Source organism: Cajanus cajan, chromosome 3, assembly GCF_000230855.2.
Source record: "Cajanus cajan strain Asha chromosome 3, NIPB_CcT2T_4, whole genome shotgun sequence".
Lineage (NCBI taxonomy): Eukaryota > Viridiplantae > Streptophyta > Magnoliopsida > Fabales > Fabaceae > Cajanus > Cajanus cajan.
This window is the reverse complement of record NC_138519.1, coordinates 14422789-14485647: the sequence shown is the minus strand read 5'-3', so window position 1 is coordinate 14485647 and position 62859 is coordinate 14422789. Positions and strand designations below refer to the sequence as shown.

Sequence of the window (62859 nt, the reverse complement as noted above, 5' to 3'; positions counted from 1 at the left end):
ACAAATATAAATTGTGATGGCATGCTTCGCCATCCAGCTGATTCCCCACAATGGAAAAAAATTGATGGTTTGTTTCCACATTTTGGTAGTGAGGCAAGAAACCTTAGGCTCTGGCTTGCTTCAGATGGAATGAATCCTTTTGGAAACTTAAGCACCAACCATAGTTCATGGCCTGTTCTCCTTTCAATTTACAATTTGCCTCCTTGGTTGTGCATGAAGAGAAAATATGTAATATTGTGTATGATGATTGTAGGCCCAAAATAATCAGGAAATGACATAGATGTTTACCTAAGTCCTTTGATCGAGGACTTGAGAATTTTGTAAGAAGAAGGGGTTGATGTGTTTGATGGGTATCGTCAACAGAGTTTCAAGCTACATGCAATGATATTTTGTACTATTAATGATTTTCCAGCATATGGGACCTTGAGTGGATATAGTGTTAAAGGACATCACGCATGCCCTATCTGTGAAAAACAAACAAGCTACTTACAATTGAAGCATGGAAAGAAAACTGTCTACATTAGGCATCGAAAATTTCTCAAACCTAATCACCCATATTGAAGATTGAAAAAAGTTTTTAATCACTAGTACAAAAGAGGTGTACTACGTCGGATATTTTGAGCTTTTTACGTCAGAAAACATACTGACATAGAAGCGGGAGACGTAAATTTTAAGTCAGATCTGCAAAACTGCATAAATTTACGTTGGACATTACGACATCCGACGTAAAAAAGTAGCAAAAAAAATAAAAATAAAAAAAACAAAAATGCAAGCAGAACGGCTCGTTCTGCTTGCAGAACAGGCCGTTCTGCTTGCAGAACAAGCCATTCAACTTCGTATAACAACCCAAAAGAAAACGGCCACTACCTATACAAATAGAACAACCAAAAAATCCAATAAAACAGATAGCCAGAGTAGCAATGCGAAGTAGAAAAGTACTAACGAAACCTTGATTCATACCTGAGGAGCAGCAACAATGTGCAAATGAGTAACAAAGAGTTCATCCCTCTGCAAAAGACAAAAAAAGATTCAATAACAAAGGAGAGGGAGAGGGTTTAGAGAGAAAAAAATGAAAAGTGATGAAGAGTGAATGCGCGTGGTGTGCCTCGCGCTCTCTTATTCAAATTTGCGTCCTTTTTTACGTCGGACCTGGTAGGGTCCGACGTAAAAAGTCCAATCTACGTCAGACACAACATACCTCCAACGTAGATTGGACTTTTTACGTCAGACCCTACCAGGTCCGACGTAAAAAAGTTTGCAAAAATTACAAAAATGCCACCGCATTTTTTTTACGTTGGATTTTCGTATTTCTGACGTAAAAGGGGTGACGTAATATGTTGATTTTCTACTAGTGAATGGATGTCAAGAACATGAAATTGCACCCACAACCTTAACTGGTGAGAAAGTTTATGATCAGGTGAAGGACATCAATATTATCTTTGGAAAGACCTAAAAGAAGTCAATTGAGAAGAAGTTGTGGAAGAAGAGGTCCATATTTTTTATCTTCCATATTGGCGCCATTTAGATGTTAGACACTGCATAGATGTTATGCATGTGGAGAAAAATGTATGTGATAGTGTAATAGGCACACTTTTAAACATTAAAGGCAAGACAAAGGATGGACTCAATGCTCGTCAAGATTTGTTAGAGATAGGTATACGTGAACAGTTACATCCAAGGTTAGAAGGTAAGCGTACATATTTGCCTCCAGCATGTCATACTTTGTCAAGAAAAGAGAAAATAAGTTTTTGTCAATGCCTACGAGGTGTGAAAGTTCCACAGGGATACTCTTCAAATGTTAAGAGCCTTGTATCATGGAATGATCTTAAACTGGTTGGCTTAAAATCTCACAATTGTCACATTTTGATGCAACAACTTTTACCTGTGGCTATACGTGGCATTTTTCCTAATAATGTTAGAAGTGTGTTAACTCGTTTATGCTTCTTTTTAAATGCTATATGTGCTAAAGTCATTGACCCTAACAAGTTGGATGAGTTGGAAAATGAGTCTATTATTATCCTATGTCAATTGGAGATGTATTTTCCTCCGAGTTTTTTTGACATCATAATTCACTTGATTGTTCATCTAGTTAGGGAGATCAAATTGTGTGGCCCCCCCACCTTTTTAAGGTCTACCATTGTAAATCGCATATCATCAGTTCGCACACCAATGTTAATATCAACCCACTTGCACTTAAAAACAAGAACTTTAAATGTACCATAACTGATCTCCCAAACGTCTTCAATGACTCCATAGTAACTTGTGGATGCCACAACAGGATTTTTATCATTTCTACTAGAAAAATGCATAGATTGAGCTTGAAGAGTAACCCCACTGTTCTGCATGGTACTGTTATCATCTTGTGACTTTGTGTAAAATGAAAAATTATTGATATCATATCCAATATAAGTAAAGAAATTATATTTAGGCTCATTTGCAAGACATTTTAATGTGTTAGAAGCACTATCATCACTAAAGACTTTTTATTTAAACCATTTTAAGAATGTCTTGTTATGCTCATTGACCAATGATTTTTCATTCATTCTAGGGTTATTTTTCTTCAAAAAGGCTTGGTGCTCAGATATGTAAGGGAGAACCTCCTCAGTGTTGTTCAATATATACAAATGTACTTGAAGTAATTCCTTTCGAAGAACAAATTTAACTTTTTGGCCTTTTGTACCCTTGCCTTCAATTCTATCCTCATAATGAGACTTAGGAATCCTTACTGGTTTTGCTTTAAACATGTAATCTAAACAAAATTCAATAGCTTCTTCTGTAATGTACCTTTCAACAATAAATGCTTCTGGACGGTATGAATTCTTGCTATACCCTTTTAAAATCTTCATGTAACGCTCAACTGGGTACATCCATCGTAAATAAATCATAAGGATGAACCTTTCATCATGGCAAACCAAGCAACACAAGTATTTTATGTCAAAGATCCTATTGATGAAAGGTGGTCTATGGTTCTACAAGGTAAAAGTTTACACAATGTTGACAATTCAACAGTTGAGTTTGGGGAGAGTTTTTCTTTCTCAACACGTATGCCTACTAACAACGAATAACATTGAACAAGATGACGTTCATGCCACTCATAATGACCATGATGAAGGCATATGGGAAAACATTATTATCTAATTACCACATTAAGTTATGTTTATCTTGATGTATACTTTAATATTCTATTTATCAAATTTTTTTCATGCTTTTAATTAGTTTTATTACTTATTTTGCAATTGACCTTGGTTTTTATTTTTGTCAAAATAGATACATGGATACTCAATTTGAACCACAAGACTCCCTTACTCCTCAAGGCTCCCTTGCTCCTCAAGGCTCCCCTACTCCTCAAGGCTCCCCGGCTCCTACACCCCCTACTTCACAGACTATATCTAAGAAATAGAGGAAGCTGACACAAATGAAAAGCTTAGCCCGTAAGCGCATGAATGGGGCAAAAATATCACTTAATGTGGATCCCACTACTGGGATAGTTTCAGGGCCAAACAAAGTTCAATTTGCAAGTTATTTTGGAACCCTTGCTCAAGACAAGATTAGTATTTTAGTTCCTTTTTGGAAAGAAGTTCCAAAGACTATTAAAACATGATTTGGCAGGATATATTGGTATTTCCATTATCTTTACATAATTTCACAAAATAATGATTATTTTTAATGTTATTATTATTAATTGTTAAATCTAAATTTGTTTTGTAAGAAGTCTATGAAATTAGTGATAGTACAGTATTAAAGAGTAAAATGCTTTCAGCTGTTGCTACAAAATTTAGGCAACACAAGTCTTATCTTACCAGAAATGGGTACTTGGGAAACAAAAGGGTAAAAGCCCTTGTGATGACTATAATATTGACCCTGAAGAATGGGAGAAATTCAAAGAAATTCGGAATGACCCTTCTTGGAAGGTAAATTGTGTTTATTTCTTTTAAAATGTATATTAAATTTGTATTTTTATTTCACTTTTAATTATCGTTGTATTAAATTATTGCAGCTTGTAAGAAAAAAAAGCGCAGGATATCCCGAAACTCAATGATACACCCAACCTATTGTCTCGTGGGGGTTATGAGCTACTTGTGAGAAATTTTATGAAAAGAGAACTTAAACGACTTAAGGAGGTAGCAATACAATCTGGTGCTAGTGAGGATGTAGTGATTGATCCTCCACCTCCTCCTCCACTTCATAGGTTGTGGAGGATGGCTCGCACAAAAAGCTATGGAGAGATGACTTCTGAGTCTGCTAATCAAATTGCAGAAAAAGTTTTAAGTATTTTCTTATAAAAATAATCTCTTTATGTATTTGAAGATTTATTGTAGATTTTTTTAATTTACGGATATATTATAAACAAAATTTGTTTATTGAAGAATGTGATGGAGGAGCAAGAATCACAAGGTTCATTTATTCTTAAAGGCCATCAAGATATATTAAATACTGCCCTTGGACGACCAGAGCATCCTGGTCGTGTTCGTATAGCTAGGGTTGGTGCTACTATTGGTAATTACTTTGGACCATTATCACAGGGGTTATCCTTATCTAGATTGAGCCCACAGGATCTTGAAGCCCTCACACAACAAATATATGTACGGGTCACACAAACTTTAATGGCAAAGTACCCGAATATGAGTACTGCACAGTCACAGGATGTTCCTTCAGTTGAGGTAGATCATGGTATCATGGCCCGTGTTAGAACTAAAGGCAGTTGTCCAACTCCTTCAAGTGCTACTGTTGCTGGTAATCTCTTCAGGGATGAGCTTTATGCTGATATCTCCAATCAGTGTGAGTTATGAATTGATGGGATTCCTCCCCTTGTAGTGGCCATTGGTAGAGTTTGTGAGGGGAGTTCAACTATACACCACGTGCCTTTGACAAATGATTTGGTCAAGGTGGTCATTGAAGAAGTTCGAGATTCTAATGCTCGAGTTACCATACCTACTTTAGAGGTTCAGCTGGTTGGGAAAGCCCTACAGACTTTCATTGCATGGCCGAGACATCTTGTCAAACCTATTTAATCCAGGCTATATATTTTTTCCTATTTTTTCATTATTACTAACTTTAATTATGAATACATATTGCTTATTCATATTAATGTTTAATGTTTGATTTATTGTATAGGATATTGATCGAGCAAATAAACGAGTTCCACCTATTGATAAGTCAGAACCCAATGTTGATCCTATCACTAGGTTACGTGAGGCATCAAAGTCTTTACTTTATGGACAACCATTTCAGGTGACTTGACTAACTAATATAAAGACTATTTAACATATTTATATAATAAGTTTGCTACTTACCCAAGTTGCCAATTTCAGGTGATATGTCCTGCAAGTCTATTTGGGATCAGCGGTAATGATTTTACGTTGTATATTTCATTTCAAGATATATATTATTACAACGTCAAGAAATGCTTAATATCTCAATTATACAATTATGGATGTTTTAAGTACACAATTGTTAGTACCATTATCTATTTAATTATGATTCCTTCGCTATTAATTTTTTACTTTGTATGTATTTTAGATATGTGAATCATAAAATAGAAGACCTCAATTATGGTGACTTGTATGGATTTCTTGAGCCCCAATCAATTCAAAAATCCGGGAATAAAAAAGTGAAGTCTCAAAATTATATCAATGAAAGGATACAAAATTCACCAAAGCAATTTTACTTTGCTCCTTTTGTTGATCAATAAGTGCATCTTTGTGAACTCCATTTAATTTGTGTATTTATGTATCTATTTTATAAATAATTGTGCCTAAATGTAGAAATCATTGGCAGTTATTGGTTCTCTTTCCTGCAAACAATGTTGTTGTTTGGTTTTGTTCTTTGCACCGTAAACCAAATGTTCAAATAAAAAATTTAATTAAAAGGTAAAATTTAGTTTGTAACAGGTATTTATTTTATGTTCTCTGTTATAAATTTTAACCATGTAACTTACATTCATTTATTTTCTTTAGTGTTATGGTTGTCTATAATGTCATGGCGGGTAGATCTATAGCATAACCAAAGAACCTAGATTGGATTTATCCCATGGTAATTGATTTGTAACCTCAATATGCCTAAAATGTTTTTTTATTAGCTTAAATTAAAAATTACTTATACAACTCAATCTAACATTCATTTTAGAGTAATCGACAACAAGGAGGTTACGAATATGGATATTATGTCATGAATTGGATGTTAAACATAATTGAAGGGGAAGTGACAAATGATTGGATTAAGGTAATATAATTCTTTTACTTTTACTATCATTAATTAATTTATTTTCATAATTTTTATGTAACTAATATATTATACTGTATGTTACAGCTTTTTGATGATGTTGCACCATTGCCGGAAACCAAATTGGAAGACATTCGGACTCAATGGGCAACCTTCTTTTTAGAAAAATTTAGAAATAAAGCATGATTTTTAGTTTAATTGGAATTGTTTATAATATATCTCAAAAACAATTTTTTGCCTTTATTTTTTAGTTTATTTTCTTATCCCAAAATAAAATAAACTAAGTAGTCAAAGCTTGGTTATTATGTTTTGGTTATTAATTTTTCACCAAACTATTTGTTGTTTTCACTACGAAGTTTTTAATGTCTCTTTACAACATCTAGCTTTGTATGAATTGGTTATCATGTTGGTTTCTATGTGCTTCAGTTTCATACATATTGTTGAAGGATGTGGTTTTGTTAATTTCTCTTTTTTTGCTTGAAGGATGTGGTTTTGTTAAATACAATGAGAGTATGAAAAAAATTCTGCATTTTTTTTCCTTTTAATATTTCTCCTTAAGAAAACATTTAGGTTAATCTTGTTGGTCCTATAATATGTAATTTTTGTTGATCCTAATTTTTTACTCCAATAAGTTATTTTTTCTTTCTTGTCAAGTTTTTTGATTTATTATACAAGTTAAATTGTATATATATCCACTCTACTTAAGCAACACAATTGAGTACAATAGGCACTATACAATTTCTGTTTGAAATATATATATATATATATATATATATATATATATACACACATATATATATATATATATGTATATATATATGTTTATACAGGTAACCAGAAATAATTTTAAAAAAATAAATGAAGCCTATTTTTTTATATGAAATCTACATCGGTTTCCAGTAGAACTGATGTAGATTTGTGTACACATCTACATCCGTTGTTAGTATAACCGATATAGATTTGTGCTAAAATCTACATCGGTTTTACTTATAACCGATGTAAATTTGTACGCAAATCTACATCGGTTTCAAAACTGATGTAGAAGTGTTTGTATTTCTAAGTCACTCTATTCTACATCGGTTTTAGAACTGATGTAGATTACCTTGCAGAATCGATGTAGATAATACATCTTGTAATAGTGATATGAACACTTTGATTACCTTCAAGTTGTTGTTCAATTTTAACAAAATTTGATATAAACATATAAAGTGATATGAACTTTCAATCTAACGGTTGAATTTACAAAATTTACATTTAATATAATGTTATTGAGCGGTGTAATACTTAGTAAAAGTTACATCGGTGTTATTATAACCCTTATCATTTTAAAATATATAAATTATTATTTAAACTTTTAAATTTATAATAAATAATTTAAATTGTATCATAATATTAATTTTAAATAGAAATAAGTATATTGTTAATTATACAAGTAATATAATTATTATATATATTTTTATATTTTTATAGCGGTCTGGACACACTAAAATGAGAGGGATCCAAAAATAGTATAAGTATGAGATTGTATAGTTGAGGATGACTTAAATGAATTAATTTGTACTACTTATACTGACAACATGCATCTTTTTTTTGGTAGCTTATCTCTTCAGAACTCCATATTTAAGCGTGCTTGACTTGGAGTAATATAGGGATGAGTGACCTTCTGGGAAGTTTCCTAGAAAATGTGCAGTAAGGACAAAACACATTGAAAAGTGAAGTGTCATGAAATAGCATCCTTGAGAGGCCAAATATGAGGGTTGTTACATTAATAAATTTATTAAAATTAAACAAAAATTTTCCGAAGGTTATCTACGGATAAAATCCGTAGATAACAACTATCGTAGGTTATTTATGGAAAAATTTCCGTAGATAACAACTTTCATGGGTTATCTACGGAAAATTTTCCATACGTAACGTTACCTACGAAAAGTTACCTATGGAAAAATTTCCGTAGGTAACATTATCTACGGAAAATTTTCCATAGGTAACTTTATCTACGACCTTATTACCTACAAATTTTTTTTGTAGATAATTAACTCTTACCTATGGATTTTCATGCTTATCTACGGATTTCTTCCGTAGATAATGCTGATTTTTCTTGTAGTGAACAAGCTACTTCTGGTTCTACCCTAAGTATTCTTTGACTTGCCTCTTCAAGCAACAACCTAAGTATTCTTTTCACAACAAGCTTCTCCAAGCTTACCAACTAAGTATTCTTTTACAATCAAGCCTCTCTAGGCTCAAAATAAGTATTCTTTTTACAGACAAGCCTTTCTAGACTCAACCTTATAATAATGGTTAAGAAGGTTACACAAATATTTTGTTTGTCTCACTTAGATGTTATAAAACCAATATAGAGAAGTAAGCTTTTACAAGAAAGAATAAGTATTATACACAAGTATAATTTACAGAGTGTATGTTTCTATACAAGTCTCTTATGTATGTTGTGTTTCTTGTATTATCTATCTCTATTTTCTTGAGCTTCGAGTCTTTTTATATAGTAGCTAGGAGAAGATGACTATTGCAACATTTTGATGAGTTTATATCACAAATTTGTTTCGTTTGTCTTCATTGTCTTTCCTTGTCATGGTAGGTAATCGTTGACTCATTTATTCCAAGCGTTAAATGCATTTCACCAAATGGTACCTCTCATCTAATCAAGGAAGCTACTTATCATCTTTTCGAACCAAACGAAGCTTGCAAAAGCAATTTTAGCACAGTGCATGTGTAGAGTGAGTTTATATATTTTTCTCCACGATTTCAGGGATCTTGGTCCTCGGTCCTAATAGAAAGTATGATTTTTCTCTTTAACAAATTTGTGAGTTCTAAGATGACTTTTTGGTTCAATCTATTAAGGAATAAAACATTTGAAGCAAATTTTGTCGTTAGTCTTAATAAATGATGAACATTTAATGTATATGAGATAAATTGTATGTTATCTTTGATTTACATCATCTTATAGACGATCTGCATTTTACACTTCATCTAATGACCTTTATAAAAAACATTTTCGAAGACATTTTCTTTTGTAAAAATGTTTCATATATTTCTAAAAATTAAAAATTCAAAACTTGAGGGATCCAAAATTATCTTTGAACTTAACAATCTCCCCCTTTTTGATGATAACAAACACATTTTTGTATTCTTGAAATGTCTATTTTTCTTTGTCTTAGAAAATAATTTTTTCTTTTGGTAAGACAAAAAGACATTTTAAAATGTATTTTTCTTTAAAGTGTTTTGACATTTTAACTTTGAAAGCTTTTTTAGTTTTACTTAAGACATTTTTCTTAAAAGTGCAAAAGCAGTTTGGAAATATTTTTATCATAGTGATGTAAGGCACACATCTAAGACGTAAGATCATTCAAGCGAATTGATTTTTTACGAGTACATTCTTAAAAGACATGTATTTTCTTGCATACACTTTGTTCTATCTTCATTTGATATAACATTTGAAACAAACTAAGCGATCATAATAGAGCAGCTAGAATGATATTAAATCTTAATTCTCAGAGCATGTCAGACTAAGTGTGCATATAGATCTTATGAGATCTAGTCCTAACATTTTAAAGCTAAATTAGAGCGTACAAAAGAAAATTTATATATGACATAACATGATTTTTTTTATCTATTTCTTATTAGAGCATATATAACCAGAGCACACACACACACGCACACACACACACACACACACACACACACACACACACACACACACACACACATATATATATATATATATATATATATATATATATCTTAGGTTCTATATGCAATGCATAAGGGTAAACATGCATAATATATTCAATAATCAGAGTATTTTGATTAGAATTTTGAAGAATTTAATTAGAGTATTCAAAAAAGTTTAACAAAGCAAAATAATAAAAAACTTGAATCACTCTCCCCATTTTGGAACCAACAAAATCTAGTCCAAGGCATCCTCCTCATTAGAGCTCAAATCAATATTAAGGCGAGACAACTTGTTGAATTTGCATTCAGTTCATGCTTGCCTCCTTAAAGTGTAGTGCAAAGCTCAATACATACCAATGATCACCTTGTCACGATCCTCTTGAGTAGGAGGTGGAGAGAGAGGTGGAGTTAGTGGTGAAGAGGCAAATGAAGTAGAGGGGTTTAATTGTTATGATGTGATCAACTTGAGCATTCTCCTGTATAGAAAGATTATATTCCTAGGTAAAAATATATGAGAAGTGATGTCATATGGGGAATAATTAATATCGATATAGTCCTCATCTAATAAACAGAGTGTTGAAACTTGTAGGCTCGGCCTTGGAAGGGAGATGATAGACAAAGAAGCATAGACCCTTGATGATGTGCATAACACTCATGATGTTTGTCAAGCTCGTGCTGAGGCAACTTCTCCTTACCCTTGCAAACGAAGTGAATTTTAGGCTTAGGGACATAGTCTTGTGTGTAGAACATTGTCTAGAGCTGTCAAAATGGACCGTGGCCCGTGGGCCAACCTGGCCCACCTTAAAAATGAGTCGGGCCAGGTCAAAATAAATAAAATTTTTACAGTAAGTGGGTAAATTTAAACCCGGCCCACTTGGGCTGAACTCGTGGTGGGCCGGGAAGCCCACCAGCCCACTTATTTTTTTTATTGAAACAAACAGAGACGGAACCGCACAAAGTGGGCAACTGGCACACTGCACACACAGTCACACTCACACACACTAAACGGTCAAAACTCTATTACCAAATCAACCAGACAACCACGCCGGCCACATCGTAGTTGGCTCCACCTTGTCGCCTCGTCACTGTAGTCCGCTGCAGCTTCACGAAGGTGCCCTCTCTATTTTCTCTCTTTATCGCTTCCTTCCTTTCGTTCCGCTTAATCTTGCTCTCCACTGCAAACAGTAAAGTCTGAATTTTTAGGGGTTTGGGTTTGGTTGCTTATTATGGGGTGTCACCAAGTTTCCTTAATCAGCTAAATATCGAACCTTCTTCGGTTATTTTGCTTTGATTCTTGTTGTGACACCCTCTACCCCAACATACATATACAATAATTATAAAAAAAAAATAGAATTTTTCATCAATAAAAATCAAATTTCCAACCACGTAAGGGTAAAGAGTTCACATTCATAAACTTAATCCAAATAACATGCCAGTAAAATTACAAAGAAATAAAACTGAATTTTCCAAAGTAATTTAATAAGAACATTTTAAACTAATTCTATCTGTCCCGATGTCACATGTCCTATCAGAGCAAAACCCAACATAGAAGCCTAAGCTTCATCACCAACATCCTCAGCCTTACGCTGATGATCACCTGTATATCAAACAAGAGAAACAACACAAAAGAAGGGAGTGAGAAACATCTCACTCTGGCTCACGGTGTAGGAACGCACACCGGATAGCCAAACACAAATAATACAGTTACCTCATAGATCAATCAATAACAATAGTTTATTCAATCATCCAAGTCATACAAATAGTAATTTATCATCATTTAATAATAAGGATGCACATGCATGGACACGAACTTCACATTATCATGCATGTGGTGCTAGTAAAACATCACATGGCATATTGCCGCTAGCAATACACGAAGAGTAGTCTAGGAGTACATGCCGGGTCACACCCTCTGCGCACTCTCACTAGAAGGATATACTGCCAAAGTCTCGTCAGGATAGCTAAGCTGCGCAAGATACATCCCATGCACACAATGGGCGAGACTGGGACTTCCAAACCGAGCTATCCCTAAGGACTAATCCCCAAAGCTTTTACACTAGGGGGCCTTCTCTGGCGGTGTATTCCATATCGTACCCATAAAACACTTATGCAAATGATGCATGTCAATCAAGACTCTATGAATTCTCATATCACATTATCATTTCCCATGGTCATATCACATCATCGCATTTCGTCATCATATTTCATTATCACATTTCATATCCCATGTCTCAATCACATTTCACTTTACATCATCATATTCACAAAGCCTCCACAGAGCACTTTAATTTATATCAAAACTCGTTTAGTTATAAAATTAAATACATATTTTTATATCTCATCAAACAAGGAATATAACAGAAAAATCAGAAATCAAAACAGAAAATATTTCATATTTTGCCTATTTCTCATAGGGTTTCTCGCAGGAACCCATAGAGCACTCTAGATCATATTAAAACATATTTATTTTCAAAATTAACCACATACTCATGCATCACATCCAACAAGGAACACAACAAAGTAATCAGAAGGCAAAATAGAAAACATTCATATTTTGCCCGTTTTCTCATAGGGTTTCCCATAGGAACCCATAGAGATCTCAAGTCATACAATTAATTGCATATAAGAAAAATAATAAGCAAAACAAATACAATTGGGAGAAACCCCTCGTACATGAGCATACATAAAAATACAGCAAACACAGGATTGGGGGCCAATCCCACTACCCAGCTTACAATCCCACACCCAGAGCGAGGTTTCTCACTCCCCCCTTACCTGGATGAGCAGAAGACAAAGGTGTGATCTAAGGTCGTTCTTCAGTACTCTTCCTTAGAGCTCTTTGTTTCTCCTTTTTTTTTCCTAACCCTTCAGAACGCAAATGAGGTAGATAGGGTTAACGCTACCTGACTCCTTAAAATTAATCCATTGGGCTGGGTCAACCCAACCCTTTTTCCTTCTCTTCTAACCCACATCTCTTTTTCCTCAAAATAATTAAATAAAATAAATACATGTATTTTATAAAATATTTTTCCTCTATAATAATAATATATTTCTGACCCAAAATAAAATAATATAATTTCAATAACAAAATATCATATAAAATCAACCTTCTCTTAAAACATATAAATATTTATTTAAATATGCTAATAAAAAATACTTATTTAATACGTACAAAATAATTGTCCAAATGAATAATTATTTAAAACGTACAAAATAATATTCTTCTATAATTATTAAAATAATTATGACCAAATACCATATAATAATTATTATTATTATAATAATAATAATAATAATAACTTTATTGAAAACTGGGGTGTTACAATTCTCTCCTCCTTTTAAAAATTTCGTCCTCGAAATTACCTGAAGTAAATAAAAATGGATATGTCTCTTGCATTAGACTTTCTAATGTTCCACCTTAGGCTTTTGGAATACTACACACGAGTCCACAACTTCCTCTACTCCTCTCTTCACCTTAGACCACCACGCTTCCGCTACGTCACTCTCATACATCCTCCTAAGGTCCTAATCCATCTAATAGCTCCTAAGTGAATACTAAGAGTACTCTTATTGCCTTTTTCTAAGATCATCTTCCTTAATTCGGGATTATTAGACACATAGATTCTATCCTGAAACCACAAAACACCATCAACTTCCACTCGAAAAGGGCTATCTATACCCTTACCAATCCTCTCCACTTGGTTCACTAAGAAAGGATCTAACTCTTAGGCTCCTCTAATCTCATCCATTAATTCACTAGTCACCTTCGACATAGTCAATTCAATGCTTCTAAGGGTAAGCTCACAAATCAAGCTTAAATCTCTAAACTCTTCAATCAAATTTAACCTTTAAATCATCAAAATGATAGATGAAAGATCATCCTACTCAAGACATCTGTCACCACACTGCCTTTACCTAGATAGCAACTAAGATTAAAATCCTAGTCCTTAAGAAATTCCAACTATCTCTTTTGGTCAAAAGATATTTAAGACTCTAACAATCACTAAATACCTCAAGCTTAGAATCATATAGGTAGTGTCTCCAAATCTTAATGTAATATCATAACCACTAACTCATAGATAAGGTAGTTCCTCTCATGAATTTTCAATTGCCTAGAAACATAAGCTACTACCTTTCCTTCTTGCATCAACAATGCATCCAATTCATCTTATAAGTACTACTATATACCACAAAAGGCTTACTAAAATCCAATAATATTAACACTAGTCAATCTTGCCTTAAGAGTTGGAACTACTCTCATACTTACTATCCCACATAAAGAGAATACTCCTCCTAGTGAATGTAGTTAAGGGCAATGCTATCTTAGAAATTCCTTCAATAAATCTCTAATAATAATAAGCTAACCTCATAAAACTCTTGTCTTCACTAACTGGCTTAGATATCTCCCCACTTAAACACAACTTCTACCTGAGACAGATCCATGTTTACCTCAACTGGAATTTACAGGAACTAGAAAACTTATCTCATACAATAAAAAAATAATAATAAAATAAAATAAAATAAGATAAAATAAAATAGTAATACTTAGATAACTTAACCACTAGTGCAAAAATAGCTTTTAAGATCGGGGTTTTAAAATCGGTTAAGGGGGAACCGATTTTAAAAGGGGGCCGGTGGCATTTTTGTAATTAAAATCACCACTTTTAAAATCGGTTAAAATTTAACCGATTTTAAATGGTATTTTAAAATTTGTTGTTATTTACCCGATTTTAAAAGGTGGCTTTGTTACTACTTTTAAAATCGGTTGTTTTAGAACCGATTTTGTATATAGTATACAAAATCGGTTCTAAAATAACCGATTTAAAAAAGTAGTAACTAAGGGACCTTTTAAAATCGGGTAAGTGATAACCGATTTTAAATATGTGCGTTCTTCCTCACCTCCTTCACTCTTCATTGTCTCAGCTTTGCGTTCAGGGTTACCATTTGCCTCTTCCCTTTCGTCTTCACCGCCATTGTCGCGCTTTGAGTTCAGAGTTACGATTTGCCTCCATTCGAGTTCCCTTTCGTCTTCACCGCCATTGTCGCGCTTTGCGTTCAGAGTTACGATTTGCCTCCATTCGAGTTCCCTTTCGTCTTCACCGCCATTGTCGCGAGTCATTGCCTCCCGTGACGCCGTAACCAGAACCAGAACCAGAAGTAGAAACAGAATAGTAAAAAGCGGAAGCAAGTCTTCACCGCCATTGTTGCGTTCTTATTTTCCCTCATTCGTTGCGTTACATGGATCGAACATTTGTTGCCGTTTTGTTAGGTTTACCGTTATCTCTATTTTATCTTTGTTTCAGATTGCGTAGTGCTGAGGAAGGAATGGTTTGAAGGCAAGGAGTATCTTGATATTGGCTGCAACAATGGGATAATCACCATACAGATTGGTATTTTTCTCCCTATTTCTTTAACAATGTCTCTTTTAGAGTTCAGGATTTGTTATTCATTTTTCTGTTTTAGAGTTTGGTGCTTTAACTTGGCTTTTAAATGGGATTTGTCTCTTTTCGAGTTCAGGATGCATATTGGAATCTCAGAAAAACTGTTTCAAAGGAGCATTCTTTTTCAGACCAAATTGATCTGTCAAATGTAGTTTCATTTAAACGAGAAAATTTTGTTCAGAGTCGACACCCACCAGGAAAGCACTACGATACAATTCTTTGGTAAGTTGCTGTTTCTCATTTTTTTTTCAGTTCCACTTAATAAAACATGTTCTTTGGTTTTGAAATTTTCCATCCCTTATGCCGTATTGGAAAAGTCCTATTCAAAATTGTTTGGTTTTGATTTTTGTGTCCTTTCTAGTGCTATTTGACTTTCACAGGATAGTTGCTATCTATTAAAATGGTCTGGGTTAGAGGAAGTGCTTTGGCTATATTCCTAATTAATTAATGTGGGACATCTTAGCATCCACCCCTCACATTCAAGACTAGACATTTAGAATGTGAATTTTGCTATGAGCCTATGACATGCTTTGTCACAAATCTTAAATTTTTAGGGCAATTAAGAACAGTTGTATTCATCTTTTGAACTAAAATAAAGTTATTTTTTCTTTCTAGTACAGCTAAGGTTGCCAACAGATTTATAGCTGATATCTGGGGATTGATGTATAAAGGTTTTTGCTGGATCATTACTGTAAACCATGCATTCATCTTTTGGAATAAAATAAAGTTATTTTTTCTATTTGGTCTGCTAATGTTCCTTACAGATTTATATAAAACCAGATAGTTTTTCTAAATTAAATAAATTAAAATTCATATTTAATATCCTGAACATTTATCAAGTCTAATAATTGAACCAGTTCATCCTGCAACACTGCATTGTGTTCCACCCACAGTGATAACTCAGTTCTTATCTCTCTTAGGTGTCTGAATATTGGCTTGAGTTGAGATTGTATAGGCTGTGGTTTAGAATATGAGTACCCTTCAGACTTCTTGTTTTTTTCCCTTATCAATTTTAACTCAGCTTTTAAGTCCTGAATAGAGTTTTGGAACTTTTGAATCTGATGAACTGAAGTGCTAAACCTCAGCCAAAACTCCAGGTTCTCTTCTAGCAAATCGTCAATGTGCGAACGGAATTTCTTTTCCAAATCTAAAAGATCATGGAACTTATCTTGATGTGCCATCAGCTTCTTTAGTGTCATTCTCATAGATGATAAGGCATTATTTCCTGTTCTCTCAAATTCAACTTGTTCTGCAAAATGGGATTTTGCATCTAAATTTGAAGATGAAATTTTTGACTCCGCTTCTTGACCTGCTTTTTGAAGAAGCCATTCATGTGGTGTGTATTTGTATTCTGTGGTGGTGGTGTAGGGACTTTCATCCAGATTTCCATCTAGACAGTTCATCTTCTGATGTAAAATCTGTATCTCTTTATCCTTTGTCACAAGAGCATTCCTCATTTCCCTTAGCTGCATGGGAAATTCTATATAAGAGTGGAGGTCATTGTCCTCGCTATTTAATACCAAAGCCATACCAATGTACTCTATTTATAAGGAGAAGTTCTTGTATTGTTTAGACAATAATATCAAAACATTCTACTTTTGTTTTATAACTACTATTCTCTTTTAAAATAAATGGACCTTTTCTTTCTTAATCTAAGAATATTTATGCAAGTGGATGTTTGTTTTATACTTAAAATTGTGAATACCATACTGCTAATAATAAAATCATGCTAGAGTATTTAATATATTCTATACTTGTTTTGGAATTTCATCTTGCTTTCTTCTGTACAGATATAAAGTTAATTGTATAATTATTTTAACCAATAATTTAAATTATACATATTAAGTAAACGTTATAGATTGATCATTGCTTACCTGAAGTGTCAACTCAAAAATGTTGTCCCGATTTTTCTTTTCCACATCATTGAGCTTCACCCTGACATCCTTATAATTCACTAAGACCGAAGTGTACTCCTCCAGCAGAATCTTTTCTCTGTCATCTAATCCACTTATAAACATCTGGCTCCAATTAGGTTGATCTTCCTCACTAGCTTCCAAATCATGTGATTCAGAGTCAAGGTTGCTCACTGTATCAGATAAATCATCCTTATCTGGTTGTACCAGCTTCTGAACACTTAAAGTTCTATCACTCAAATTGGACTTGTTATCATCCTCATCCTTTATTGTCGACAAGTTCAGCAGCACTTTTCTTCTTGTAAAGTACCATGTTAGCACTTTTCTTCTGATTTTAGTGTCTTTACCAAACCAGTCTGAGATGAAATCGCAGTTTCCAAGGTAACAACCTTATAATTCTTTGCTTCTCTGTCATGGATCTTAACCATGTTTTTTTTAATAATTGGATAAGCTTGGATTCTTACGATAATTATTATCTATATAGTTAATCGATATTCAGAATTGTAACATGAAAAAAATTGATATTATTATATAACTACATTATTAACTGTGGCTAGACGAGGTCTTGTTATTATTTTGGGAGTCTTAGTGTTGTTAATTTTATTCCTGTACCTTGAATTTTATAATTTTACCTCATTTATTAGAATAATTTTAAATTATTTTTAAGTTAATATATAATTATTAGTATATTTTTAACAAATTATTCTTTTTCAATTGCATACGTATTGTTGATCGATAATTCACATCGAAGATTACAATTTTGAGAACAATATTAAATAATTAAATCACCTCCATCAATCTCGTAATTAATTAAACATTTAAACTAAAATAATCATAATAATAATTTATAAATGTATTTATTTTTATCAATAAATATATTTTTAAAAATTTGCAATGCATTATCTACTTTGTTGCATTTTTTGGTAATTACCTATTTCGTTGTATGGGTTTTATAAATTAATTATATCATAATTATTTGATCTATAGTATTCTACGGAATTAAATGACTAATTATTATATTCATTAAAATTGTTGTTAAAAAACTCCAATCACATCATTTAAATTACTAAAATACTAATCAAATTTAATACAACAAAACCATTATAAAGAAAATTCATTCCCATCTCAAATAACCATACAAGCTTCAATTCAATTCCTTGTTACATATATCACTGTTGAACATAAAAAAATTAAATGTTAATTATTACGATATTCTATAATATGTATGAGGTGTAGAAAAAAATCAAAAGTTAACTGAAAATGTTAATTGTTATGACATTCGATATGTATGAGGTGCTTAATATCTTGATGGGTATTTGTTCAGGGAGCAACATCAATCAGGACCTTCTCATTCTGAAGAACCTAGAGTGCGGGAGGATCGTCACGATGATCGGTAAAATTTACTAAAATAAAAAAATAGAAATAGAATAAAAAATTATAAAAAAATATATGGCAGGTTTTTAGTTTATAAAAAAAGATTATAAATAAACATACTTGATTTATTATTTGAAGCTTTGAAACGCATGCACTTTTTTTCTTTATAATTCTTGTCTATTATATATTTAGTTTATGCATAGTGAACCTTAGTTTCTCGTTTGAGATTAAATACAAATGATTAAATTTATTTAATCATTTATATTTAATCTTGAATTGTCTTGTTGGACAGTTTGGGATGAGTGATTTTCTTTATACTTGTTTGATACGTACAAGTTAAGTCTCATCTTAAATTTGATTAAATTTTGGTTATTGCATTTTGTGTTGTTCTTTGAGTGCATATTTGATTGTGGTGTATATAATTTGATGTCATCACTTTCATTTCATGTACTTAGAGACCAATACAAAATGCTGTCAAAATTTTGTCAAGTTTAAGAAAATAGATTGTACTAGTACATATTGATCAAGTATAAAATAAAATCTTGAATGGGATAGGGTCACACCTTGTATAAAAATAGTGAGATTGACATCCATGGTCTATCTTTTTGATAGAGAACATAACTTATGGATCGAAGTTGGTTATTGGATTGAAGTTGGATACGAGCACCACGCATAAGTGAGCAATATGAGACTGGAGTTGAATATTTTATTGAATATGTAATACGGAATGCTATTGATGATATGAATGGAAAGTTTTTTTGTCCTTGTGTTAATTGTTGTAATGGGAGTCGTTTAGAACTTGATGTTATAAGGGAACATCTTCTATGTGATGGGTTTCTTAAGAATTATACACGTTGGATATGGCATGGTGAAAATATTGACATTCCAAATGTGTCAGCTGAAACTCAAACTCAAAATTTTACACAAGAGGTAGATATGGATGATCGGCTTGAGGAGATGATTCGTGATGTTGGTCCAGAATCATTCAAGAGAGCACATATGTATGAAACTTTATGCAAAGATTCAGAGAAGACGTTATATCCAAATTGCACAAAATTCACAAGATTGTCAGCGGTATTGAGATTGTTTAATTTGAAGGCGAGACATGGGTGGAGTGATAAAAGTTTCACAGAATTGTTAGAGTTGCTAAAAGAAATGCTTCCAGAAGGTAACACATTGCCTAGTCGTAACTACGAGGCAAAAAAAGTGTTGTGTCCCATGGGTTTAGAGTATAAGAAGATACATGCATGCCCAAATGATTGTATGCTATATCATGGTGAGTTTGAAGGCTTGCATGAATGTCCAAGGTGTGGGTTGTCACGATATAAAAAGAAGCAAGGTGATTTTGATTATGAGATTAGCAGTAAGGGTCCTCCGGCGAAGGTGTTATGGTATTTGCCAATTGTTCCAAGATTGAAGCGTTTGTTTGCTAATGCAGATGATGCAAAGTTGATGAGATGGCACGAAGATGAAAGGAAATGTGATGGACAACTTAGGCATCCAGCAGATTGTTTGCAATGGAAAAAAATTAATTCTATGTTTCCAAATTTTGGTAAGAAGCCAAGAAATGTTAGGCTTGGACTAGCTACAGATGGAATGAATCCGTTTGGTAATTTAAGCACAAAGCATAGTTCATGGCCTGTTTTGTTGATAATTTACAACTTACCTCCATGGTTATGCATGAAACGCAAATATGTGATGTTATCTATGATGATTTTTGGTCCAAGGCAACCAGGAAATGACATTGATGTTTATTTAAGTCCGTTGGTCGAAGACTTAAAGATGTTGTGGGACGAGGGAATTGATGTGTTTGATGGGTATTCAAGTGAATCATTCAAGTTGCATGCCATGTTGTTCTGCACAATTAATGACTTCCCAGCATATGGAAACTTGTGCGGGTATAGTGTTAAGGGGCATAAAGCTTGCCCTATTTGTGAAGAGGGAACTTGTTATCATCAATTGCATAATTGGAAGAAGACAGTTTACCTTGGCCATCGAAGGTTTTTTAAACCTAACCATCCATATCGAAGGTTAAAGAAAGCTTTTAATGGATCTCAAGAATATGACATTGCTCCTACTGCATTAACTGGTGACGAAGTTTATGAACGAGTGAAAAATTTAAATGTGGTACTTGGTAAGACTAAAAAACAATCAAAAGATACAAACATATGGAAGAAGAAGTTGATATTATTTGATCTTCCATATTGGAAGGTTCTTGATGTTAGACATTGCATTGATGTCATGCATGTTGAGAAAAATGTATGTGATAGTGTAATCGGCACGCTTCTCAATATTCAGGGCAAGACAAAAGATGGGCTAAACTCTCGTCTAGATTTGCAACTCATGAGGATACGACAACAATTATATCCACAATCTAAGGGTAAGAGGACATATTTGCCCCCAGCATGTCACACTTTGTCAAAAAAGGAGAAAACAAGTTTTTGTGAGTGTTTACATGGTGTCAAAGTGCCGCACGGTTACTCTTCCAATGTAAAAAGTCTAGTATCAATGAAAGATTTGAAATTAGTTGGCTTGAAGTCTCACGATTGTCATGTACTGATGCAACAATTTCTTCCTATCGCTATACGCGATGTTTTACCTAAAAATGTGAGACAAGTCATAATTAGGCTTTGCTTATTTTTCAATGGCATTTGCAACAAAGTAATTGATCCTCAGAAATTGGATGAACTAGAAGATGAAGCTGTTCTTATATTGTGTCAATTAGAGATGTATTTTCCTCCTTCATTTTTTGACATTATGGTTCACTTAATCATCCACTTGGTTAGGGAGGTTAGATTGTGTGGACCTGTCTTTTTGAGGTGGATGTACCCAATTGAGCGATACATGAAGATACTAAAAGGGTATGTGAAGAACCAATATCGTCCAGAAGCATCCATCATAGAAAGGTACATTGCAGAGGAAGCAATTGAGTTTTGTACTGAATACATGTATCAAGCTGAATCAATAGACATTCCTAAGACTCGTCATGAGGGACGAAGTGCTGGGAAGGGTACAATAGGCACAAAACTAAAAAACATGATGCGAGAAGAAGTGCTTCAAGCGCATTTGTATATATTAAACAATACTAATGAGGTTCTTCCTTATTTAAATGCCCACAAAGACTTAGTGAAGAGAAACAACCCTCGCATGCCTGAGAAATGGGTGTTAAACGAGCATAATAAGACTTTCATAGAGTGGTTCAAAAAGAATTTTGGGACAAATTTAAATGTTTCTGAAACTTTACAACGGCTAGCTCAAGGACCTAACTTTGATGTGTTTACTTTCTGTGGATATGACATTAACAATTACTCATTTTATACAAAGGCACAAGATGACAAAAGCACTATGCAAAATAGTGGTGTTATGCTAGTTGCTCAATCTATGCATTTTTCAACCAGAAATGATAAGAACCCCATCACAGCATCCATGTGTTATTTTGGAGTTATTGAAGACATATGGGAGGTTGATTATGGTCCATTCCGAGTACCTGTATTTAAATGCAAGTGGGTTGATAGTAACAATGGTGTCAAAATTGATGAACTTGGATTTACTTTGGTTGACCTCAATAAAGTTGGTCATAAGGAAGAGCCTTTTATCATGGCTATGCAAGTAAAGCAAGTATTTTATGTCACTGATCCATCTAACAATAGGTGGTCAATTGTTCTACAAGGTAAGAGTAATAATATAGGTGATGAATTTGGAGATTCAATTGATATTATGGATACTCCTTCTTTGTGCAAACGGGTGCCAACTATTAATGAAGAAGATGATGTTGATAATGTACATGCCACTCGTGATGATCATCAGGAAGGAATATGGGAGAACATTCAAACTTGATCATACTTCCAAAATAGGTTATTATAGTTTTTTTTTGTTAGTTACTTCTATTTATACTTTTATTTTTGTTATCACTTTAAGTATTATTTATTATAAATTTAATTTTATACTAATGACTTGTAATTTATTTTGTTTCTGTCAACAGATAAATATGGATGAACATCAAGACTCTCCTTTAGACTCTACACAGACTACAGCCAAGAAGAAAGTCAGAGGTCCCACTAGAATGAAGAATGTCACATCCAAACGCCTTCATGAGGAGAGATTGCATGTTGATATTGATGAGATAACTAAGAGACCTACGGGGGACTCAGCTACCCAATTTATGAGTACCATGGGGGTTCTTGCTAGAACCAAGGTTTCTATTTTGTTGCCTAGTTGGGATCATGTAGAGGAGGTTGTCAAGAACCATATTTGGGCAGATATTACGGTAAAATTTCATTTATACTCAACAATTTTCATTATTAAACTTCATTAGGATATAACATGTACTAACTCATTGTTATCATAAATGTAGGAAACTTGGGACATTCCTAGGACAGAGGACATGAGAAGGAAAACCCTCTCTATTGTGGCTGAGAGGTGGAGGGCATATAAGACCAGCCTCACGAACAATTACATTTTTGGAAAAAAGAAAGGTGAATTTCCTGGTTATAAGAACCCCACCATAGATCAAGAGACATGGAACGCATTTGTAGAGTCTAGAATGACTAAATAGTTTTTGGTAAGTTAGGATTACATGCATTGTTATTTGTATTGTTCAGAATATTATGTTTTTACCTTTAATCTCATTATATGGTACTTTTGTAGGAGAAAAGAAAGAAGGCACAAGAGATTCAGGCAAACAATGACACCATTGTTGTGATGTCTCGTGGGGGTTATCCATGGCTTAAGAAAAAGTTGATGAAAGAGAAGGCTATGAAGCGTCAAGCTAGCCAAGATGAGACTACAGTTAGTGATCCTCCTTCTCCACCCACACGTCATGAATTATGGAAGCATGGTCGCATAAAAAAAACGGGCGAGTTTACAACTGAGGCAGCAAAAGAAATTTCTAACAAGATAGTAAGTATAATTGTTTTGTACATATGATGCTAATTAAGATATGGATCAATAGATGTTTATTAAATTGTTTTTGTGTCTTGTATTGTAGGATATATTGGAACAACAGTCCACAGAGGGATCTTTTGTTTCCCATGGACGCCAGGATATACTCACAGTTGCAATTGGAAAGCCTGAGCACCCAGGTCGGGTTCGGGCTGCTGGTGGAGGTCATAGTTTACAAACCTACTTTGGATCACGCTCATCTTCACAGACATCTGGCACGATGGACCAGTTAGTGGAACTGAAGGTCTCTCAAGTTATAGCAACTTATGAGCAAAAATTTAGTCAGATGCAGGAGGACATTCATAAGCGGCTACAAGAGGACATGCAAAGGCAACTACAAGAGCATATGCAATCACTCAGCCAACAATTTCAACAAAGTACTCCAATAGTAGAACCATTTATTGCACGTGTGAGTACAAAGGGATCATGTGCTTCTATTGATCCCCCTGTTACTGCCACTGGCCCAGGTACATCTAATAAATGTGAGTTGTTTGTGGATGGATCACTCGATCCTGTGGGTATAGGGCAGATTCACATATTAGGGTCCACTGTACACCATCAAGTCATGGGAGATGATATGGTTAGGGTTTCAGTGTTGGATGTGAGACAACCAGAGGCTAGAGTTCCTATGCCCACAGTGGAGGTTCAAACAATGGGACAAGCCTTGAACACCTTCCTTCAGTGGCCTTATAAGTTAGTAAAGGTAATATCTACGAAGGTATGTTATTTAAATAATATTTAATTTTAAGTTGGTGTAATTTTATTATAATATTGTATAATATTAGCTTTGTACTTTGTGGAGTAGGATATTGTTACCTCACCAAAGGGTAAAGGGACGGTCATTGTTACCCCTTCTAGAAATCTTCCTCCAATAAAAAGGCTATGGAGATTAGTTGCAGATATGGAAGATAACGAGCAACCCAAACAACTCCCTTGGCCTCCTGAAGTGTTTAACATGTCTAGTAAAGTACCCCTATATATAAGTCAGAGTGATATATCAGAGATTACAAATGGTCATTGTATGCTAAACATATCAATTTTGCAGTTATGGTTGTTGTAAGTATTTAAATTATTTTTAATTATATTTTGTTGATTTTTTCTAACATTGTTTCTAACATTGTTTCTAACATTATTTCTAACGTTGTAGATTTATCCATAAATTGAGCATGGATAAGGGAAATGATCACATATATGGATTTTTGGAGCCTGAGTCAATCCAAAAAAGTGGAAACAAAGTCGAAGAAATACAAGCTTACATTCAAAATTGGATGTTCGATTCAAATAAAAAAGTTTACTTGGCCCCTTATTTTTCTGAGTAAGTTTAATTTTATATAATTAAATATAATTTTTTATAAAAACTATTTTTTCTATTACTCATAATTTCTTAATGCAGTGCTAATTGGCAACTTTTAGTTATTTGTCCTATGGACAACATAGCTGTATGCATTTGCTCGTTGCATAAACCTCCTCCTATGGATTTTAGACAATTATTAGATAGGTAAATTGTTTAAAAATATCTAATTTCTTTTATTGATTATCATTACATTTGACTTTACACTAATCATAATGTCATTTTATCATTAGGGCCATGGAAGGATATCATATACTTAAGGGTTCAAAGATGAAGAAAAAAATAAGTTGGGTCTCTCCTAAAGTAAGATTTTAATTCTAGCAACGATATTTTTTTTAAGTAATTTATTAATTTTTTTAATTACTATTCTATTGAAATTGATTTTATATTCTTTTTGTAGTCTCATAAACAAAAAGGAAATTATGAGTGCGGATACTATGTAATGAAGACAATGCATACTATTGTCGATTCACAAATAGTATCTGGGTGGACTGAAGTAAGTTTTACAATTTTGAAAGTTTTTGTTTTAAGTTCTCATTCTATATATTTTATGAATTATTAATAATTATTTTAATTTTTCTTAACAGATATTTATAGATCGATCACCATTGCCGTTAGAAGACATAAACATCATTAGGGAGCAATGGGCCACATTTTTTATTGACCATTACCTTAATTAGTTTGGGCTTATGTTTTATAGTATTGCTTTAACTAGTTAGAACTTACATTTCATTGAGCAATGTAGTCCATTTATGTATTAGATGTATTTAAAACTATTCAATTATATATATATATGATTAACATTTATCATCTTGTCATTTGAATGTGATTTGTGCTTCATTGAGAAAATATTTTGAACTGTCTGGTTTTTCTACAGGTTTTTTGTTCTGAGGTGCTCCCAAAACAAATCAAACATACAAAAAAAAATCACTACTTTTAAAATCGGTTATGCCATAACCGATTTTAAAAGTAGACTTTTAAAATCGGTTACTACATAACCGATCTTAAAAGTCTTGACTTTTAAGATCGGTTAAAACCACAACCGATCTTAAAAGTCTTGACTTTTAAGATCGGTTATAAATCAACCGATCTTAAAAGTCTACCTTTAAAATCGGTTATAAATCAACCGATCTTAAAAGTCTACTTTTAAAATCGGTTAATAACCGATTTTAAAAGTCTACCTTTTCAAAATCGGCTCTTTTAAAATCGGTTCCATAACCGAATTTAAAAGTCCAAAATAACCGATTTTAAAAGCGTTTTTTCCACTAGTGAACATACAACCGTCTTGAATATATCTCCACCCTCAACTACAATATGATCATATCAAACCCTAAGATCAATCTTACTAACCACACGACATTCACCAATTGATCCCTAAGATCATCTATCCACATATCAACATACATGCATATTAAATCATATTAGAATACCTACTTTAAACCTTCAAATATACCATCCATAAGCATGTACATGAACAACCCTTACCACATAGCATCATACAATCTTAAACAACCTCTCAATCCACATGAAAACACCTCAAAACATCTTAACAAAATCAATTCTTATCCTTGCATTGCCTACTAACCCAAAAACATTATTACAACCTACTTCTCCTTTCAACAACTATCAAAGAAAATAACACACAGAGAGTTGTACTCATCCAAATGATCTCAAACCTATCTCAAACGAAAGATAAGAGAATAAGCTACAATTCCTATGAAGACATAAGATTCTAAAAAGATCATCTTCTTAGCTAAAAATCTCAAAAACCGCAGCAGATATACTCAGCGCTTACAGCTAGACCTTTGATCACCAAAATAGCTATAACTAGAGTTCTAGACCTTAGTTTTACCTGATTCCAGTTCCATTGGAAAGATAACGTCCAAGGAAACTTTTGTGAAGACCATAAAATCTAAATCTGTAAATATGGTACTCATACTGGAACAACAACACTGCAGCGAAAATATCCGCTACACCAAACAGCAATAGTATATCAATATATCTAAGCCCACAAAAATACCTCAACCCTTCCAAACTCACACCTCAACTTCATATTCAAGCTTTCCACTACAATCCTAAACCAAAACAACTCACATATTCAGTATAAAAGGCTTAGAAAATAAAATTCACATGCTACCTAAACCATAAAAGGTCAACATGCAAGCATCAAACTCTAGAAATCATCAACACTTCAATCACTCCTTAAGAATACCAAAACTCCAATTCTCAACATACATCATCCTTAGATTCAATCGCTACAACTATAGCTTTAAAAAATTCCACCAATCGTAAACTCTTAATACACTAAAAACAATCAATGTCTTACCCAAGTCTAAGGCCTCAATAGTTCCTATAATATTAGCACAATATCTCGTCTACCACTACTCGCACATATGCTTGCAACACAAGAGATATCACTCAACCACTACTTCTTCCGTAAGCAAGAAGTATCAAACAAATAAGCAATCATAAGAATGAAGAAGAGCGGTCATAATGGTATTAGCTAACACTCTCATGACTATCATTCCTCTAATTACAAAATAACTTAACAAGAAGAACATCATCATCATCAAAGAAAAACATCATCAAAGTACACAACAAATAAGACACAATCAGAGTACACAACAGAATCACGATAAGTACATAACTCACGGCCGATTGGATCGACCTACTCTGATACCACTTAATGTGACACCCTCTGCCCCAACATACATATACAGTAATTATTAAAAAAAAATAGAATTTTTCATCAATAAAAATCAAATTTCCAACCACGTTAGGGTAAAGAGTTCACATTCATAAACTTAATCCAAATAACATGCCAGTAAAATTACAAAGAAATAAAACTGAATTTTCCAAAATAATTTAATAAGAACATTTTAAACTAATCCTATCTATGTTTCGATGTCACATGTCCTATCAGAGCAAAACCCAACATAGAAGCCTAAGCTTCATCACCAACATCCTCAGCCTTACGCTGATGATCACCTGTATATCAAACAAGAGAAACAACACAAAAGAAGGGAGTGAGAAACATCTCACTCTGGCTCACGGTGTAGGAACGCACACCAGATAGCCAAACACAAATAATACAGTTACCTCATAGATCAATCAACAACAATAGTTTATTCAATCATCCAAGTCATACAAATAGTAATTTATCATCATTTAATAATAAGGATGCACATGTATGGACACGAACTTCACATTATCATGCATGTGGTGCCAGTAAAACATCACATGGCATATTGCCGCTAGCAATACACGAAGAGTAGTCTTGGAGTACATGCCAGATCACACCCTCTGCGCACTCTCACTAGAAGGATATACTACCAAAGTCTCGTCAGGATAGCTAAGCTGCGCAAGATACATCCCATGCACACAATGGGCGAGGCTGGGACTTCCAAACCGAGATATCCCTAAGGACTAATCCCCAAAGCTTTTACACTAGGGGGCCTTCTCTGGTGGTGTATTCCATATCGTACCCTTAAAACACTTATGCAAATGATGCATGTCAATCAAGACTCTATGCATTCTCATATCACATTATCATTTCCCATGGTCATATCACATCATCGCATTTCGTCACCATATTTCATTATCACATTTCATATCCCATGTCTCAATCACATTTCACTTTACATCATCATATTCACAAAGCCTCCACAGAGCACTTTAATTTATATCAAAACTCGTTTATTTATAAAATTAAATACATATTTTTACATCTCATTAAACAAGGAATATAACAAAAAAATCAGAAATCAAAACAGAAAATATTTCATATTTTGCCTATTTCTCATAGGGTTTCCCGCAGGAACCCATAGAGCACTCTAGATCATATTAAAACATATTTATTTTCAAAATTAACCACATACTCATGCATCACATCCAACAAGGAACACAACAAAGTAATCAGAAGGCAAAATAGAAAACATTCATATTTTGCCCGTTTTCTCATAGGGTTTCCCATAGGAACCCATAGAGATCTCAAGTTATACAATTAATTGCATATAAGAAAAATAATAGGCAAAACAGATACAGTTGGGAGAAACCCCTCATACATGAGCATACATAAAAATACAGCAAATACAGGATTGGGGGTCAATCCCACTACCCAGCATACAATCCCACACCCAGAGCGAGGTTTCTCACTCCCCCCTTACCTGGATGAGCAGAAGACAAAGGTGTGATCTAAGGTCGTTCCTGAGTACTCTTCCTTAGAGCTCTCTGTTTCTCTTTTTTTTTCCTAACCCTTCAGAACGCAAATGAGGTAGATAGGGTTAACGCTACCTGACTCGTTAAAATTAATCCATTGGGCTGGGTCAACCCAACCCTTTTTCCTTCTCTTCTAACCCACTTCTCTTTTTTCTCAAAATAATTAAATAAAATAAATACATGTATATTATAAAATATTTTTCCTCTATAATAATAATATATTTCTGACCCAAAATATAATAATATAATTTCAATAACAAAATATCATATAAAATCAATCTTCTCTTAAAACATATAAATATTTATTTAAATATGCTAATAAAAAATACTTATTTAATACGTACAAAATAATTGTCCAAAACAATAATTATTGAAAACGTACAAAATAATATTCTTCTACAATTATTAAAATAATTATGACCAAATACCATATAATAATAATTATTATTATAATAATAATAATAATAATAACTTTATTGAAAACTGGGGTGTTACAATTCTCCCCTCCTTTTAAAAATTTTGTCCTCGAAATTACCTGAAGTAAATAAAAATGGATATGTCTCTTGCATTAGACTTTCTAATGTTCCACCTTAGGCTTTTGGAATACTACACACGAGTCCACAACTTCCTCTACTCCTCTCTTCACCTTAGACCACCACGCTTCCGCTACGTCACTCTCATACATCCTCCTAAGGTCCTAATCCATCTAATAGCTCCTAAGTGAATACTAAGAGTACTCTTATTGCCTTTTTCTAAGATCATCTTCCTTAATTCGGGATTATTAGACACATAGATTCTATCCTGAAACCACAAAACACCATCAACTTCCACTCGAAAAGGGCTATCTATACCCTTACCAATCCTCTCCACTTGGTTCACTAAGAAAGGATCTAACTCTTAGGCTCCTCTAATCTCATCCATTAATTCACTAGTCACCTTCGACATAGTCAATTCAATGCTTCTAAGGGTAAGCTCACAAATCAAGCTTAAATCTCTAAACTCTTCAATCAAATTTAACCTTTAAATCATCAAAATGATAGATGAAAGATCATCCTACTCAAGACATCTGTCACCACACTGCCTTTACCTAGATAGCAACTAAGATTAAAATCCTAGTCCTTAAGAAATTCCAACTATCTCTTTTGGTCAAAAGATATTTAAGACTCTAACAATCACTAAATACCTCAAGCTTAGAATCATATAGGTAGTGTCTCCAAATCTTAATGTAATATCATAACCACTAACTCATAGATAAGGTAGTTCCTCTCATGAATTTTCAATTGCCTAGAAACATAAGCTACTACCTTTCCTTCTTGCATCAACAATGCATCCAATTCATCTTATAAGTACTACTATATACCACAAAAGGCTTACTAAAATCCAATAATATTAACACTAGTCAATCTTGCCTTAAGAGTTGGAACTACTCTCATACTTACTATCCCACATAAAGAGAATACTCCTCCTAGTGAATGTAGTTAAGGGCAATGCTATCTTAGAAATTCCTTCAATAAATCTCTAATAATAATAAGCTAACCTCATAAAACTCTTGTCTTCACTAACTGGCTTAGATATCTCCCCACTTAAACACAACTTCTACCTGAGACAGATCCATGTTTACCTCAACTGGAATTTACAGGAACTAGAAAACTTATCTCATACAATAAAAAAATAATAATAAAATAAAATAAAATAAGATAAAATAAAATAGTAATACTTAGATAACTTAACATACAACCGTCTTGAATATATCTCCACCCTCAACTACAATATGATCATATCAAACCCTAAGATCAATCTTACTAACCACACGACATTCACCAATTGATCCCTAAGATTATCTATCCACATATCAACATACATGCATATTAAATCATATTAGAATACCTACTTTAAACCTTCAAATATACCATCCATAAGCATGTACATGAACAACCCTTACCACATAGCATCATACAATCTTAAACAACCTCTCAATCCACATGAAAACACCTCAAAACATCTTAACAAAATCAATTCTTATCCTTGTATTGCCTACTAACCCAAAAACATTATTACAGCCTACTTCTCCTTTCAACAACTATCAAAGAAAATAACACACAGAGAGTTGTACTCATCCAAATGATCTCAAACCTATCTCAAACGAAAGATAAGAGAATAAGCTACAACTCCTATGAAGACATAAGATTCTAAAAAGATCATCTTCTTAGCTAAAAATCTCAAAAACCGCAGCAGATATACTCAGCGCTTACAGCTAGACCTTTGATCACAAAAGTAGCTATAACTAGAGTTCTAGACCTTCGTTTTACCTGATTCCAGTTCCATTGGAAAGATAACGTCCAAGGCTACAACTTTTGTGAAGACCATAAAATCTAAATCTGTCAATATGGTACTCATACTGGAACAACAAGACTGCAGCGAAAATATCCTCTACACCAAACAACAATAGTATATCAATATATCTAAGCCCACAAAAATACCTCAACCCTTCCAAACTCACACCTCAACTTCATATTCAAGCTTTCCACTATAATCCTAAACCAAAACAACTCACATATTCAGTATAAAAGGCTTAGAAAATAAAATTCACATGCTACCTAAACCATAAAAGGTCAACATGCAACCATCAAACTCTAGAAATCATCAACACTTCAATCACTCCTTAAGAATACCAAAACTCCAATTCTCAACATACATCATCCTTAGATTCAATCGCTACAACTATAGCTTTAAAAAATTCCACCAATCGTAAACTCTTAATACACTAAAAACAATCAATGTCTTACCCAAGTCTAAGGCCTCAATAGTTCCTATAATATTAGCACAATATCTCGTCTACCACTACTCGCACATATGCTTGCAACACAAGAGATATCACTCAACCACTACTTCTTCCGTAAGCAAGAAGTATCAAACAAATAAGCAATCATAAGAATGAAGAAGAGCGGTCATAATGGTATTAGCTAACACTATCATGACTATCATTCCTCTAATTACAAAATAACTTAACAAGAAGAACATCATCATCATCAAAGAAAAACATCATCAAAGTACACAACAAATAAGACACAATCAGAGTACACAACAGAATCACGATAAGTACATAACTCACGGCCGATTGGATCGACCTACTCTGATACGACTTAATGTGACACCCTCTGCCCCAACATACATATACAGTAATTATAAAAAAAAATAGAATTTTTCATCAATAAAAATCAAATTTCCAACCACGTAAGGGTAAAGAGTTCACATTCATAAACTTAATCCAAATAACATGCCAGTAAAATTACAAAGAAATAAAACTGAATTTTCCAAAATAATTTAATAAGAACATTTTAAACTAATCCTATCTATGTCCCGATGTCACATGTCCTATCAGAGCAAAACCCAACATAGAAGCCTAAGCTTCATCACCAACATCCTCAGCCTTACGCTGATGATCACCTGTATATCAAACAAGAGAAACAACACAAAAGAAGGGAGTGAGAAACATCTCACTCTGGCTCACGATGTAGGAACGCACACCAGATAGCCAAACACAAATAATACAGTTACCTCATAGATCAATCAACAACAATAGTTTATTCAATCATCCAAGTCATACAAATAGTAATTTATCATCATTTAATAATAAGGATGCACATGCATGAACACGAACTTCACATTATCATGCATGTGGTGCCAGTAAAACATCACATGGCATATTGCCGCTAGCAATACACGAAGAGTAGTCTAGGAGTACATGCCGGGTCACACCCTCTACGCACTCTCACTAGAAGGATATACTACCAAAGTCTCGTCAGGATAGCTAAGCTGCGCAAGATACATCCCATGCACACAATGGGCGAGACTGGGACTTCCAAACCGAGCTATCCCTAAGGACTAATCCCCAAAGCTTTTACACTAGGGGGCCTTCTCTGGCGGTGTATTCCATATCGTACCCTTAAAACACTTATGCAAATGATGCATGTCAATCAAGACTCTATGCATTCTCATATCACATTATCATTTCCCATTGTCATATCACATCATCGCATTTCGTCATCATATTTCATTATCACATTTCATATCCCATGTCTCAATCACATTTCACTTTACATCATCATATTCACAAAGCCTCCACAGAGCACTTTAATTTATATCAAAACTCGTTTATTTATAAAATTAAATACATATTTTTACATCTCATCAAACAAGGAATATAACAGAAAAATCAGAAATCAAAACAGAAAATATTTCATATTTTGCCTATTTCTCATAGGGTTTCCCGCAGGAACCCATAGAGCACTCTAGATCATATTAAAACATATTTATTTTCAAAATTAACCACATACTCATGCATCACATCCAACAAGGAACACAACAAAGTAATCAGAAGGCAAAATAGAAAACATTCATATTTTGCCCGTTTTCTCATAGGGTTTCCCATAGGAACCCATAGAGATCTCAAGTCATACAATTAATTGCATATAAGAAAAATAATAAGCAAAACAGATACAATTAGGAGAAACCCCTCATACATGAGCATACATAAAAATACAGCAAACACAGGATTGGGGGCTAATCCCACTACCCAGCATACAATCCCACACCCAAAGCGAGGTTTCTCACTCCCCCCTTACCTGGATGAGAAGACAAAGGTGTTATCTAAGGTCGTTCCTGAGTACTCTTCCTTAGAGCTCTTTGTTTCTCCTTTTTTTTTCCTAACCCTTCAGAACGCAAATGAGGTAGATAGGGTTAACGCTACCTGACTCCTTAAAATTAATTCATTGGGCTGGGTCAACCCAACCCATTTTCCTTCTCTTCTAACCCACTTCTCTTTTTCCTCAAAATAATTAAATAAAATAAATACATGTATATTATAAAATATTTTTCCTTATAATAATAATATATTTCTCACCCAAAATATAATAATATAATTTCAATAACAAAATATCATATAAAATCAATCTTCTCTTAAAACATATAAATATTTATTTAAATATGCTAATAAAAAATACTTATTTAATACGTACAAAATAATTGTCCAAAATAATAATTATTTAAAACGTACAAAATAATATTCTTCTATAATTATTAAAATAATTATGACCAAATACCATATAATAATTATAATTATAATAATAATAATAATAATAATAACTTTATTGAAAACTGGGGTGTTACACTTGTTGGGTATTTCCTTTTTTATTTTTAATCTGTAAGGAATCTGAATGATTTTGATCTTGGAGGATACCCTGAATCGGTGAATTGGTGTTGTTGTTTTGGTTTGAAGATGGTTTTTTTTCTTTCACTGAGCCCGCCTCTCCCATGACTTTCCAGACCAACCTGGATCTGCCCTCGAAAATCTCTCTGCATTTTGGGAGCAGAGCATGCAAAATCGAGCAATTAATCTTAGAAAAATTTCCTCAGGTCTCTAGAAATCTATAAAAATGAAAAACCCGGGTAGAAGCACAAGCAAAAGGAGAGAGGAAAAGTAAAAAAAGGAAGGGGGAAGGAGACTAGCCTCAATACTTTAAATCGTCTATAACTTTTATCCAAATACAACTCAAGTAGCCACTTTGACATTGTGTAATGAGTTAGCACAATCCTAATCCTAATGAAATCAGCCAATCAAAGTGCTTATAATCTTAATGTGCACCTCACCGGTAAAAATGGGCTTACATTGTTTTCACGGATATTCATTCTATTCCACTTTTGCAACATCGTTTAGTGAAAATATTCTACAATGTGACGAGCAACCAAAGTGTAAGGTCTCCATCTAATTAATGAATATGGGAAAAAAAAATTTAGTTGTCATAGTTTTGTCATGTCATATAGGTGAGGAATTCTTACTAGGAACAACTGAGTTTAAAAGTGTTGTACACATGTTATTGATCATTATTCTTTTCTCCAGATTTTAATTTTTAGTAATGTAGGCTATGTCATTGAAGCTAACGGAACTTTTTAGAAAGTAATTTAATTTGGAAAAGGTTGGAATTATTTCAGTTTCAATAAATTTGGGGTTTGTTCTACACACAATTACATAAATGAAATTTCACTTTGGCTGTTACGTTTCACAGGAAAGTTTCTAAGATTCAGTTTGGTATTGGTGGAGAGAATTTAGAATCGAGTTTGTCTTATGATTTTTTTTAATAATTCTGATTCTAGAATTTTTCGCCCTATTTTTAATTGGTTACCACACTAAACTCGAAGGTAGCAATTTTGGTTAACCTACTTAAATTTTAAGAGAGAAAGAAAGAAAAGATCTACTTATTTAAAGAGGAAACACTCAAATTAATACTTAAATTTAAAGGATGTTATATTAGTCTCTAAAAACTAAGAAATTATTAAATATATCTTTTTATGATGTTATTGTTTCTTTTATTGTAGCTTTGTAGAGTCACCATTGAGACATTGACTACTTATCATTAATAGTTTAATACCTTGCTATATATTATTAATGTCTTGCTATATATTATTACTAGTGATATATTGGTGTTTAATTGTATGAGTAACTTTCTTTTTATTAATGCTTTCAATATACAGAATGGAATCTGAAACCCATGAGAAAATTATTGATGTTGGGTTAAATGAACAACTTTCTCCTATTATTGAAGATATTGATGATTCTAGGCCTACTAAGAAGCCTAAAACAACCACGTCTAAAGTTTGAGATAATTTTACTAAACTTGGGGTAAAAAATGGTAAAGAAAAAGCTAAATGCAACTATTGTGGTAATGAATATGTTTGTGGTGGTGTAAAAATAGGAACTTCATCCATGTTACGTCATTTGCAAAAGTGTGACATCTTAAAGCAAAAAAAAAAATCTGCACAAATTAGAAATATGATAATTGATCAAGCTGGCAAGCTGAGGTCTAGAGAAATAGATCAAAAACATTTTGAAGATTTGCTTTCAAGGGCTATTATTGAACATGGGTTATCATTTAGTTTTGTTGAGTATAAGTGGATTAGAGAGTTATTTTTGTATTTATATCCTGGGTTAATAATTCCTAGTAGGAATCACTACTACAAGATGCATATTCTACATCGGTTCTCTAAATGTATACATTTTTACATCAATTCTGAAAAATCGATGTAGATTTAAGCATAAATCTACATCGGTTCTCTAGAAAACCGATGTAGATTTAAGAATAAATCTACATCGGTTCTCTGGAGAACCGATGTAGATTTATGCTTAAATCTACATCGATTTTCTTGAGAACCGATGTAGATTGCATTTTTTTTATAAAAAAAATCATGATTATTTTTGTGAGAATACTCTATTTATTAGGGATCCAGTATTTGATCTCACAAAAATCCTTCAGACCAGTAACAATCACAGTATACGAGTAGAGTTAGTCTCTGTCTTGTAAACCAAGAATACACATGGCAGAACAAAAAAGAAATACTTGTGGTTGTTGAAAAAATAATTTCAACCAGGGCTAGAAGAATATACCAGCATTAAAGACCCATATAGGAAAAGAACAAAACAGAATAGAATGCATTGCCAGCAAGTGGTCATTGAGGTACCAAGTGTAGACTTATTGTTATCATTATTGATCCAAAGATTTTTGTTAAATTTAATAGCTACATTGAATTATAAAGGTGTGATTGTTATTCTACTAACCTTGTAAGTGTCCAATGGCATAACTGACACCTGGTCTAACAAGTAACTCCCTTTCCTTGTTGTGGTTATTTGAAGGCTTGAAATGTGATTAGTAGCTTTTGCTTCCACTATAGTCTCCACCCTCTTCCATTTTCCATGTCCATGAACATGCCTGCCAAGAACCACCGATTAGTTCTTTTAATCAATGCAACAAACAAATTATAGGTCATTGGATATAGGTTGTAGAATGTCCACAATTCCTTTTAATTCTAAATAAAAAGAAACTTACGTAATATGTGATGCCACTTTTTTAACATCAACACCCGTGAATGAAAGTTGAAAATCAAACTTTCCTTCTGATTTAACGTGGTACACCACCTTATACCACTTCCCTTGCTCAATATTCTGCACATGAAAAGAAAAAAGGTTTAGAAAGATAGAAGTTACTTCATACAATAAACTAATAATAGATTTGTCATTTCGTAAGAAAAATGTAAGTGTGACATTATATGAGTCTTTTTTATTTTTAGATTTATTTGTTACATTTAAACTTACTTAATACACACACAACAAAAATTATGAAAATATTATATGCATTAATTTTCTTACCATGCCCCAATAACCAGGGTTAGAGATACCAACACCACCAAATGGGCAAGGTTTGTGACCACCACAATAAACCTCCATAAGTAATGCAGCTTTATTATGCTCAAAGCAAGAGGAACGGCTAATTGATACAGAAATTGATGCTTCATTTCCAATAATTGTCCAAGGATAAAATATATTGTTTTGGGCTCAAGCTTCAAAGCCTAAAATTAAATTGATAGTAATTGAAAAATAAAAAATCACTTCAAAAATATTGAGATCTAATTGAATTTGTGGACAGGAAAGACAAAGATGAAGAAAGGTTTTAGGGATATGGAAATAACCTCTATTGCTAACAAGTTCTGCCCACAGTCCCCCAGCACCAGCATGATTAATCTCCTGAAAAATAAATTGAAAGAAATTGATGACATTTTCAACATTGAAATAAGATTGGTTTTTTTCTTGTGATACTTTTTTTCTCTCCAATGAGCTTGATCTATTGCACCACACAGAGACAACTTTAAAGTTAGCCTTTTTATGATGAGTGCCGAGAATGATGGTGCATGTTGGCAATGAAGTACAACGAGTAACCTTTACTACAATGCCTTGAAACCATACATTTATTAAAACCCTGTTTTGCATTAAAGGTCTTGTTATAACACAAGACATTCAAATAAATAGATCGGTTCTTCTTGTAATGCACATCCATTGGTTCAACTGATGAAGCAAAGATGCACTTAGTTAAAGTTATTTTATTTTGCCTCCAAGAAACATGGAACATGAAATTGCTTTCGATTTGGCAGCATGAGGCTGATGGAGTGGCCTGGAATGCCACCTAACGAAGTGAACCCAAAGCTTTTGGCAGTGGCAAGCACTATTCGATACGGTTGGGAAGGGACAATTTAGGGCCATGCGTCACGCACGTAAGGAATGCATTGAACAATAAGGAGCAGGAATGTGACAAGGCAGAAGGCAAAACACGTGAGGAGGCTGAAATTGATAAAGGACACTTGGCAGGAGGTGATGAAATCAAGGAAGGGTCCAAAAAAGTGAGGCAGCACATAACGAATTCGTACCTCAAGGATTACGTGTGGGAAATTAACTAACTATATAAGAGGAGAGAGGCAGGGAATTGGGTGGTGGTGGATTGTACGTCTTTTCTCCCTTAGGCCCAATTGGGATTATTTCTCTGTTCTTAGCTACTGTTCTATTCCTAGTGTTATTGCTGTGTGGCAGTGGATTTTGAGAATTATCGTTGCAATATAATTTCGAGTACGTCTCTTTTCACTATTTGCGTGCATTTTAATACTTACATTGGTGCTTTCATCGACCACCATGGCTGAAAATACGAGATTAAAGGAACTGGGTGCTGATGTTAAAAAGATTTTGGAGTTGATGGAAAAGCGCGATCGTGAATATGGTGAAAGATTTGCAAAAATAGAAACTGCTGTCGCCATGGTTTCAGCTACTCATTTCGTTGGTGGTCCGATGATAGCAAACTTAGGAGAAGTGATGGATGATCTTCTCCACGGATTTGCTTAGGCCGGATCTTCTTCAATGGAGGCTTGATTCTTCAACTCAAGAACACTTAGAAGCTTAAGAACTCACGGATGCACTCAACCTAGAACTAGGAGGGAAGCATCCAAGCTCAAGCATCAATGGAGAGCACACTTCAAAGAGGAGGATTCTAAGGTGAAATCCTAAGGTTTTGAAGATGAACTCTAAGGGACTTTTGAGAGAGGAAACTCGGCCAATGGCTCACAAATTTCAATTATGATCAAAAGTGAATACAAAAAAAGGTGAAAGAATGGCTTAAGTATGCACGGAATTATGACCCATAGGTGCCTAAACTAAAGCCTCACAAAATGGCGCCTAAAGTTTGAATTCAAATTTGAATTTTGAATTCAAACTTTGGTGCACATGTGTAAGTCCGAAAATTTAGGTGCCAAGGTGCATTTAGGTGTGATTTGAGAGTCATTTAGGGTTAATTTGAGTGGCACATGTTCAGCCACCCATGGTGCTAAACATGTGACTCAAATGTAACTTAAATGACTTCCAAATTAAACCTAATTTAACCTAATTAGCATACTTTAGTATTCCTTGTATTTTCCTATTCTAATGACCTAATTACATTGGTCAAACAATTACAATGGAAAGGAAAAATTACAAGAATGAAAATGAGCCCAATATTGGGTACCAAAAGCCCAAAGGCCCATGAAGCCCAAAACTAGGCCCAACTAGCCTAAAACCTAAAATGCTACTCTATGTGGTCCAAAATACAAGACCAAAATATATGATACCTATACTAACATGATGTATACAAAACATATGAAAATAGCTATAACAAAATATGGCCCATGAAAAGTTCAACTTGGGCCTTCTCAGGCCCATCAGGCCCATTGGGCCCTGACTGGCCCAAACCTTCATGTCTAGCCAACTCCTCTTGGTTCTTTGAGTATGTCACCTCTTGCACTCCAAAGCATGATTCCATCATCCCCTCCCTCTTGAAAAGGATTTGTCCTCAAATCTCGAGGATGAATGGAAGAAGAAAAATTAACACCTACATATAAAACACGCAAGGAATAAGAAGTAACATGATAAGATAAAAGATCATGGATCCTAAGAGGAGTCCTAGTATCTAACCTAACAAAGAAAGATAAAATATTAGACTCTCTAGAAATAGGCTCCTCTTCTAAGCATAACCTAGAAGTAAAACCTAAAAATGTAAGAACACTATGACTCAGACAATGAAAAGACTGATTTTTAAACACTACAATATCTTGCCTAAAGTACCCTAAATGGTATCCTAGGCTTTTCCTAAAATATAAAGAAAATACTACTAAAAAACGTCCTAAACAATTTTGGATTTGATTGTTTATTAGATACTCATAGTCATATAATCTATTTTTGTCTTGTAGGGAAGGAAACATATTAAGTTCAAAAAAATAAGAACTTCCCATAAGATCAAACATAGAATATAGATTATTACAAGTTATATCTACTAAACAATGTAAACCGAAAATTGGGTGCTTTATGAAATCTAAAGAAATACTTCCTTCCTTGTGCACCTTCAAGGAAGTAGTATAAGGAGTAACACTAGGTATAGTCCACTCCTTCTTCACTATATCTCGAAGTTGAGAAGAATTCTTTACTTGAAATTCATTTTGTTCCTCATTCTCAACTTTAAGATAAGTGGCAGCATTAGGATAAGAGTCAAGACTTTTGTGAATAAAGAGAGTTCTTTTTAAGTCTTGTTTGGTCATAAAATAACTCTCTTTTGTCATAAAGGTCTTAGTGGAGTCCCATTTATCCACACTCTTTCCTTCTTTCTTTTCTTTGTTTCTTTTCTTTTTCATTTGCTTTTGATCCTCAAACACTTGGGATGGTGTTAAAGGATTAAAAACAATTTCCTTATTTTTATGAGTGAAGGATATTTTGTTAGTGAGGCCATCATGTATAGTTTGTTTATCAAATTGCCATGGCCTACCAAGCAAAATATGACAAGCTTCCATAGGGATCACATCACATAAAACTTTGTCTTTATAATCCCCTATAGAAAACTTGACCTTCACTTGTTGATTCACCTCCAATTCCTCACCTTCATTGAGCCAATGAAGTTTATAAGGGTGAGGGTGAGGAATGGTGGTAAGGGCTAACTTGTTAACCATCCTTGTACTACAACAATTAGAACATGATCCACTATCAACAATGAGAGAACAAGTTCTTTTAGAAACCAAACATCTTGTATGAAAGATGTTCTCTCTTTGAGATAGTGAAGTGGGACAAGGTTGGCTTCCAAGAAGCCTTTTGATCATAAGAAGATCACCATCCACAGGATATAACTTTTCAATTTTAGGATCTTCCTCACTAGTCTCACTACCACTTGAAGTGGTAGAACTAGATTCATCAAGACTACTATAAATGTCTTGTCCTCTCAAAATCATGACCTTTTTAGTTGGACATTGAGAAGCTATATGGCCTCTCCCAAGACATTTAAAGCATTTGATGTCACTAGTTTTACTACTAGAAGTGACAACATTTTTATCATTTTCTTTTTCTTTTTCTTGACTTTTACTAGAGCTTTTAGAAGAGTCATATTGACCCTCCCTCTTGTAGTCATTCTTGATATAAGAGTTAGCTTGAGTTTTTCCTTTTAAAGAATTTTTCCTTAAATTTTGTTGTTCCACCCTTATACAAAGTTGGACCAAATCATCAAGGTCCCTATAAGGGAGTAACTCAACTCTATCTCTTATGTCAAAATTTAGACCACTCAAAAACCTAGCAATGGTCAATCTTTCCTCTTCCCTTATGCCAGCCCTCATGAGATACAACTCCATCTTTTGTCTATACTCCTCAACACTCATATTCTTTTGTTGGAGTCTTTGGAGCTTATCCATAAGCTCCCTACTATAATAAGAAGGTATGTGCCTTCTTCTCATAGCACTCCTCAACTCATTCCAATAAGTGATTGGAGGGTCATTGTGAAGTCTTCTCTCTCTCTCTAAGGATGTCCACCAATACATAGCTTGTCCTTGGAAAGCTAAGGTGGCCAAGGGAACTTTTCTTTCTTCACCTACTTGGTGACAAGTGAAGATTTGCTCCACTTTCATTTCCCAATCCAAGTAGGCATCCACATCTTCTTTTCCATGAAAGTAAGGGAGATCAACCCTTGATTCCCTCACTTTGTGTTCTTTAATGACTCTCCTAGGATGAGGTTGATAGTATGCATCCATGTTCAAACTACCATCATATTCTTGGCTTTGAGAATCATTGGAGCTCTTGGTTGAGCTCCTAGAAGAACCTTTTGGACTTTTATTTTTATTCAATCTTTTCAAAAGTTTTTCTTCTCGTTGCTTAATCTTTTGAATCTCTTGTTCTAAAGCCATGATTTGTACTTCCTTTTCAAGTTTTTCTTTTTGTTTTTGAAGTATTTCATCATGCTTCCAAAGTTTTAGTGCCTCAACCTCCTTGACAATTCTTTTAAAACTTTTAGGAGATTCAAAGTCACTACTACTTTGAGAATGTTGACTCATGATTAAGCAATAAGATTTTATATGCTATGCAAAAAGTTATAAAATGTTTTTGGTATTTTCTAGGAATGAAAATAGCACTTGGAAGTCTAAGTGTACAAGTTGCACTATCAAGGGAGGTGAGCTACAAAGAGCCACTTAATAACCAAGCCTTTTCAAGTGGAAATCACTAAACTCCTTTGTGGTACTTCCAATTCCCCAAAACTTATCACAAAAATTTTGAATGCTTTTTCACAATTTGTTTGTTTTTGAGACTAAACTAAACGTGAGCAAGTAAATCTACACAAGTCTAGACGTTTCAAGGCAGCAAAATAAAGAAATTAAAAGACAAAGAACTTAAAGGAATCAAGATAAGTAACTAGTCGGGTTCCCTAAGTGGAAGCTTGAAACATATGAAATTTCCAAGCCGCTTCCACTAGTACTACACGTGAGGATGCTAACAAGGATTTAGATATACCTGACCAGCTTCTTAATACTCCTTCCAAGCTTTACAAATTGATTTTAAAATACAAGAGAGATTGCAAAATTTAAACTAGTCTAGAAAGCAATAAATGGCGGTTTTGGTGACCAATTTAGTGACGGATTGTTGTGCAAATTTTCCAACACTTAATCAAGTGTTTAATCCGCCACAAATCCTTCAATATGATGCTACTGGACCTGCAAAAGAAACACAACAAAGAGGTTAATGGTGGCGGCCTCACAAGGTGAAAGGAATGGTCACTCAAGTGAAGGAAGTTTAGGAGAAGTTTTGGTCACTAAATTAGGTCAAATTTTTTTAGGTCTTAGTGTCCAAACTTTTCCTACTCTTTGTTGAGCAATGCTTGATCCTTGAGCAAGGATTTGAGGCCACTTCCAGCACAGGAAATTATTGAAAGAAAACTAGACAAGCAACAAAGCACAATTTGGAAAGCTTATACCAAAATTAAGAGTAATATGTGTATATGACAAGACTCAAAGAAGTTCAACAAGTAAAACTGGAAAATTAAGACTCCAAAATGAAGCTAGCACTCAGTTAGAATGAATCCTAGACAGGTACTAGAGTGGATGAAGAAAACAAAAAAAATTTGAAAGCAATTGGACAAGTATAGCAAAATTAGTAGCCAAAACAATAACAAGGAACCAAATGAATTTTCACCAATGTACACCTCTCGGCTTTTGTATTTTAAATTGTATTATATATATATTTTTTTATTCTTTCTTTTTCCAGTATCAAATTAAGATTCCAGAGAGTGTTTTTGCCTTTTATTTCAAATTTTTCTAAGGTTCCAAGCTATAGAAACCGAGAATACAAATCAGCCAAAATTTAGGTCAAATTTCAAGTAAGAATGATAAACTAGTGCACTAGTTTTAGGTTTTGGTTTGGATTCTTTTTGAACTATTTTTCTTTTGAACTTTAGGTCTTTTCTTTTGTTTTAGGCTCTGTTTTATCTCTGTTTTTCAGCCTCTAATTTTTTTTTTAAAAAAATTGAATCCACAAGAAAGAGTGCACTAGAAGTAGAATTAAGCACTTGAAATTTTGAGTCAAAATTTTTTTATAAGATTTTCAATGGAAAGTGATTTGAAAACTTAAGAACACAAAGGAAACCTAACTCTAAGGAAACTTACTAGAACTAATAGCAAGTTATGAACACAATAAGGCAAAAGAAAAAGCACATATAGGAGGCAAGAACAATAGGTAAACCGAAAGCAATATATGGACACAAAACTCAAAATAAAACTAGGTTAAACATGCTATTCAAAGAATTTGCAACAAGTAAGGACTAAACACAAACTTCTAAGACAAAACAAAGATTTAAAAACAAAATCTAAATGCAATGCATGAGGTCCAATCACGGACACATACAAGGAATGGAGAGACTCAAAATAAACTCAAAATTAGCACAAAGCAAATAGTTCCTAACAAGTTGATTATGGAAGAAAAATCAAGACAATCAACAATGGATCTATGAACTCAATAACATCAAAATATAGATCCGAATTGAAACTCAATTAAGACAAACATAAGAACACAAAGAACACAAAAATATTCGGACCAAAACAAGATGAAGAACTTATCTCCTTGAAGACCTTGCTTTGATACCAAAAATGATAGCAAACTTAGGAGAAGTGATGGATGATCTTCTCCACGGATTTGCTTAGGCCGGATCTTCTTCAATGGAGGCTTGATTCTTCAACTCAAGAACACTTAGAAGCTTAAGAACTCACGGATGCACTCAACCTAGAACTAGGAGGGAAGCATCCAAGCTCAAGCATCAATGGAGAGCACACTTCAAAGAGGAGGATTCTAAGGTGAAATCCTAAGGTTTTGAAGATGAACTCTAAGGGACTTTTGAGAGAGGAAACTCGGCCAATGGCTCACAAATTTCAATTATGATCAAAAGTGAATACAAAAAAAGGTGAAAGAATGGCTTAAGTATGCACGGATTTATGACCCATAGGTGCCTAAACTAAAGCCTCACAAAATGGCGCCTAAAGTTTGAATTCAAATTTGAATTTTGAATTCAAACTTTGGTGCACATGTGTAAGTCCGAAAATTTAGGTGCCAAGGTGCATTTAGGTGTGATTTGAGAGTCATTTAGGGTTAATTTGAGTGGCACATGTTCAGCCACCCATGGTGCTAAACATGTGACTCAAATGTAACTTAAATGACTTCCAAATTAAACCTAATTTAACCTAATTAGCATACTTTAGTATTTCTTGTATTTTCCTATTCTAATGACCTAATTACATTGGTCAAACAATTACAATGGAAAGGAAAAATTACAAGAATGAAAATGAGCCCAATATTGGGTACCAAAAGCCCAAAGGCCCATGAAGCCCAAAACTAGGCCCAACTAGCCTAAAACCTAAAATGCTACTCTATGTGGTCCAAAATACAAGACCAAAATATATGATACCTATACTAACATGATGTATACAAAACATATGAAAATAGCTATAACAAAATATGGCCCATGAAAAGTTCAACTTGGGCCTTCTCAGGCCCATCAGGCCCATTGGGCCCTGACTGGCCCAAACCTTCATGTCTAGCCAACTCCTCTTGGTTCTTTGAGTATGTCACCTCTTGCACTCCAAAGCATGATTCCATCATCCGAACTCATCAGCAGGGGTTAATCCACCATTTCAGGTACGAAATATTAAACTTGATTTTTCGCGATTCGATGGAATCAATGTGCTACATTGGATCTTTAAGGCTGAACAATTTTTTGAGTATTATTCTACTCTGGATGCTCAACGGTTGATAATCGATACAGTATATATGGACAAAGATGTGGTTCCCTAGTTTTAAATGATGCAGAGGAACAATCCATTCCAATCGTGGATGGCATTTACTAGAGCTCTTGAGCTGGAATATGGTCCGTCCCCATACGAGTGCCTGCGTTCTACGTTGTTCAAGCTATCTCAGCTTGGATTTGTTAGTGCGTATTACACCGAGTTTACCGCATTAGCTAACAGAGTTACCGGTGTTACTATTGATGCTTTGTTGGACTACTTCCTTAGTGGCCTGAAACCTGACCTCAGACGTGATGTCATTGCTCAAAGTCCAAATTCAATTCCAAAGGTTGTTTCGTTGGCTAAATTGTATGAGGAGAAATATTCCACTGTCCCAAAGCTAGACTACAATACTACTTCTTTTAAGAAATCAAACACAAGCTTAAACACAAACCTAAACACAAGCCAACGACCCAATACACTTCCTGCCATATTACCCACACCGAGTCAAAAACCATTTGCCCAGCTGTTACACACACCTACGGTTAAAAAAATGACAGCGGCAGAAATGCAACTTCGAAGGGAGAAAGGTCTTTGTTACACTTGTGATGATAAGTTCTCTCCTACTCATAGGTTTCCCAATAGGCAGTATTTGTTACTGTCTGTAGAGGAATTGGATGAGTCACCCCCTTGTCTAGACCCTCCTGAACCACTTCCACTTGATTTAACATTAGAACATCACCTTTCCTTCAATTCCTTGAAAGGATCGCCTAGTTTGGGAACCATGAGATTTCAAGGGTCTATCAATGGTGTTAATGTCCAAATCTTGTTAGATAGTGGTAGTTCTGACAATTTCTTGCAGCCTCGAATTGCTAATTACCTCAAACTGCCTATTGAACCTATCTCTAGCTTCCAAGTTATGGTGGGTAATGGAAATGCATTAACTGTGGAAGGCTTGGTTCGAGATGTGAAAGTCACTGCCCAGGGACATACTCTATAGCTTCCAATCTATTTACTGGCTGTCTCTGGTGCTGATCTAGTCCTAGGTGCTGCTTGGTTGGCCACGTTGGGGCCTCATGTGTCAGATTACAGTTCCTTGACCTTGAAATTTTACTTAGATGGGGACTTCATTACCTTACATGGTACAAAAACAACTTTACCAGCTCAAGCTCAATACCATCACATCAAAAGGATGTCTCGGACACATACCATTGCTGAGTATTATACCTTGCAATTTAAACTTCAGGATGTTCCTCAAGATCAATGGATTGATTCTCCTCCAGACATGCATCCAGATTTGGCTACGCTCTTGAATACATACAGGAAGGTGTTTGATAAACCCTCTAGTTTACCTCCTACAAGAACACACAATCACTCTATTCCACTAGTGGAAAAAAGGCTTTTAAAATCGGTTATTTTGGACTTTTAAAATCGGTTATGGAACCGATCTTAAAAGAGCCGATTTTGAAAAGGTAGACTTTTAAGATCGGTTATCAACCGATTTTAAAAGTAGACTTTTAAGATCGGTTGATTTATAACCGATCTTAAAAGTCTTGACTTTTAAAATCGGTTGTTATATAACCGATCTTGAAAGTCTTGATTTTTAAGATCGGTTATGATTTTAACCGATCTTAAAAGTTAAGACTTTTAAAATCGGTTATGTAACAACCGATTTTAAAAGTCAATTGAAATAAAAAAAAATTAATATGAATCTTTTAAAATATAAAAGCACATTTCAAATATACATTAAAATTTAAAATAATTAACTGAATAAAATAGGAACTGAATATGCATAGGAATTGAATAAAAAAAAAAAATACTCAAAGCAAGCACAATAAAAACCAAAAGTTTCACAAATCATAGAAGAAACAATCAATGTGACAGCAATACTATCAGAAATTCAATGGCATAAATTAGAATTCTAAAATACATAATTAGAGCTGATAGTTAGGTAAAATGAAATTCATCTTGCATTAATCACTTGCAATAGAATTAGAAGTGTTGGCAAAATACAGGATATGTAATATAACAATCATAATAAAAAAAACCAAGATTACATCAATCAACGCAACTAAACCTCGCATCCATTTGCATGTCTTAGCCCCGGCAAACAGAACCTCAAAATCGCATCCATTTCAATTTTTTCTCAACGAACACATCAACAACGTCCAATAAATAGGCCATTCATAGAATTTATCAAAAAGTAGCACTGCAGCAACACATCCATTTCTCTGCATCTAAAATACGTCAATTGCAAATTTGCAACATCTAATAATAAGTAGTATAGAAGCTAATTATCCACTAAATATCCAAACAAAAGAAAAAACCTAGTTTCCCATCAAAACCCTGTATCAATTGGCATATCCTTGTAGTAAACAGAAACTCATAAACACCAAAATGGTGCATTTCAATTCCCTCAATGAACACATCATCATCACACAATAAATTGCCACCCATTCACAAAATTTCTCAAAAAGCATCCCTAGAGCAACACATTCATTTCTTTACATACTTTCATATCATATAACATAATTTATTAAATTTTAAACATTTATAATATACTTAAATATTTTAAAATTATATAAATGATTATTAATATGTATATTCAAATATAATAATTTATTAAATTTTAAACATTTATAATATGAATTTTGATTACATAAAAATTTATTAAATAAAATTTTTAAATAAATTGATTGTCGAAATGAGTAATTGATCACGTCATAACTATTTTTCACTCAATTATATCACAAACTAATCTTGCTTAATGGATTCGAAAGATCTTAAATTTTAATTTGGTCTTAAATTTTTATGCTTAAATTAATTCAAAATTAAAGTGTTACGTAAAAGGATAAAAGGCACTTAAAATTGGATCTGGGATCGTCATAAATTGTTTCTTCATTGCTTTAATATCTTTAAAGTGATGAGAAAGGAAAAATGATCATTTAAACTTTTCGTATCTTATTCTGGTGGCTTTAAAAGCTCAGGCCATTTCTTACTCTTTTATTGTTATATCACATGTAGGGATTGTATTTTTATTCATTAAAGCCATACTTTAAGTGTAAAAGACCGTTATCTAACATTTATGAGTTTAACAGAAAAACCATAGTGTAACTCTAACAATATTAGTAAACTTTTGAGTTTGGATTTTTTCCCTTTTCTTGATGAAGTTCTCTCCTTCACGCTTTTAAAAATATTAGATATTAAAGGTATTAAGGTCCACCTCCTCACAAATACCCTCTGACAACAACTCGATCTTATCTACATATTATTCCCAGCTTTCGGATACAAAAACACCATGAATATATATAATATATATATATATATATATATATATATATATATATATATATATATGGACAGCCAAACACTAGGAATCTTCCATTATTTATATAAATTACCCACCTTCCAGAGTTCCTATATATATGGGGAAAAGCACATGCCAATTCAATTCACCATATGCTTAATAAAAGTGTATGTCACCTAAATAGGATATAATTAATTCAATTCACCATATGCAATTTATGGCAAGATCAACAATCAATTAACTCTACTATGAGAAAATTAGTACGATATTATAGAGAAAAGGTTCATGATGATAGGCTCACCTTCTCCTTCAGAGCACGAATTATGCCGCTGAATGTAGCAGCAACATCGGTAAAGTTAGCTATTCGTCCCCCTATCACAAGGGCTCGCTTTTGGCCATCAGGGTCTAAAGTTGCACACTGCAAGGAGATTATCATAGAGATAAGTATCACTATATCATGTTTCAAAGTAGCATGCATTTGATAAGCTATTTTCACACAGCCGAAACAAGGAATGGCTGATCACTTAAAGCAATAATATTTTATCCATAATAAACGTGCCAACAATAATGTTTGAGATAAGAACTGATTACATCAATCACAACTCTGGCATGCTGCAAGACTTCATCTTCCTTGGGTGCACCACTATACTCTGCATAATTTCCAAGCTCAGGAGCATAACCAAGATCTCCTACCTATTTTAATAAATTAGTATAAGTCTGTGGCTCAATTGTACAAGATGATAGAGTTTAGCAAGGAATTTTATTTTTAAAGTAATAGAAACACACCGTATCAGCATAGATGACACTAGCACCTCCCCTAGCTACCATTGTCCAAATTCGGCCATTTGGGTTTAACACCGTGAATTTTAAAGATGCACTTGTCTGGGAACACAAAATAAACAAACATCATAAGCTTTTAAGAAAAAAAATTGATAGCACCATGGTTACGATTAACAGTACTGATAAGAGGTTAGTACAAGGAGTTCAATTGACCCTGAAGATCTGCAGACCATGTGTTAAAAGTTAACAGTACTGGTTAGGAGCAAAATGGATTAAGATATGCAGCTTATGGACAAAGTAATAAATGATGTGAATCTGACTGTAGATGCAGGAGAAAATTATATCTGTTCACTTTTTCATCTAATCCATGAATGAAAGACTCTGTGGTACTCATAACTCTTCCAAATGGCATTGGAAATTCAATGTTTCCCCATCTGCAAATAATAATAACATGCATGGTTTAAATTTCTTTTGTTTACTATGATACATTATTCATTTATACATGATGAGTTAGAGTCTAGAGATATGATATTCATTTAAGGAGATAGCATGGAGAGTGATAAAGGGGAAGCTTAGATTAAAGAAATTATCCAACTGGCTCCCAAACCAAAACCCCTGTACCTTCACCCGAATCACCTGCAACCAGACCCACCTCACTTCCATAGACCTCACCTCCATCCCACTCAGCACCGACCTCACCATCGTAACAACCTACCTCCTCACCCTCGACCACCTCCAGTTCATCTCCCTCAAATCCACCAACCTAACCGGTTCGCTTTCCCTCCCTCCCTCCCATTCCAACTGCGCCTCCTCATTGTCCGCCATAGATCTGTCGCAAAATGCACTCTCCAGTTCCCTCTCCGACATGTCATTTTTCTCCAGCAACCTCCTCGAGTTCGACTCACCGCGCTGGAAGCTCAACCTCGGCGTGGCGGATTTCTCCTACAACAAGATTTCAGGGCCGACACTCATCCCGTGGCTCCTCAACCCCGACCTCAACCACCTGGTGCTGAAAGGAAACAAAATCTCTAGCGAAAGCGACTTCTCCGCTGCCGCTTCTCTTCAGTACTTGGACCTCTCCTCCAACAACTTCTCCGTGGCGATTTCTTCCTTCGGTGAGTGTTCCTCCCTCCAGTATCTAGACCTCTCCGCCAACAAATACTTCGACGACATTGCTCACACACTCTCCGCTTGTAACCGCCTCGTCTACCTCAACGTCTCCAGCAACCAGTTCTCCGGTCCGCTTCCCTCCCTCCCCTCCGGTCCGCTTGTTTAGTGAAACGTACCTGGACGAATGAAGCCCTAAGCACGAATGAAGGAAAGGGAAATCCAACAAGCTTAAAAACGAACCTGAAGCAGAACAGACAGCTGCCTCTTTGTGAATCTGTGTTATAGGATGAATGTGTTATAGGATATTTAAGATCGGTTATGCAGAACCGATTTTGTATGTTATATACAAAATCGGTTCCTACATAACCGATCTTAAAAGTAGTAAAAAAGACATGATTTAAAATCAGTTAAAATAAACCCAATTTCAAAAATACTTTTTAAAATCGGTTATATTTGAACCGATTTTAAATGTATACCTTTTAAGATTGGTCATAAAATAACCGATCTTAAAAGTACTTTTAAGATCGGTTATAATATAACCGATCTTAAAAGTGTTTATGTTATTTACAAAAATGTCACCGCATCACTTTTAAGATCGGTTACCTTATAACCGATCTTAAAACTCCGATTTTAAATCCAATTTTTGCACTAGTGTTCCTTTACTTCCTGGAAGTCAATGTCGCCACCCGCCGAAACGGACATTGGCATTCGCGACGATGGTCGGACTCTTTTTAAGTTTTGAAAAATGATGGATTGTTAGAATGACTTATTCTCAAACTGAGACCTCATCGAGCTAACAATTTTGTTAAATGATTCTCACCAATCCATGTTAATCCCAAGCGGGACCCTCCATGGATTAGTGGTTTTCGCAAAAAGAAGGGGTTCTTGGAGTCGCCACCAATGTTTTACTCAAAACATTGGAAAAAGATATAAGGCAATTGATTTTCGCAAATCAACTTCGGCCATTACAACCAGAGTTGGGTAAGGGAGTCGGTTACGTGTGAGGAAGGTGTTAGCACCCCACAACGCCCCTTTCGGGTTCCCTATGACAGATTATTTCATAAATAATAGTGTAAAGTTACTAAATTACCCCTATTTATTAGAAACGATTATGAGTAAAATATTTACATGATGAAAACTCTAAACATGCAATGCAACAATCAAAAAGAAATAAATAAAAGCGGTAAAAGAAGGGATTTGGAAAGAAACCTTCGAAGCGGGCTTTTATATATATTCAAAACGAAGTTTAGGAGGCTTTTTGGCGCTCCTTCCCACTACACGTCCGCTCGCTCCTTTCCCTAAAGATAATTTTTACTATGGAAATCAAAGAGATTTCCCTTCGACTTGTTCGAGTCTCAAGCTAATGGCTCATGACTCAAGAACTTCGTCGGATTGGCTCTCGGAGAGACTTATAGGGCAGAGAATAGCTCAAAAACCCAAGAATACTCAGCACGAGGGTCCAGAAGTGTCAAAAAAGTGTGGAATGACGTGCAAATGACGTCCTATTTATAGGATTGAGGCGCAATACGGCCTGGGAGGTCAATACGGGCCGTACTGGGTTTTTGAACTACAGTACGGCCGTATTGAATTTGGTACGGCCGTACTGAAGTTCAGAAACTTCAGTACGGCCGTATTGAGTTCACTACGGCCGTATTGCAGTTCAAATGGCTCAGTACGGCCGTACTGAACCTCTGGGAGGGTGTATTGAGCTCCAATCCTCGCACACCCTTATTCTAAGCTACTCTAAGACTTCTAGACCTACAAAGAATAATCCTAGGGTCTTCCAGGAGTCCTTCCAGCTGACTTTCCTTCGGTCTTCGAGAGTCTTTGAGTCTTATTTCCGACCCGGACAATTTTAGGGGTCTACAGTCAACCCATTAAGGTGAGACCTTATATATATCCTCACAGCCAGAAGGAGAGAATTGAAAACATGATTGAAGACATGTTACACAAGGGTATCATAGCTCCTAGCACAAGCCCTTTCTCATCTCCCATCCTTTTAGTAAAAAAAAAAAGATGGCACTTGGAGATTCTGCACTGACTATAGGGCTTTAAACACCATAACAGTCAAGGATACCTTTCCAATACCAACTGTAGATGAGCTACTTGATGAATTATTTGGAGCTCAATACTTTTCCAAGCTTGACCTTCGCTCCGGATATCATCAAATCCTGGTTTCCCTTGAAGACAGGTTTAAAACTGCTTTTCGAACACATCAAGGGCATTATGAATGGCTTGTCATGCCATTTGGATTAACAAATGCACCTGCCACTTTTCAAAGCTTGATGAATTTGGTGTTTCAAGGGCTGTTGCACAAATTGGTCTTGGTGTTTTTTTGATGACATACTGGTTTATAGCCCTACTTGGTCTGCTCATTTTCACCATTTGGAAGCTGTGTTGAATATTCTGCAACACCATCAGTTGTATGCTAAGTTATCCAAGTGTCAATTTGGATTAACCGAAGTGGAATACCTAGGCCATACAGTTTCGGGTCGTGGTGTTACTATGGTACAAAATAAAGTTCAGGTTGTGTTAAATTGGCCAATACCAACTTCTATATCTCAACTCAAAGGCTTCTTGGGTTTAACCGGATATTATAGAAGGTTTGTGAAGGCTTATGTTGTGTTAGCTACCCCCCTAACCAACCTTCTCAAGAAAGAAAACTTCAAGTGGAATCCTACTGCTACTGATGCTTTTAACAATCTAAAAATAGCTATTACAGAAGCTCCAGTCTTAGCACTTCCAGATTTCTCAAAACCCTTTATTCTGGAAACTGATGCCTCTGGCTCTGGCATTGGAGCTGTCCTCAGTCAAGATAAGCATCCCATTGCATTCTTTTCCAAGAAACTTTCTGCCAGGCTGCAAAAACAATCGGCATATGTCCGGGAGTTCTATGCCATCACACAAGCAATAGCTAAGTTTAGACACTACTTGCTGGGCCATAAGTTCATTATCCGAACTGATCAGAAGAGCCTCTGAAGCTTAACTGAGCAAGCAGTTCAGACGCCCGAGCAACAAGCTTGGTTACCTAAACTTCTGGGCTATGACTTTACCATTGAGTATAAACCTGGTTGTGAAAACCTTGCTGCAGATGCCTTGTCTAGATCTTTTTTTATGGCTATTTCTTATCCCAATTGGGATATCATTCATATGGTGCGGGATGCTGTTGCCTCAGACCCCAAATTGACTGAAATATTGAGCTTGTGTAACCAGGGCAATCCTCCTCTACCACATTATTCTGCCAAGGATCAGTTATTATACTGGAAAAATAGGCTTGTTCTTCCAGCCAACCACCCTCTCATACAACAACTTCTACATGAATATCATAGTTCCCCTATTGGTGGCCATTCAGGAATAGCAAGGACTATGCCACGAATTTCTGCTCAGTTTCATTGGCAAGGTATGCAGCGAGACGTCAAAAATTTTGTCCAACATTGTTTATTGTGTTAGCAAGCTAAGACAGCCACTACTTTACCTGCTGGGTTACTGCAACCTTTGGCTATTCCTAACCAAATTTGGGAGGACATAGCTATGGATTTTATTGTTGGCTTACCTCCGTCCCATGGTTTCAGTGTGATAATGGTAGTTGTTGATAGATTATCTAAATATGGCCACTTTGCTGCCCTTAAGGCTGATTTCTCAAGCAAACAAGTTGCAGAAATGTTTCTAAAGACCATTGTTAAGCTGCATGGTTTTCCAAAATCAATTGTCTCTGATAGAGATAAAGTCTTCACAAGTAAATTTTGGCAACAATTATGCAAATTGAGTAGCACTACATTGTCCATGAGCACTGCATATCATCCGCAGTCTGATGGCCAATCTGAGGCATTAAATAGGTGCTTAGAGATGTATCTTAGGTGCTTCACAGTTGATAGTCCTAAGACATGGAGTCAGCTACTACCGTGGGCTGAATATTGGTACAATACTTCTCTTCAATCAAGTATTGGCATGACCCCATTTAAAGCCGTTTATGGTAGAGATCCACCTACTATAGCCAAGTACACCTTGGACACTCAAGACCCTCCTTCTTTACAAGAACTGCTGCAGCAACGCGATTTAGTCCTCAATCAGCTCAAGAATCATTTGCTAAAAGCTCAGATTCACATGAAGAAATTTGCAGATAAAAAGAGAATGCCTCTAGAATTAAAAGTTGGGGATTTGGTCTTAGTCAAGCTTCAACCATATCGGCAACATTCTGTTGCATTGCGCAAAAATCAGAAGCTAGGACTAAGGTATTTTGGTCTTTTTCCTATTGTACAACGTGTGGGATCAGTCGCTTATAAGTTACTACTGCCTCCAACTAGCAAATCCACCCTGTGTTTCATGTTTCACTTCTGAAGTTGTTCAAAGGTGACCATCAAAAACAGTATGTTCCTACCCCATTTTTGACAGATGAATTTGGTCCTCTACTCCAACCTTGCAACATTTTGCAAACTAGAACTATTATTCGTGGCAATCAATTCATTTCACAGTTATTAGTTCAATGGCAGGGAACTGATGTTTCTAAGGCAACATGGGAAGACGCTGTTTCACTCCAGGAAGAATATCCTAACTTCAACCTTGAGGACAAGGTTGATTTTTATGGGAGAGGAAATGTCACGCACGTAAGGAATGCATTGAACAATAAGGAGCAGGAATGTGACAAGGTAGAAGGCAAAACACGTGAGGAGGCTGAAATTGATAAAGGACACTTGGCAGGAGGTCATGAAATCAAGGAAGGGTCCAAAAAAGTGAGGCAGCGCATAACGAATTCGTACCTCAAGGATTACGTGTGGGAAATTAACTAACTATATAAGAGGAGAGAGGCAGGGAATTGGGTGGTGGATGGATTGTACGTCTTTTCTCCCTTAGGCCCAATTGGGATTAATTCTTTGTTCTTAGCTACTGTTTTATTCCTAGTGTTATTGCTGTGTGGCAGTGGATTTTGAGAATTATCGTTGCAATATAATTTTGAGTACGTCTCTTTTCACTATTTGAGTGCATTTTAATACTTACACCATGTGATGGTTTCTACCCTCTTCACCTCATGCATTTTTCCTAGAGTATTACCATGGTTGTCAAACTCGCGAGTCAACTCGTAGAATCGGACGAGTTTACGAGTCTAGGGGAGCAAAACGGGTTAACTCGCTTGTAGAATCGTTTTTGGGTAGACTCGGGTAGACTCGGGTAGACTCGGTCAGAATCGCAAGTCTAGCCCGAGTCCACGAGTCTGGTGGCTTTTTTTTTTGACCCCTAAATGGCCCAAAAACGACGTCGTTTTGCCTAGGTCAGTAAGTGAAAAAATGTTTCTTCCCTGCGCGCGCGAGCTGCTCCACCATTTGCACGTTTCTGAGTCTCCCTCCGCAGCTAAACCCTAAACAGCCATCTCCGCCGCAGCTACGAACGGAACGCATCTTGCTGGGACGGACGCGAGTCTCCCTCCGCATCTAAACTCTAATCGCCCCTCTACGAACCGCGAGCGTCTCAGCCACTACGAGGGCTCCTCTCCGCCGCTACGAACGGCGCCGCATCTTGCTGGGACGGACGCGAGTCTCCCTCTGCCGCATCTCCGCCGCATCTCTGCCGCCGCCAAAATCACTTTCCGTCATTGCAGCTTCCACTCTTCCAGCGTCGTGACTCGTGAGTGTTACTTCTCTGCTGCATCTTGTTGGTGTTATTCACAATTTTCATATACTTAGTCTCTTACTCGGTTACTCCTATAATTGCAAGATGTCTGAAACCGGTGGTGGCTCAAAGTCTTCAAGCAATGCAGTTTCTTCTTCTAGAGGAAGGAAAAATGCCCCTGGAAATAGGACTGACATGGGTTGGAAGCATGGGACAGATGTTCTAGGCAATGGAAAAAAGGTGAAGTGCAACTATTGCACAAAAACTATCAGTGGGGGGATTTTTAGATTTAAGCGTCACCTTGCTGGTACTAGAGAAGATTCTGAACCATGTGCAATGGTACCGGAAGAAGTTAAAATTCTAATGATGAAAATTGTTGCGGAGGCTAAAGAGACATCAATGAGGAAAAAGAGATTGGTTGATATTGATGAGGAAGATGACATAGAGAAAGAGATGGAGATGAGGGCTTTGACAAAAGGAAAAGGAGTTGGTGGTTCTGGAGTTCAAATAACATTAAACCAAATGATGAAAAAAGACTACAAGGACCAAGTTGATCAACAAGTTGCAAGGTATTTTTACACAAGTGCCATTCCCTTCAATTCCATTAAAAATGTAGAGTTTATAAAGATGTGTGAGATGATTGGGAGATATGGAATTGGTTATAAACCCCCTTCTTATCATGATGTGAGGGAGAAGCTTTTGAAACAAGCTGTGATTGAAACTGATTCAATGCTTGAAGAGTTTAAGAAGGAATGGAAGAGGACTGGTTGTTCAATCATGTCTGATGGATGGACAGATAAGAAGAGGCGATCAATTTGTAACTTTTTGATCAATAGTCCTAAGGGGACAGTCTTCCTATATTCATTAGACACATCTGACATCTCTAAAACAGCTGATAAAGTTTTTAAAATATTGGATGATGTTGTCAATTATGTAGGAGAAGAGAATGTTGTCCAAGTTGTGACAGACAATGCTGCAAATTACAAGGCAGCAGGTGAAATGTTAATGCAGACACGGAAGAATTTGTATTGGACTCCATGTGCTGCTCACTGTATTGATTTGATTTTTGAGGATTTTGAGAAGAAGCTAAAGGTTCATGAAGTGACTATCAAGAAAGGAAGAAAGATTACCACCTACATATACTCTAGAACAATGCTCATTAGCATGTTGAAGAAGTTCACTAAGGGGAGGGACTTGGTTAGGCCTGGTATAACTAGATTTGCTACTGCTTATTTAACTCTATCTTGTCTCAATGATAATAAAGCATCATTGATGTGTATGTTTAGTTCAAATGAGTGGAAATCAAGTAAGTTTTCCTCTACACCGGAGGGAAGAAAGGTGGAAGGCATGGCTTTAGATAGTCGTCTATGGAAGAACATAATCATATGTCTCAAAGCCGTTGTTCCTCTTATGACTGTCCTTCGCTTGGTGGATTCTGATGAAAAACCTGCCATGGGTTTTATATATGATGGGATGGATTGTGCCAAGGAAAAGATAAAAATCAACTTCGGCAATGTTAAGAAAAGGTAAACTTTTCTTAGTTCTAAACTATATTTCTATTGAAATTTAATGATCTTATTTAGTAAATTAGTATAGTTATGTACTGATGTTTCTAGTATATGATAATGGCAATATTCCTAACTTGCATTTATTTCATATTTATAGTTATGAACCTGTATGGAATATTATTGATGAAAGGTGGGATAAACAACTCCATAGACCCTTACATGCAGCTGCATATTACCTCAATCCCCATTTCCCTTATGACCCTAATTTAAGAGATGATGATGTTGAGGTTAAACAAGGGTTATACAATTGTATGACAAGGTTGGTGAGTGACTTGAATGAGAGGAGCCAGATTGGTACGCAACTTGCTGAATTTCATTATGCTAGAGGGTTGTTTGGTCTTGATACTGCAGTGGCTAGTAGGAAGATTATGCTTCCTGCAGAATGGTGGGACTTCTATGGGGATGGATGTCCAGAGTTAAAGAAGTTTGCAATCCGTGTACTAAGCTTAACTTGTAGCTCTTCTGGATGTGAGCGTAACTGGAGTTCATTTGAAATGGTAATTGAATTAATGTCTTTGTTTTTAGTTGTTAATTTTTAATGTTTAGAAATTAGAGTTTTAGCCTTATAGGTAATCTTGAAATTTTGGTTTTTGTGTTCTATTTTCTAGGTTCATACAAAGAGAAGAAATCGCTTGCACCAAAGGAAGATGAATGATTTGGTTTATGTGATGTATAACTTGAAGCTAAAGAGTAAACAAGTGAAAAGAAATCTTGTTATTCCTTTTGATGAACTTCATTCTGATGATGAGTGGATAACTGAGGAAGGAGATGCTATTTTTAATGGAGAGGATGTCCAACCACCACTTAGGGATGAAAATGAAAATGTGGATGATGGTGGAAATGTTGAACTAGTTGGAGATTCAACCAATCCAACTTTAAATGACCTTGATGATTTGGTCTTTGATGATGTGAATATTGAAGAACCCTTATCATCAGATGAAGAGGATGAGCTTGAAGAAAATGAAGATGATGATGATGATGCACATGCATTTGTTGGAGGATTGGACTTTGATTGATTAATTTAGATCTTGTTTTATGTTTTTGATTTGTGGACTTATGTGTTTTCGACTTTTGGTTGTTTATGTATGGTTAAGATTTGTATTATGACATTTTATTGTTGTTATTTGACTTATTTTAGACTTAGAATGTTGAAATAGTGATATCATATTGTGTGCGTTCATGTTTTTTAATATATTTTAATATTAGGTAGACTCTTACGAGTCTACGAGTTGAGTCTACCAGAGCTCCACGAGTTTGTGTAGACTCTCGAGTTTGACAACCTTGAGTATTACTATTATATCCTACCGCCTCGACTCAATTCATCTAAACATTACTTTGTCCACATCCCCACTCAACTCTTATTTCCAATTTTTATTCTCTCCTACTTCTGTATATCCATAATTTGCTACTTAACTTGCATTTTGTTCAATTACTAAAAGATTGATTTTTCAAAATCAAGTGGATAAAAAAAAGGCGAGAATCAACTTTGTAATATACATTGCCTTTTGGTGAAAAAAAAAACTTTTTTTTTCTTTAACACAAGTAGAAGGAAGCACAAACATATCATTAAAAAATTCACATACATTGATTTAACATGTTTACATGAATAACATTCCAATTAATATTTATTTGTTAAATTTATCTAGCATTTGACTATGATAACATTCTAATAAAAAGTATTGTGTTCTATTTAAACAATATTTTTAGATAATTGAATTTAAAAATTTGAAAGCACATATTTTTAACAAAGTATTTGTATATAATTATTCCTATAGGTATAACCTTTAATTGTAATATAGGAATTTGAAGAATGAATTGTAGAAAAGTAGAGTAGAGGAGAAACAGTGGGATCCAAAGAGAAAGGGCTAAAAAAGGGGGAAGAGGGAGATGGTGTTGGCAAAGGCTAAAGAGTTGTCTCCAAAACAAGTAGTTGGAGACACAGGCAGAGGCAAAGGTAGAGGCAACCCAAATTACTTTTTCTATGGCTTTTGTGACAGTCCCATAGATCAAGGCTCATCCCCCAACCAAGTTTTGTTATACAAATAGGAGCGCACCCCCTCCAAATAGGAAAAAAAACAAACCTTATTTTTGGGAAAAGAAAATAAAAATAGCCCTTCTGCTTCGGGGACTGCAAGTGCAAGCTGAAAGCTGAAAATATATTTCATACTCTTAGTCCTATTACTACCCAGTACCCACCCACTCCAGGCATGCTACACTTGTCTGAAAGCAAAAGATGATAACACTAACCGACTTCTACCATGTGATGACCGCAATGGTGGCACTCTACGTGGCCATGATCCTGGCGTACGGTTCGGTGAAATGGTGGAAAATTTTCTTGCCGGACCAATGCTCAGGCATAAACCATTTCGTGGCCCTATTCGCGGCCCTCTCCTCTCCTTCCACTTCATCGCCTCCAACAACCCCTACCAAATGAACTTGCGCTTCATCACCGCCGACACGCTCCAAAAGATCATCGTGCTAGTGGTTCTCACCATCTGGAGCCTGGAGTGGACGCCGATTCAAACGCACCACAGCAACAAACTCCAGAATCAGACAAAAGGCACCAAACAGCTCGTTTAAACAACGCTATTAAGAATGTAAAAAAAAATAGTGAAGTAGAAAAGAACAATTTCCTTTTGGAATTGAAACCCTACATTACAGATCAGGAAGCGGAAGTGGTTCGGCGGCACTCACCGATGGTAGGGTTTATCCGATTCCCGGTGAAAAACGTAAATACGCAGGAAATTTGGTTTGCGAACTCGTAACCTAATAGGCAATAAATAATAAATAAATAAAGCCGAGCGAAGCACGATGAAGAGTGAAAAGGGGAGTTTCTCGAAGCATAGATAGATCTAAAAGAATTACGAGATGAGGGGAAGGAAGAAGGTGAAGCACCATCGCCACCCTAAAGGTACTGTGCTTCTAGTGGAGATGAGCGTGTGTGAAAGTTTGTAGAGGCGCTAAAGGTACTGTACAGCACGCGCGAAAAGGAGATAAATTGCTTAACTATTCTACATCGGTTAAAAGGAAACCCGATGTAGAATACTTCATGTTTACATCGGTTTTATCAAGAACCGATGTAAATGTGCTTACAGTTTCTACTAATTTACAAGTTTGCCACCGCATATATTTTTTACATCGGTTCTCGAAGAATCGATGTAAATGTAGCGACGTTAAACAGTAATTTCCTAGTAGTGAATACAGTTGTTTCTAACCTTTGGGGGATTCATGATGAAGAAAAAGTAAAGGTGAAAAATGCAATGCATAAAGCTAATAGTAGGACTTGCTTAACATCTGACTGTTGGACATGCATAACTCAGGAAGGATACATTTGTGTAACTGCTCATTTTGTTGATTCTAATTGGAAACTGAATAGTAAGATTCTTGCCTTCTCTAAGTTAGATCCTCCACATGGTGGTCATGAAATGGCAAAAAAAATCTTTGAAATCTTGCTTGATTGCGGGATAGATAGGAAAGTGTTTTCCATAACTTTGGACAATGCAAGTGCCAATGACACAATGGTAAATTTCATGAAAGCACAATTTAATTTGCAGAATAGTTTGATTTGTAATGGCTCATATTTTCATGTGAGATGTAGTGCACTTATACCGAATCTCATTGTTCAAGAGGGTTTGGGGGTGGCTAGTGGTGCTTTGAAAACAATTAGAGAGAGTATAAAATATGTAAGAGGATCGAAAGCTAGAAAGATTGCTTTTAAAGAATGTGTGCTTCAAGTGAGGGGTATTGATACTAAGGTGGGTTTGAGAATGGATGTGCCCACTAGATGGAATTCCACTTATGTTATGCTTGATAGTGCAATTAAATACAAACGTGCATTTGGTTGTTTGGCTATTCGAGATAGGAATTATGTTCATTGCCCATCAGATGATGAGTGGAATAGGGCTGCAAGAATGTGCGAGTTCTTGAAGCCTTTTTTTTCATGAAAAATTTGATATCATGCTCCACTTATCCAACATCTAATCGGTACTTTACGCAAGTTTGGAAAATTGAAAAATTGTTGCGTGAATTTGTTATGTGTGAAGATCAAGTCATTAAAGAGATGGCTTAAAAAATGATGACTATGTTTTCAAAGTATTGGCATGATTATTGTGAAATTCTTGCCATTGGTGCTATTCTTGACCCACGAATGAAGTTTGGAGCTATTCAGTTTGCTTATAGAAAAATTGAGCCTTCAACTTCTGAAGAGAAAATTAGTGTTTTAAGAAAGAAAATTTATGAACTGTTTGAAGAGTATGAGAAAGTAAAATCAAATGAGTCAAATGCTTCAACTTCTAATGTGTCTCTTCTTCCACCACAACCAATTTCATATACAGATGATGAGAAAATACTTGATACCTTTGATGTAAGTTAATAATTTTTTTAAGTACTTTATTTAATTTCATTTTTATTTAGTAATTATCATTGAATAATGAATATTGAATTTATTTTTCTTTGTAATGTCTTAGGAATATGTTGATTATTTGAGCCAAAATGCTATTGTTAATGGAAAATCTGAATTGGATCTATATTTGGAGGAAGGAAATCTTGATCCAAAGTTTCATGAAAAGTTAGATGTGTTAGCTTATTGGAGGGATCTTCATGATCGTTATCCAAACCTCTCTCGGATGGCTTGTGATGTGTTGAGTATTCCAATCACTACAGTTGCTAGTGAATCTGCTTTTAGTCTTGGGTCTCGAGTGCTAACTAAGTATCGCTCTACCATTCTTCCTGAAAATGTAGAGTTACTCATTCTAACTCAAAATTGGTTACATGGTTTTGAAGAATTAGGTAATTTTTATAATGAGAAATTTCTTATTTATTTTTACAATAGCTCATCCTAACACTTTTTTTCCTATTTGTAGATGGAGATAAAATGGATATGCAAAGAGAAGAAATTGTTATTGACATTTCCGTGCAAGACTCT

The 62859-nt window shown here is 34.9% G+C and overlaps 5 protein-coding genes and 2 long non-coding RNA genes across 21 annotated transcripts in view; 4 read left to right on the top strand and 3 right to left on the bottom strand.

Annotated features, from left to right (window-relative positions):
- The window catches only part of LOC114915500 (uncharacterized), a 17659-nt gene extending 11040 nt beyond the window's left edge, over positions 1–6619 (top strand). The window contains exons 4-5 of the long non-coding RNA XR_014432239.1: positions 3268–3911; positions 3998–6619. This is a non-coding gene — a long non-coding RNA (uncharacterized LOC114915500). The remainder of the gene's footprint in view (positions 1–3267; positions 3912–3997) is intronic.
- Positions 6620–16416: 9797 nt separating this feature from the next.
- LOC114915028 (uncharacterized) lies at positions 16417–22985 on the top strand. 2 transcript variants are annotated; one of them, XR_014432238.1, is made up of 2 exons: positions 16417–18656; positions 22620–22985. XR_014432238.1 is itself a non-coding variant. In XM_083070516.1 (2 exons), the coding sequence occupies exon 2, from the start codon at positions 19379–19381 to the stop codon at positions 22472–22474; it is 3096 nt and encodes a 1031-aa protein (XP_082926642.1). In that variant the 5' UTR covers positions 16417–18656; positions 19250–19378; the 3' UTR covers positions 22475–22603. The 2 variants fall into 2 exon arrangements, 1 of the variants encoding a protein (XP_082926642.1); XM_083070516.1 differs by lacking the exon at positions 22620–22985 and adding an exon at positions 19250–22603.
- Positions 22986–23852: 867 nt separating this feature from the next.
- On the top strand, positions 23853–26013 carry LOC145955583 (uncharacterized). The gene is made up of 5 exons (XM_083070517.1): positions 23853–24634; positions 24726–24893; positions 25163–25232; positions 25330–25425; positions 25517–26013. Exons 1-5 carry the CDS (start codon positions 24480–24482, stop codon positions 25607–25609), a joined length of 582 nt encoding a protein of 193 aa, XP_082926643.1. The 5' UTR covers positions 23853–24479; the 3' UTR covers positions 25610–26013.
- A 10701-nt stretch (positions 26014–36714) lies between these two features.
- LOC109791831 (alpha-L-arabinofuranosidase 1-like) lies at positions 36715–38220 on the bottom strand. Of its 2 annotated transcripts, XM_083070515.1 has the most exons (5): positions 37795–38220; positions 37668–37722; positions 37348–37547; positions 37028–37143; positions 36715–36910 (listed from the first exon to the last, which is right to left on the bottom strand). In XM_083070515.1, exons 3-5 carry the CDS (start codon positions 37423–37425, stop codon positions 36730–36732), a joined length of 375 nt encoding a protein of 124 aa, XP_082926641.1. In that variant the 5' UTR covers positions 37426–37547; positions 37668–37722; positions 37795–38220; the 3' UTR covers positions 36715–36729. The 2 variants fall into 2 exon arrangements, with proteins under 2 accessions (XP_082926641.1, XP_082926640.1); XM_083070514.1 differs by having other exon boundaries at positions 37668–38220.
- An 851-nt stretch (positions 38221–39071) lies between these two features.
- LOC109791833 (ATP-citrate synthase alpha chain protein 2) lies at positions 39072–51057 on the bottom strand. Of its 13 annotated transcripts, XR_014432236.1 has the most exons (7): positions 50006–50997; positions 49660–49755; positions 49465–49566; positions 49175–49291; positions 47624–47803; positions 42811–43010; positions 39755–39883 (listed from the first exon to the last, which is right to left on the bottom strand). XR_014432236.1 is itself a non-coding variant. In XM_083070509.1 (6 exons), exons 2-6 carry the CDS (start codon positions 50108–50110, stop codon positions 47702–47704), a joined length of 522 nt encoding a protein of 173 aa, XP_082926635.1. In that variant the 5' UTR covers positions 50111–50939; positions 51004–51057; the 3' UTR covers positions 47514–47701. The 13 variants fall into 13 exon arrangements, 10 of the variants coding, with proteins under 10 accessions (XP_082926631.1, XP_082926634.1, XP_082926630.1 ...); XR_014432234.1 differs by lacking the exon at positions 39755–39883 and having other exon boundaries at positions 42786–43010; XR_014432235.1 differs by lacking the exon at positions 39755–39883 and having other exon boundaries at positions 42786–43010; positions 47644–47803.
- Positions 51058–56332: 5275 nt separating this feature from the next.
- On the top strand, positions 56333–59098 carry LOC109797307 (uncharacterized). The gene is made up of 3 exons (XM_020357304.3): positions 56333–57893; positions 58033–58432; positions 58544–59098. The coding sequence occupies exons 1-3, from the start codon at positions 56473–56475 to the stop codon at positions 58949–58951; spliced, it is 2229 nt and encodes a 742-aa protein (XP_020212893.2). The 5' UTR covers positions 56333–56472; the 3' UTR covers positions 58952–59098.
- Positions 59099–60017: 919 nt separating this feature from the next.
- Positions 60018–61466, bottom strand: LOC145955582 (uncharacterized). Its single transcript, XR_014432237.1, has 2 exons — positions 60590–61466; positions 60018–60437 (listed from the first exon to the last, which is right to left on the bottom strand). It is a non-coding gene; the product is annotated as an uncharacterized LOC145955582 (long non-coding RNA).
- Positions 61467–62859: the final 1393 nt, after the last annotated feature.

Coding starts and splice junctions, on each gene's coding strand:
- LOC109797307 (XM_020357304.3), top strand. CDS start 56,473: ATGTCTGAAACCGGTGGTGGCTCAAAGTCTTCAAGCAATGCAGTTTCT. Junction 57,894..58,032: donor TTCGGCAATGTTAAGAAAAG/GTAAACTTTTCT, acceptor TCATATTTATAG/TTATGAACCTGTATGGAATA. Junction 58,433..58,543: donor ACTGGAGTTCATTTGAAATG/GTAATTGAATTA, acceptor TCTATTTTCTAG/GTTCATACAAAGAGAAGAAA.
- LOC145955583 (XM_083070517.1), top strand. CDS start 24,480: ATGGAAGATAACGAGCAACCCAAACAACTCCCTTGGCCTCCTGAAGTG. Junction 25,233..25,329: donor TAAGTTGGGTCTCTCCTAAA/GTAAGATTTTAA, acceptor TTCTTTTTGTAG/TCTCATAAACAAAAAGGAAA. Junction 25,426..25,516: donor TAGTATCTGGGTGGACTGAA/GTAAGTTTTACA, acceptor TTTTCTTAACAG/ATATTTATAGATCGATCACC.
- LOC114915028 (XM_083070516.1), top strand. CDS start 19,379: ATGAATGGAAAGTTTTTTTGTCCTTGTGTTAATTGTTGTAATGGGAGT.
- LOC109791831 (XM_083070514.1), bottom strand. CDS start 37,425: ATGGAGGTTTATTGTGGTGGTCACAAACCTTGCCCATTTGGTGGTGTT. Junction 37,144..37,347: donor ACCCTGGTTATTGGGGCATG/GTAAGAAAATTA, acceptor TTTCATGTGCAG/AATATTGAGCAAGGGAAGTG. Junction 36,911..37,027: donor AAAGTGGCATCACATATTAC/GTAAGTTTCTTT, acceptor GGTTCTTGGCAG/GCATGTTCATGGACATGGAA.
- LOC109791833 (XM_083070504.1), bottom strand. CDS start 42,356: ATGAGTCAACATTCTCAAAGTAGTAGTGACTTTGAATCTCCTAAAAGT.